General features: G+C 39.2%; 1 protein-coding gene across 1 annotated transcript; it reads right to left on the bottom strand.

Moving 5' to 3' along the window:
* Window positions 1-31,181: 31,181 nt before the first annotated feature.
* Window positions 31,182-59,435, bottom strand: LOC149185223 (uncharacterized). The gene is made up of 2 exons (XM_089417831.1): window positions 58,083-59,435; window positions 31,182-31,945 (listed from the first exon to the last, which is right to left on the bottom strand). The coding sequence occupies exons 1-2, from the start codon at window positions 59,049-59,051 to the stop codon at window positions 31,421-31,423; spliced, it is 1,494 nt and encodes a 497-aa protein (XP_089273957.1). The 5' UTR covers window positions 59,052-59,435; the 3' UTR covers window positions 31,182-31,420.
* Window positions 59,436-72,089: the final 12,654 nt, after the last annotated feature.

Below are 72,089 nucleotides of genomic sequence, written 5' to 3'. Positions count from 1 at the left end.
GAGAAGGGTAGCCAAAAGAATTGCCAACATTTTTGTCTTCAACAAATCCAATCACCGAGCTCGCTTATGTCCACTAGTTTAAGGACAGTAACTATATATTGTTCTTGAGTTGGAAGAATGAAGGAATTTTTGCCCCAAACTGTAATTTTTAGTCCTCCTCGGCCTCTATCCTGCTCCTGTGATTTCTCTCTGAAATGATCACCTAATTTTTTATGGTGAAATGAAGTGTTTATCGTCATGTTTATTCACATTTTGTTTTTTGACAAAGAGTCGCGTCTATTGGCTAAGGGACATGAGCCTATAAGTCAGCTTAGGTTGGCTAGGATAAGATTATATTTTATCATTTTAAAAACTCATTTTCTCACAAACTAAGAAGAGTTAGAGGACAAGTGATAGCTCGTTCGAAAGAGGAAAAAGTCCTCTACAATATTATGTCTAGTTCATCCTTGAATAAGGTCATTTTATCATCAATAAAATTATTTTTTTGAACTGTCATCATTATTTTTCAATGGCAACCTTTAGGATTTTATCTTTATGTTTTAGGAATTCAATTTCTAGGGCTCCTTAATCATATACTTAGGCCATTAATCTTATAAGGATTAGGGCTTCTTCATGACCTTCAACAATCATCATTATCATGAGTCAAGGCATTTAGGCTTTGGGGATTCTTCATCAAGAACTAGGATATGATATAGCTATGGTTTCATTAATGAATATGGTTAATGCTATGGTATACAAGGTAAAGAATATTTTACATGGGTTCTATATTTGTGAGGGTTATGGCATTCTCACCTAGGTTAGAGCATCATACAACAAGCATTAGTTCTATGTCTTGCAACAAGAATTTAGGACTAGGGAATTATGATCAATAATCAAGAGCTATCTAGAGCTAGGGTTTCATGGGCACCTAGGGCAACATCACGCATCACAAGAATATTTGTCATCTCCAACAATGCCATATTGAAATCAATGACAGCCTTGACCAACAGAGAGGTGGTTAGTCCATGTCATAAAACACACGGGGAGCATTGCTTTATCCAATGTCCAATAATCCTCCCCCAACGCGAGTGGGGTATGTATCAAACTCGTGACCTACACTCTGATTCCAATTGTTGGAAAAACTGAGAGGGGGGTGAATCAGTATTTATTTTCAATTGTTATTTTTAGCAGTTAAGATCACTTATATTTAGAACACAAAATGAACAATATGGAATAAAGGATTTTATTAATCAGATATAATGAGGACTTAAATCCTCTTCTCTACAATGAATCAAGTACACTAATAGTTTAGGGCTCCAACCCTAGATGAAGACACCAATCTTCAATCTTCCAGGCTCCAACCTGTACTTTTCCAAGCACCAACTTGGACTTCACGAGGCTCCAACCTCTAGGAATCCAACCCTATCTTCCAAGGCTCCAACCCTATCTTTGGTACAGGCTCCAACCCATAGCTTCAATTCTTGAAGATAAGTTTAGTAATTCTTCACAACTCCCAATATCTTTTGCAATGAGCCCTGGAAATATCTATACCTTCATCATTGCCCTCAAACAATCTCCAAAGTAGTCAACTCATCAATGACAACTTTGTCTTTTCATGAAGGTGTCATCATTGCTCTTCATGTTACCCAAACTATATCTCCAAGGTCACCTCATGATGACTTCAATGTGTCATGATCTCAAGGGTGCCTCCAAGATCAGTGTCTACAAGTGTCTTCATATGTCTTCAATAATCCTTCAAGATGTCAACAATAGGTTGCCTGAAGAATTCTCCAAGGTGTTCTAGGATGATATTTAAAGGTCTGCTCAAGAATATCCCTAGAACAATTCCAATAATTATTTTAGAATACTCCAAAGAAAACTTCAAAGTCAGCTCCAAGGGCAAGGATGTATGCTTTAAGACAACTCTAGAAAAATCTTCACAAATTAATCTTCAAGGTCACTTCACAAGTGATCCAAGTGTCTTCAAAAACTGATCTTCAAAGTCTAAGGTTCTATTGTAGGAAAACCCAACAACCCCTCATTATTCACTAAGTTATTTCAAATAATGGAGACCCTTTCTATTAATATTTGACAAAACCCTTTTATGATTTTCATTTGAGTTAATTGTCTTACATTTTTGCCATTTTTTCATTTTCATCGAACTTATATTTTGATTATTTCATTGAATTTGACTTTTCATCAAATTTCCATTGATACGTGTTTCGCCTCATTTGGTTATCCGATTTGAAATTGACACTCATTTGAAGTTTGATCATTTTGTCGCCTTGGTTAAATTTACGTACAAAATGTATAATATTTTAACTTTTGCAGTTAAAATATTCAACCATTGTAAATATTAAACTCTTAGTTAATTTTTTTTAAATTTTTCATTTTTCATTAACGGCCCTACAAATTGACCCAGCCAAATTGTAAAACAGTTAAAAAACGTGTTTTTTGGGATCTCGGTAATTTATTTCAATTTCTTATTTTAAAACAAATTTTCAAACTTGAAATCTCAAAAGTGCAAAGTGGTTATAGTTCATTTTGTAGAATTTTTTAATTCCATGTGGGGCCCACTCCACATCACCTTCTTCCTTCCAAAATCTCAATTCAAAAAAATATGAAATATAAAATGTGATTTAAAAATTTACGATGCAACAATAGCACATATCGCAAAAATCTTTAAACACTTCGCTTTAAAATTCACGATTTGCAATTTTAGTTTTTTATGCGACGGGGTTACTTTTATTTAACACATAGTTTTTGATTGACCTCCTTATACCTCACGACTTCTTAACCTCACTCACCCTCCACCTCACCTTCTTATCCCTCCACCTCACCTCACCATCCTGACTCACCCTCCATTAACCCTCCTCATCTTACATATCACGTAGGTTTTGGTTTATGTCTTCTTATCCCTCCACCTCACCTCACCATCCTGACTCACCCTCCATTAACCCTCCTCATCTTTCTTATCCCTCCACCTCACCTCACCATCCTGACTCACCCTCCATTAACCCTCCTCATCTTACATATCACGTAGGTTTTGGTTTATGTTTTAAATTTACGTAGGTTTTGGTTTATGTTTTAACTTTGGATTTATATAGTTTGATTATGTTTTTTTATATATATTATAATTATATTCTTATTATAATTTTGTCATATTATAATTATAATACTATATTATAATTATAATTATATTTAATTATATTTTTTAATTAATTTTTAAAAATCATTTTTATTATTAAATAAATTTTGTTCTTAATTTATTTTTTATTAATTAGTTTTAGTTTGGTCTCAGTGGACGTTAACCACCACCACCACCACCATCATCATCGAACATAATTAATTAACAAATCTAATTTAGGATTAGAATTTAAAAAAATTTTAAATCGTTTTTAGCTTAGGCAACAGAGTTTCCAGAATTTTGGCAGTTTTGAATCATTCAACTTTGGAAGCTCATAAGTTGAGTTTTATTTGGTCAAATGAGACCCAGGATAGCTCGTTGGATAGATAAAATCATGGAGATTATTTCTAAAGTGGTTACAAAACCAGATTTGATCATTTAATGGGTCTAAAATTCAACAGAAAATCAAGCTCCAAATTTTTAAACAAAATCAATTTTCTAAGTTTTATTTTCTACATTTTCATTTGCCCACAACCTCCAGCAAGTGCAGATCCATTCATCTATGTTCTCCTTGACCAATTAAATCCTCACATGTATCAATAGAAAACTCAGATTTCATTTTCATTTAATTATTTAATTAAGTTTGATTGAAGATATTTTATTCCATATTTGGTATTTTGATTTGATTTTGTATTTTAATTTAATTTGGATTTGTTTTTTGCAGGGAAACAATTGAAGAGATGAGAAGAAGAAAATCTCAATCAATGAGAATGCTCTAGCAAGAGAAGAAGAGGATTTTGGCCCAATGAAAATTGATGGAGAAGATCTATTCTTCAACAACTTTCTTATTGATAATTTTTTTTGTACAAATTATAAATAGCAGTTTGTAGAATGTATTGTGGGCTTCTCTGCTCTGCAATTTTGGAATTCCTAAAAGCATTATTTTAATGAGGATTTAAATCTGTAGGTGAGAGGAATCTTGGGGAAGAAGGCTCTATATTGCTGTGATTTCATCTGTTTGTAGAGAAACATTTTTTATTATGTACTACTACTCTAAGGAGGAGTTCATTTCTACAAGCAGAGATAAATTGCAAGCCCATAGGATTGTGCACTACTGTCGTATTGTGAGGATCTGTAATTTGATTTCATTTATTAATAAAGGTTTATTTCAGTTAATGATGTTTAGCACTATTGTTTACAGAATTTAATTGAAATGAATTCTTATTTCAATCTTTCAATTTATATTTCAAATGTATGAGTTAATAATTAGATTCATGCACTATTGTTGAATCATGAGCATTAATTCATTTAAAAGTCTGCTTAGACTATTCTACAGGCTTAATTTTAGATATAATATGAGAACTGAAGTTTGTATAGGAACAAATAGTTATAATCTTATATCGGCAAGCTATCTTATGATTTAGGATAATAATTGTTTGTTTGCATATGTGATGTCTTATTTGAACTAATTCAGTAATTCATCATGAATCTTTGTAGTTTTTATGCATATGATAAATAAGGAATTGGATATATTTTCAATAAGTTCTTACGTAACTATTTACTAAGTGTTTAATTGTTAGTATTTATGTTAATGAGGAATCATATTTTGTGAGCTATCTGCTCGATCTAATTCCTCCATCTTAATTCCAATTCCTTAAAGTTTCTTTCCATGTTAAGTTAATTGGCTCTCAATTGAGAGAAGGATTTCCCTTTCCTTCAATTGAGATAGGTTAAATTAATTGCATCTTAGATTATACTTCGCATGTGTTATCATACTTTTGGCATTTTAGAAATCCTCTTTTTAAGAGGTAAAACTTTAGAGTAATTAGGTTGTGCCCTTAAAACAGCTTAAGGGTCATTCTCTTGCCTAATCAGCAAGAAGAATCGATCTAATGTCCCTGCCTATTGGTAACTAAAGAAGCATCTTAAACCGATAGAAATAGGAAAAAGGTAACCGGACCTAGTTAAACTAGTCGAAACCATCATTTCAACGAAAAAGGAGTTGTTCTAAGGTTTGGACTGGATGGTCTCCCTTATAGTGTTGTAGGCAAAGAATTTCGAGCCTTCAACATTTTTGGCGCTAGAAGGAGGGCCTGAAAACTTGTTGTCTTTTGGAGTTTTTGTATTTTAAAATTTTTATTAATCACAATGGCTCCTCTCAAACTTCCAATTTGGAGTTGTATTTCTAGACGTGCATCTGCCAATACTCCACCAGAAGTGGTAAGACTCTTGTATCAGGTAAAGTTTAATGGTAAGAGGAATTATTCTGTTTTTGATCATGACTTTCAATTTATTCAAAAAAAATCAAATTTTGATTTTCAAGGAATTGATGAAGGTATTTTATGTAGGATTTTTACTCTTACATTCATAGCAAAATCCAGAAGCTGATGTCAATCACTTCCAGTTGCCTCAATTCATGGCTGGGATCAGTTTATTACAATGTTCCTTTGTAAATTTGACGGCTATGACTACAAACAAGTATGTGACGAAATTGAAGATCTATGAAGGTTTGAAAATGAGTCTTTGATTGATTTTACCATCAGATTTCATTTAAATTGTTTGAAATTTACAATTGAAGATAAACCTTTGAAAGAGAAATTATTAGATTGGTTTGAACATATTTTCTCTCTTCCTCCCATTCATAATCCATGTGAAATTATTTCAAGCTTTGCTCAATCTCCTTCCAATTTTATTAACATAATTGAGAATTCCAATATGGAGGTGCAAACAAATGATGATGAAGTGGCCTCTATTATGTACAATCAATTCCTTCATTTAGTGCACACTTCCTATAGTATTGATAGTGATCAAGATGCACGTTCACATGTCAGTGAATCTCAATCACAAAGCTTGAAAAAATTTACTATTCAAATGCAAGAAGATATTAACAGCAATCTTGGAGAAAATGTTGCCTTGAAATCTGAAAATTATTATGCATTAAATTTAGAAAATTAGATCATAGATCAGCAAGCAGGAATTCAAAATTCCATTAATATGCAGTATGTTGTAAAAATTTTTGAATACTTTCATGATGATCAAATGTCAAATTCAGGGCAGCCAAATGAATATTGTTCTAGAAAGCAGTGAGACTAATTCAAATAAACTCCCTATTAGTTTTTATTAGGATAAAGAATTATTAATTGATCATTCTTCCAAAATTAATAAAGTTGGGCTTAATCTTTCTTCTTGTTTTGATTTGTCATGTGGGAATGAAGAAAAATTCAATGAAATTCATGAAGTCATTTATGATAATAATTCTGATATTGAGAAAATTGAAACATCTTCTGCGCAATTAAATTCCCATAATCAGAGAGCAATCATATGCAGGAAAGAAGAACATTCTAACTCAGAAGTTGTTCCAACCAATTCTCATTCTCAAGTTAAAAATGATCTTCATGATTTCGACATTTAACAGTCTTTTCCAATTTATAATTTATATGATCATCAAGATCTTACACTTGTTCTTGGTTCAGAATCGTTTCCTCTTCCACAAGTCAATGTCAATCATCCTTCTTATTTTATGGCTAATGATTGTGAAGGAGAAATTGTTTTAAATCAATTCCAATTGTGTTGTAACACTAGTTGTACCAATAATGTAAATTATGATTTAATTTTATTGTTGTTCCTTCAGTTATTTTGTTTATTTTCAGATTTGTGTTCTGTTTTTATTTTTCGATTTTTAGATACTTTATGTTGGCATATCGAGAAGTTCAGCATTGAACACTCAATTGATGTGTTGCCTGAACAAATTATAATTGTGAACATCAAGAGCTATTTCTCTTCCAATTCCAATTGATGTTCATTTCTTATCAATTGTTTCTTTCTTCTCAAAAGTAGTGCCAACAAGAGAGTGCATTTTCACAAGCAATCTAATTCGATAAATAATCTTCCATTAAATCTATCAAACTTCCATCCATGTTTCATTGACACATTTGAAAGACATTTGGAAAGTTTTCCTTCACAAAAGATTGTTAATAATTTAACATATGTATATAGCACTGACAAATTTTTCCAGGCCATTGAATCTAAAATTTCTTATCCACAATCTGGCTTGTCATCCCCTCTTTTGAACCTCTTCCAATCATTAATGAAAATCCATCCAAATTTCTATGATCCAATTGAAATTCAGTTGGAAATGACATTTCAAGAGAAGGTGATTGTAAATAAATTCCTTCCTGTAAATGTATTAGCAATAACTATACATTCTGCATTCAGAATTATTTTTCTTAGTTTACTTATATTTGTATTCTTGTTACTAATGTTTGACCTGTACATACATGCAAGAATTAAAATGAGAGAGTGGTTACATTGGAAGTATGATTATACCTAATCATGTTTCCTTCATTAAGTTAGTAATAGGAATAAATTTCTTCAATAATTGCACAGCAAGGCAAGCGCTTTGCTCCCACCTTGGCGATTTCAATCCCTGAGCACACCTTCTCCCTTCGGCTCCTGGGGCCTCATTCTCTCGGGGCTTGCTGCCCTCGACTGGTACGCAATGGACCATGCAGAGCCTCCTCCTATGGGTTCATCGATTCCTACCTCAACTACTGGAACTTCAGCTGAGCTAGGAGAAAATGTGGAAGCCTTTGCCTCTTTGATCTCCTCCCTTGGACCATCTCGTCCCAGGCCATCCATATCAAATTTTGTTAAGAAGATTGATGAAATACCTGAAATAATTCTTCCTCCCTCCCTTCCTCGTCGCGCAGCTCTGTCCCTCTCTAAATGAGGATTGGTTGGTCAGTTTATTGGACTCTGGCCCTCTCCCGTTCGGTTCTCAAATGGGTGGAAAGAAACTGGGCCTCATCTATCATGGGGAAAATCTCCATCAAGTTTTGTGGAAGAGGTTATTTTACCTTCCACCTCAAATCGAAAGAGCGCGGAGATTTAATCTTCAGAAATGGACCATATTTCATGGATTCAAGAAGGCTTTATCTCAACAGATGGACTCCGAACTTCGATCCAGAGTTGGACGTGCCAAATGCAGTGTCAGTATGGGTGAGGCTTCCCCATCTTCCTCTACATTTCTAGGGAGATGAATATGTTAAATCAATAGGAAATGTAGTGGGGAAATATATCGACGTAAGTGAGCCAAAGGTAAACGTGCATGCATGCGCAAGAATATGTGTGGAAGTAGATTTGGGGAAAGGTCTTCCGGAAGCAGTCAAGATCAAAGTGGATAGCTAGGTTCACATTCAATAGCTAGATTATGAACAAATTCCATTTAAATGAAAGGTATGTCATGAATATGGTCATTTTGCTAATAGATGTGCAAAAAATCAGGAATCAGAAGAAATAGAAAACCAGGAACCAAAATGGTAGCAGGTCAAGAAGAAAAAGTCAGCATCCAAACCCTCATCCCATCCTTCTTTTGTCTCCATCCTCCCATCCTCAACCCAACCCTCGCCTGCTCTCCCCCTCCCTTCTTCAGAACCTTTCCCCTCTCCTCCTAAAACTCCCCCCTCTCCTTCCTCATCTTTACCTCCTTCTACTATCCCCTCGCCTCTTCGGATATTTTGGCTTCTAACCCCTTTAGCTCTCTTGGGGACCCTAATCTTCCCTCCTCCCCTCCTTCCTCCACTCCTCTCCTCCCCTTCCCCTCTATTCCCTCCCCCTCCTCTCCCATCCTCTCCCATAGCCCTTCCCATTCCTCCTTCGATCGAATAATCACTTGAACCATATCCAAAGATCTCCTATCCTCCCTCGACAAACCTAAACAGGCTAGAAGAAAATCCAAGCAAGAAATCGAAGATAAAGCAGTGGCAAAGGATATGGCTCTAGGAACCCAACAACCACTGGATACCTTTCTAGAAAAAAAAAAGGAGAAAACCGCTCAACCCATCAGAGGGAAAGGTCCCTCTACCCTCAACTCCAAGTGATAATGAATATAGTCTCCTAGAACTGTAGAGGAATGGGAAGTATGCCAAAATTCAAGGCAATGAAGGACTTAATAGCGTCAGAGAAGCCTGATATTTTTATGATCCATGAGACAAAGATAAATGAAAAGGAAATGGAAACCATGATTCAAAAAATGAAAAACTACCAAGGAACATCAATCCCAGCAATAGGAGCTTTAGGAGGGATTTGTACATTATGGAAAACAGAGAAGTGGGAGTTGATTAAGGGAAAAAAAAGAGTTGCATTGGATGAAAATAGACTTGCAAAACAAAAAGTCAAAGGAGATATATTGCATTGTTAACATTTATGCCCCAAATCATTACAGGGATAAGGAAGTCTATTGGGACACCTTAAAAAATCATCTATTGCAGGTCCAAAACAGAGGCATAATAATAGGAGGGGACCTCAACTTGGTACTGAATGCAGAGGAGAAGTTTGGTGGGAAATATAACTCTGAACCATCAAGGGAAATGGTTCCTCACCTCCTTATCCCTCCACTCACCTCACCCACCTCATTCACCCTCCATTAACCCTCCTCATATTACATATCACGTAGGTTTTGGTTTATGCTTTAACTTTCGATTCATATAGTTTTGTAAGTTTTTTTATATATTATAATTATATTCTTATTGTAATTCTATTATATTATAATTATAATATTAGTATAATTATATTTTTTAATTAATTTATTACTAATTAGTTTTAGTTTGTAATTACAATTAATTAGCATTAATTAACAAAACTAATTTAGGGTTAGAATTTAATTTTAAAATTTTCATTTTTAGCCTATGCAATAGAATTTCCAGAATTTTGACAGTTTTGACTCATCAACTTTGGAAGCTCATAAGTTGAGTTTTACTTGGCCAAATGAGGCCCAAGATGGCTCGTTCAATAGATAAAATCATAGATATTATTTCTGAAGTAGTTACAAAACCCAATTTTATCATTTAATGGATCTAAAATTCAGCAAAAGATCAAGCTCTGAATTTTTAAACAAAATCAATTTTCTGAGTTTTATTTTCTACATTTTTATTTCCGACAGCTTCTACTGAGTGCATATTCGTTCATCTATGTTCTTTTTGACCAATTAGATCCTCACTGACATCAATAGAAAGCTGATATTTCGTTTTCATTTAATTATTTAATTAAGTTTGATTGAAGATATTTTATTTCAAATTTGGTATTTTGATTTGACTTTGTATTTTAATTTAATTTGAGTTTGGTTTTTGCAGGGAAACAAATGAATAACTGAGAAGAAGAAAATTTCAATCAATAAGAATGTTCCATCAAGAAAAGAAGAGGATTTTGGCCCAATGAAAATTGATGGAGTAGATCTATTCTTCAACAACTTTCTTATTGAGAATTCTTTTTGTAAAAATTATAAATAGCAGATTGTAGAATGTATTAGGGGCTTCTCTGCTCTACAATTCTGGAATTCCTAAAAGCACTATTGTAATGAGGATTTAGAGTTGTAGGTGAGAGGAATCATGAGGGAAGAAGGCTCTATATTGTTGTGTTTTCATCTATTTGTGGAGAAACTCTTTTTTATTATATACTACTATTGTAAGGAGTAGGTCATTTCTACAAGCATAGATAGATTGTAGGCCCATAGGAATATGCACCACTATCGTTTTATATGAGGATCTGTAATTTGATTTCATTTATTAATAAAGGTTTATTTCAATTAATGATGTTTAGCACTATTGTTTACAGAATTTAATTGAAATGAATTCTTATTTTAGTCTTTCAATTTATATTTCAAATGTATGAGTTAATAATCAGATTCATGCACTATTGTTGAATCATGAGCATTAATTCATTTAAAAGTCTCTTAGACTATTCTATAGGCTTAATTTTAGATATAATATGAAAACTGAAATTTGTATAGAAACAAATAGTTATAATATTAGATTGGCAAGCTATCTTACGATTTAGGATAATAATTGTTTGCTTGCATACATGATGTCTTATTTGAACTAATTCAGTAATTCATCATGAATCTTTGTAGTTCTTATGCATATGATAAATAAGGAATTAGATATATTTTCAATAAGATCTTATGTAACTATTTACTAAGTGTTTAATTGTTAGTATTTATGTTAATGAGGAATCAGATCTTGTGAGCTATCTCCTCGATCTAATTCATCCATCTTAATTCCAATTCCTTAAAGTTTTTTTTCCCTATTAAGTTAATAAGCTCTCGATTGATTGAGAGAAGGATTTATCTTTCCTTCAATCGAGATAAATTAGATTAATTGCATCTTAGATTAGATCTTGCATGTGTTATGATACCTTTGGCATTTTAGAAGTCCTATTTTTAAGAGGCAAAAATTTAGAGTGGTTAGGTTGTGCCTTTAAAACAACTTAAGGGTCATTATCTTGCCTAATCAGCAAGAAGAAACGATTTGATGTCCCTACATATTAGTAACTAAAGAAACATCTTAAACCGATAGAAATAGGGAAAAGGTAATTGGACCTAGTTAAACCAGTCATAATCACAATTTAGACGGAAAAGGAGTTGTTCTAAGCACTGGACCAAGTGGTCTCCCTTATAGTGTTGTAGGCAGAGAATTTCGAGCCTTCAACAAGTTCCAAGATAGAAATGCCACCAATTCTGAGTCAATGTTCATTGATCTTGAGCCTTCAATCTTCACTCCATTATTCATGGGTTCTGAAGGTCTAGAATAAGGCTTCTACCATAGATCCAAGCCTCTTGCAATTGCAAGCCCTTATCCAAAACTTCATCCACGATTTTGAGCTTTAGATCACCATAGAACTATCTCCACTGGTCTGAAAGTCTGGAATAAGGTGTTTACCACAGACCTTTACAAGTTGTCTGAATCATTGAATCAACTACCCCAGAGAGGCCATCGAATAGGCCGAAATGTAGTTCTGAGGTGGCTTCCTACAGGGCCGAAATTGCAGGCCTGAGGTGGTTGCCCACAGGGCCAAAATTGTAAGCCTGAAGTGCTGTCTGAAATTGCAGGTTGTAACAGGACTGTAATCCAAGATAAAAAGGTCACAGAACCAAGTTTTTAAGTGTATTCTCTGCAATCCGAGTTGTTGTAGGGTAGACACCTGTCCGAGCCAAAATTTGGTCATTGTTCTAAGGTCCAAGTTGCAGAGGTGACAGTCCATGAGTTTCTGCAATTTTGTCCACAAGCTATAATCCGAGCTTCATAAGGGTAGCCAAAAGAATTTCCAACAATTTTGTCTTCAACAAATCCAAGCACAGAGCTCCCTTTTGTCCACTGGTTTAAGGACTATAGCTATATAATGTTCTTGAGCTGGAAGAATAAAGGAATTTTTGCCCCAAACTGTAATTTTTAGTCCTCCTCAGCCTATGTCCTACTCCTGTGATTTCTCTCTGAAATGATCACCGAATTTTGGATGGTGAAATGAAGTGTTTAATGTCATATTTATACACATTTTTGTTTTTTGTCAAAGCGTCGTGGCCATTGGCCAAGGGACATGAGCCTACAAGTCGACTTAGGTTGGCTAGGATAAAATGTATATTTTATCATCTTAAAAAATCATTTTCTCACAAACTAAGAAGAGTTAGAGGACGAGTGATAGCCCGTTGGAAAGAGGAAAAATTTCTCTACAAGCTTATGCCAAGTTCATCCTTGAATAAGGTCATTTTATCATTAATAAATCTTTTTTTTTTGAATTGTCATCATTATTTTTCGATGGCATCCTTTGGGATTTTATCTTTATGTTTTAGGCATTCAATTTTTAGGGCTCCTTCATCATAGACTTAGGCCATTAATCTTATTAGGGTTAGGGATTCTTCATGACCTTCAACAATCATCATTATCATGAATCAAGGCATTTAGGCTTTGGGGCTTCTTCATCAAGAATAAGGATATCATATAGCTAGGGTTTCATTAATGAATATGGTTAATGTTATGGCATACAAGGTAAAGGCTCTTTTACATGGGTTCTTTATTTGTGAGGGCTATGGAATTCTCACCTAAGCTAGAACATCATATAGCAATCATTAGTTTTAGGGCTTGCAACGAGAATTTAGGACTAGGGCATTATGATCAATAATCAAGAGTTATCCAGAGCTAGGGTTTCATGGGAATCTTGGGCAAAACCATGCATCACAAGAATAGTTTCCATTTCCAACAATGCCATATTGACATCAATGACAACCTTGACCAATAGTCTACCCCTTTTTCATTGATGGTAATATTCTTTCCCTTCCAACAATTTCTCCCCCTTTGACATCAATGGCAAATGGGGTGCCCAAGAACTCCCCCTATCAAGTTGCTTCTCTTCATCGTATTTTTTCATCAATGATAGTTCTTCATAGATATGTTGCTCCCGTTGTCATGGTGCTCTTGCTTCAATGAACTTGCTCCCCCTAAACCTTTGCATGCCTTCATGGAAATGGATGAGGTAGATGATCAACCAACTCCCCTTGCTTGCATAAACTCCTCTAGCTCTTCTTTTTGCTTAAGACAAGAAATATTGTTGCCTTGTGATCAAGTGGAAGACATCTTCACAATTTCATGATTTTCTTCAATGGAGTTACTCCCAAGAGATGATCTATCAAGATTGTCCATGTATGACTCATCAAGGGTTTCATAGGGCTCTTCTTGGATAGCTTCTACAAGAATATTTAAGAATCACAAGCTCCCCCTAATTGTATGTGTGGTCTCCTTTTTGGCAGAGTCTCATCATCAAAACTTGGAATATCATATCTGCCAAAGATGTCTTCATCAAATCAACATGTGTTGTTGGCTTAAGTGTTCAAGAGACTTTCGGATCCAATTTGCTTCCTTCTCCATACTTGAGTAACTTCTTTTCTGGCTTGGTAGTCATGGTTTTAGCTTGTTTAGGGACCCAAGTAAAGTTACAATTATGAGCCATATGTCCAATGTTATGGCATTTGAAGCACACCATCTTGTTCATGGATGAGGAATCGTGACTTCTTCTTGCAAAGTTTCTTCTAGGGAGCTAATGGGGACCATAAAATTTTTCCTTGTTGTATGTCCTACAATCCTTTACCATGTGCCCAAATTTGTACAAGAATAGCAATAAGAAAAAAATATACTTTGTTACCTGGAGGATGGAGATTGCCTTGATGTACTTCCAAAGGCATTATGTCTTGGGATCCTTTGATCAAATTTATTTCCTCTTGCATTCTTGACACCATATGCATATCTTCTTGGAGTAGGGTTTTTTCTAATGTCATCTTGACTCTTATCCTTGCCTTTTCTGGAACTGAGAGCATCAATATTTCATCCAAGTTTCTCCACATCCTTGATGTTTGAAACATTAGGGTTTGCATCATTTTTGTTTGGGGGTTCACCTGCATAACCAAGACCTGATTTATCAAGAGGAGATCTGTGATGACTTAGGATGTCATCTAGGGTTTGAGAGCTCTTTAGACTTTTGTTTAGATGATCAACTTCTTTCTTTAGGAGATCAATTTCTTATTTCATCATCTTGCATTCTTTATCCTTATTTGCTAGATTGATCTCCATTTATTCCTTTATCCTTGAAGCTTCACATGTTTTGGCCTTGAGAGAGGTGATATTTGATTTTAATTTGAAGATCTCTTCTTCTCTTTCTTCAAGTTGGCATGTCATGGCATTTCTTTCCTTTTTTGCTTCATTGACTTGTCCTTCTAGGAGTGTCAAAGCTTCCATCACCTTTTCAACTCCTTGTGCTTGTTTCTTTGCTTCTTTTAGTTGAGATTTACAAGAGGAGACCTCTTCCTTGTATTGACCAATTTTTGCTTCAAGTTTGTTCAAGTCCTTGTGTCCTTGTTCAAGATGGCTTGACAAAGTGCCTTATTTTTTCTTTGCTTTATCCAATTGATTTGTCATGGTTATGACTTCTTCATGATGCCTTTTATTGTTTTGATGAAATTCCTCCTTAATCTTGGTGAGCTCCTTATCTCTTTCTTGTACTTGAAGCTTGAATAGGTCAACTTCCTATCTTGTCTTGTCAAGGTTATAGTCACCATCTTGTGATTGCTTCTTGAGCTCCTCATTTTCTTTTTTCAAACTGCTTATCTCTTTTAGGGCAGCTACAAGTTTTGCTATGAGATCTTCTTGGAGGTCTTCTTCATTTTCTTCATCTTCTAGGTCTTTCCTTGCCTTGATGTCTTCATTCCTGTTTTCAGCTTCCTTAATGGATTATGGATTTACTTCTTTCTTTCCATCATTTTCTTGATTAGAGGTCATGGTCAATGTTCCTTTTGAGTGAATATCTTGAATTTTGTCCCACATACCTTTTGTCGATTGATCTGAAATCAATCATAAACTAAAACTGAAGTAGAATTGATTATTTGCCAACAGTGAATTGATCGTTAAATTTAAGTGATGAATGTGAAAGACTGAAGGAAAGCGGTTGATTTAAGACTTAATCAAGAACTTAAGAAACATAATTGAACATGAATTTGCAGCAAAAACAGAGATAGAAGACAACAACATTGATTACGGAGTTCGTCCCTGATGGACTACGTCTCTAGGTCCGCTTTCAAGATTGGCATCCGCTTTATTAGGATTAATCGAAAGAGATCTTTTACACAACAAAAACACTAGACTGAATGTGCACATAGGCACTTCTAGTCTCTGTCAACATAAATCTCTCTCTCCTAGCTTTCCAACGCCTCTCTCAGTTCCTAATTCCGCCTCTGGACATCCAAGATATACCGAAAACAACAACTGCCTCTCTAGCTCAGCGTCTTCATACAAGTCTCAAAATCACTATAATTCCCTTCTACATGATTAAAAGGTTGAATTTATAGCTCCTTAGGTTCATTCGAACTCCTGATGCCAAACTTAGGCATGTATGGGTTGCATTAAAGGTTGATGGTTACGGTCTTATCACTTTGTGACACTTAAGGACCTAGTCACATTGGATTAAAATAGCACAAACTACAACCAAAAACCCAAAACAAACTTTTGATAAGCGTTGGACTACTGGCGGTCAGATAACGGCGCAGAATAGTTTGACTATTGGCATGTGATCGAGCGGTCTAACCCCTGGCGACCACCTGGTGGTCATCTCCGGCAGTTCCAGCTAATGGCACGGTAACCCAACTGTCCATATGACCTGTAACCTCTGCCCGACAGTTATGTTCCCCACGCGGTTAGCTGTTGTGGTTAACCATCGTGTTCACATGTCACATCCTCAGACACGATTACAACCTGCGGTCTTTTACACTGTGGTTTGACTTGATTGTTCTCATGCTGCGGTTATGACCGCTATGGTTAGGACTGTATATTTGTTTGCATTGTTTGTAATATGTTTTATACATAGTCCGAAGTGGGTTTGTAATTAGGTTTTGTACCATAGGTTTTGCATTAGAGCTAGGTCTTAGGATTATGACCTTAGATTTAGTACTAGGTTTAGGTTTAGGAACTTAACCTTAAACTTAGGTTATTTACACCTTAATTACATCACCATAGTAAAACCATTACAATCACTTTGTCACAATGACATTCCACCATGAAAACTTTAACCAACATCAGACACTGAGGAATACTAGCAACGCTGACGAAGCTGAAGATGACCTTAACTCTCCGGATACACTGAACTGACAAGATCCTCCTGGATCAATCCTCTCTGTTAGAGTCGGTCTAGTAGCCCTCCATCAGCGATCAAAGCTCTTTGCATTTGCATAAGTAGGTGTCTCATTAGTGTCATCTTATTGCATTCCATTAGGCATGCCATAACCCTGATGGAGGAGCTTGTGTCTTTTATTCCCCTCTTGGCACTGCTGGATTAAGTTTGTTTCAGTCAATAAATTCTTTACAGGGCATTGGTCTTGTCTTGAAGTCAAAGTACTAGGTCTAGGGTTTAGTCCAATTTTGTCTTTTAAGGTCATATATTTTAAGGTAAATAAGTGCCCAGCAGGCCAGAGGGATGTCCATCAAAGCATCACTTCAGATGATTTCATATTGTATAGCTAATTTTTACCTTGAGTTCAAAAACCCTGTTTTTGAAGGCAAGGTCATTTTTTATTTTTGTAAAAATTTGTAAAAAATTCAAATTCTCCAGAAGTCGGCATGCGGCCTTGGTCTCCTTTGCCAAGACTCCTCAAAAGCTATCCCTACAAAAATTTTCAAGAAAAAGCATCATTTCAACCAATTTCATGACAAAAAGGAAACCACAAGTCAGCAGTAATTAGTTTTAAAAAGTGTCATTGCATAAACATTATAAAGTGGGTTTGAAGGGAAATTAATTTAAATCAAGCTTATAAAAGCCCCTCTCTCCTCATTTTGCAATTCATTTGCCTCCAAGACTCCAAGAGCAAGTGTGAAAGGCGATTTAGTGTGAAACTGGGCGAATTGAGCGACAGCACCTGCGCGCTACGCATCAGGGCCTGCGCGCTACGCGTCAGGGCACACTCTGCAGTGGAAGATTTGGTCGGGCGCTACGCGTTGGGCGCGCGCTACGCGTCAGGACCCGCGCGCTACGCGTTGGGTTTTCACCTACAGAAACTGCCAGTGAAGCTTCAAAACGACCTCAAATCTCCTAAGTTTTACAGGTAGGCCTCCAATCATCAATGTTTTTTGCTTGCTAAAGAAAAATGAGCATGGAGAACGTGTCAAATTCCATCAAGTGTGAAGCATGAAATTCATATATATTATGTTTAAAAAATTTCAAATTGCAAGTGAAGCTAGGGTTTTGAGTTCGCTGCCCAAGGTCATTCTTTTTCAATCCCTCATTTCCCCACATTCCCATTATCACTTCCCTTGTCACTTTCACACAATTTCCATAACAAAAATATCAAAAGCCCTATAACCCTACCTATCCCTAAAATTCAATAAAATCTCCCTAAATCCTACCTCCTATCAAACCCCTACAAATTATGATTGTGTGATGATGTATGTGCCATAATTCCTTCCCTAAATTCCCTTTTATATATATTTTCCCTAAATCCCCTCAAAAGTCACCCTCCCTAACATCTCCCTTGTGTTTTTGTCCCCTTGGAGCAGCATTCAAACAGTCAAAACAGCAGGTCATTTGAGCAGAAGCAGCAGTACATTTCAGCCATTTTGTTCTTGAAACCATGTCAGAAACCGAAACAGACTATGAGCAAAGTGATGACCGTGAGTCAACACCGGAGGTTGAGGTGCCAAGGAGGCCTCACAGGGGTGGTAAAGGTGGTCAGCATGTGAGAGAGGAGCCCACCTCTTTGGCCTATTTGCAAGCTTGTCCACTTGCAGTCACATGTTTCCGTCATCAATCATGCTATGAATATTGCGAGAGAATTTCCCAAATTCAACACCACAGGGAATTGGTCCGCTTGTTTGTTTTGCATTTGCACAACGGGCATGTGAATCTTGCAGGGGTGGATTTTACATTGTCACCTGAGGTTGTTGCTCAAGCAACAGGGATACCCAATGTTGGAGAAGAGTGGAACAAGTGCCAGCTGTTGGACAGATTCCAGTTTGAGCCCTACATTAAACCTGTATATATGAGGCACCTGACTGGTGTATTTCCTTTTAGATTCTTGAGGGATGAGTATGCACCCTTGATGAGGCTCATCATTCGCTATTTCACCTGTGAAGGCAGATTTTCACGTTTGTATTCGTACCATATCCGCTTGTTGATGAATTTCACACGGGTACGGATGATGAACATTCCTTTCTTCATGTGTCGAAATATTGAGAGGATGGTGCCCTTGGTGCAGAGAAAGAGCCCAGCACAGCAACACAGGAGCATCTATCATTATGCTTTGATCAAGATTGTGGTCATGCATCAGTTGGCCCAGCAGGGTATTCCATGGGAGGATTTCATCTCTCGAGATTTATTCACAGCGCCACCACCCCCTGAGGTTGTTCATGAGGAGGGAGGACCTTCACAGCAGTATGACATCCCTAAGCCCAGACATGTCAGCTCCCCTCCATTGGTCACATATCAGAGAGGCCACAAGGCCTTATTTGCATCAGCTCGGCGAGTATTTTCTCCACATCAGGTGGAAGGGGTCTCGCCTTCTTCATCAGCACCGCGAGTGTTATCTCCACACCAGGTGGAAGGGGCCTCGTTTCCAGCAGCAGCACAGGTACAAGAGAGAGGCAAGCAGCCCAAGATTGATGAGGGGCCATCAGGTGATCCAGGTATAGATGTTGTTGACCTCGATATCAGTTCTCCTAGCCTAGAGCCAAAGGAGATCATCCAGCAACTGAGGGCTGAAAGTGACTCGTTGCAGCAAAGGTTGGAAATGTCAAATTGGACAATCACCTACTTAGAGCAGCGCAACAAGCAACTAGAAGATGAACACACTCTTGATGAGTTGCGGAGGATCCATGAAGACCGCAACTTGGCTCGTAAGAGACCCGGTGATTTGGTACCCATTGAGCGAGAGGCTATGCTTCTCCGGGTCAATGCTCATTTGGAGAGGTTGCTGGCCAAGGCTAACAAAGATAAGGACATGCTCCGGAACATGAAAAACCATTATTGGGCTCGAATGCACGTATGTAAGGCAAAAATGAAGGTGCTCAAAGGACGGTTGGCCAAGGCACTAAAACGAAGAAAAGGGCCCGATCCCCTCCACATCTTGGCTGAGGCTTCCTTGAAGGAGCATGGTGCTAAATGACTTACCTTCTGCAGAAATTTCAAAAAAAAAATTGAGCATTTTTTGTCATTTGTGAATTTTTGGGCAAAAAAACAGGTTTTCTTCCCCAACGCGTAGCGCGCCGCGCGCTACCCTGAAGATGGGCAACTCCTTTTCATGAAAACTCAGCATTTTTGGATTTTTCATGCAAAAATACACTTGCTCAGCAATTGCCAAGAAATTTCACCAAGTTTTGAGCCTCTAGAAGGTCAAAAAACAAGCAAAAAATGACTTTCTGCCACCTTTTTGACACACAGGAAGCAGTCTTGGGAGATTGCAATTTTGGAGGGGCAAATGGACACCAAATTGAGAAATTCCACTTGGGTTGGAAATTAGACATCCAGACCTTTCCAACAAGCCAACTTTTACCTCATTTGGACAGCGGGAAGTGCCTCAAAAGCAGGCCCAAAGGCGCGCTACGCGTTGAGAATCAGGGCGCTACGCATCAGGTTATTTTTCCATAAATGCACCTACAGCTCAGCAAAACGCAGTTTTGACTAGGTTTGACTTTTTGGAGTGGATTTTGATCCTCCTTGATGTAAATGATGTAATTTTATGATACTTTGACACTTATTTATCTCTTCTAGAAGATTCATTCATGAAATAGGCAAAAATTTAATGAATGAATTGGTTTCCTAACTTATAGAGGCAAGTTGTTTTGACTGCCTAGATTTTAGTGCTCAGTTTGGAATTGGTTGAAACAGCTCCTAGGATAGTGAGCTCGACCCCTAGAGGCAAGGAAAGATGTTAGATTGCCTATATTATGTACTTTCTTGGTCATTTTCATGGTTGGACTCTTGAGGGGAAAGCTTCTATTGTATTACTCATTGTATCTCTGCAATTTTGGCAAAGGAAGAAAGACCAGGGTTTTGCAGTCCTTTTTGGGATTCCTGTGGTTACATGTATTGATGGTGTGTTTCTCTTTGTACTTGTAAGTTTTTTATGTGAATCATCTTCTTACTTTTCCTTCTGCAAATTAGGCAAATGAAGTGTTAAAGTAGAATTCATGATTGCCATGCTCTGCTTTTAAGTTTGCTTAATATCAATGTTTTCATCTGTTTAAGGAGAACTCAAGGTGTTTACTTGCTCTCCTTAGCTCTTCACCAGTCATTCTTGCCCATCTGACTCTTTCAAAGGCATCAATATAGTCTCCTACCTTGCCCCAAAGAACCCCCTGCAAAAACTGTGTCCAATCCCCGCACCCAAAATTGCCTTTCCCCGATTTTCCACCAAAATCCCAAAAATCTCAAATCAAACCTTTTATTAGTTTACTAGCCTAAAATCAGTGTTCTTTATTGGTTATCTCCGCCTTTTGAAGATCTTTGCTGAGATATACCGGATAGAGCCCTCTCCTGCCCCGTAGGGCTAGCTACGAGGCTAAGTGGTTTGATGTTGCCTTGGAGTTTGCCTTTCTCAGCCTGAGGTGAAATTTCAAGCGCTAACACTCTCCACTTTAAATCTTTTGGACCACAAAAGTTTGATTTAAGCAGATATCAGGCGAGGGTACAGTTCCCTCACTCTTCCGATCTCCATCCACCTTGTCTTGCTCGGATTCATGCCCTTGAGTCCCACTCAAACATATTCAACATCTCCACGTCTTGCAGATCGAATATTCTTGTCCAAGATGGTATCTTCCTGCAACTCATTCATATACTCAGGTGCCAAATCATCAACAGTCGGAATTTGTGTATCTTCCTTAGGATCCATGATCATCGAAGGTTCATACAACTTCATATTTTCTACATTTACAACTGAGTAAATACGCATGTAAGGAGGTAAATCTAACCGGAATGCATTATTTCCAATCTTCTCAACAATCTTGAAAGGACCATACTTGATGGGTTTCAATTTCTTACCTTCACCTTTCAATTTGTCTTTACTGATATACAACCATACCTGATCGTCGACCTGAAAATCATGATCGACTCTATGCTTGTCATGGCGCATTTTGTACTTGGCATGACTCTTCTCTAACTGATCCTGCACTGCTTCATGTATCTGATGTATCCATTGAATGAACTTAACTGCTTTGTTTGCATCATCATGTTCACCCACTTTATCCTCTTCACCAAACATGAAATCCATCAGTGACTTTGGTAGATACCAAAAACATGTTTCGAATGGCAATCAATTAGTCGAAGAATGTAAGGCTCGATTGTAAGCATGTTGCACATAAGGTAAAGATTCATCCCACAACTTAGGATGTTTACTGCAGTAACCTCGGAGAATATGTATGATTGTCATGTTCACCACTTTTGTCTGTTCGTCGGTCTGTGGATGAAAAGTTGTGCTCTTCTTCAGCTTTGTGTCCATGAGTCCCCACAAAGTGGACCAAAACTCTCCTACAAAACGAGTGTCTCGATCAGAAATAATGGAAGTAGGTAACCCAAAATGAACCCATACCTGTTCGAAGAACATCTTTACAGTTTGTTCAACTGTCACTTTCTTTTTGCACGGAACAAGAATGCACATCTTGCTGAATCTGTCAACCACAACATACATGTAATCATGCCCTCTCTTGGACATAGGAAGTCCTCCAACAAAATCCATGGAAATGTTGTCCCATGGTCGCAAAGGAACTGGAAGTGGCATGTACAAACTGATCTTTCGATTGCTTGGCTTGTTGGTCGAACACATCACACATCCTTTAATGTACTTAACAATTGTTTCATACATACAAGGCCAGTAACAATACCTTTGAATTTGTGCCATTGTTTTGCTTACTCCAAAATGTCTTGAAATGCGAGAAGAATGTGCTTCCCGAATGACATGCGCTCTTTCTGTCTGTGGTATGCACAACTTACCCAGATGATATAACAACCTGTCATGAATATGATAATTGACTTCTTCCACCTGAGCACCATGAGTTAGTGATTCATAAATATCTTTGAAATCAACATCTGTACTATATTGTTCTATATAACTTTCATGTTTTAAATAACTATTCTATAGCACTACTGAAGCATTCAAAGATGGTCTAGACAACATATCAACTACTTTGTTTGTGACACCTTTCTTGTACTTAATTACTAAGTGAAATTGTTGAAGAAATCCCATCCATCTGTAATGATGAGATTGTTGCAACTTAGTTTGAGACTAAAGGTACTGAAGCGGCTGATGATCTGTGTGAATCACTGTTTCCTTACCCATTAAATAATGTTTCCATTTCTTAACACTTTCAACCAAAGCAAACAGTTCTTTATCATATGTCGGATAATTCATTACTGCCTTAGAAAAAGTTTCATAATGAAAACAAATTGGTTTCCCTTTTTGAAGTAAGACTGCACCCATTGCATAACCACTAGCATCTGTTTCAATTTCGAATGGCTATTGAAGATCTGGTAAAGCTAAGATTGGTGTTGTGACAATTTTCTGCTTAAGTGTATCAAAAGCTTTTTGTTGTTTTCCTCCCCACTGAAAGGGAACTTTAGAACCTGTTAAAGCATGTAACGGTGATGCAATCAAAGAAAACTAAGCAATAAATTTCCTCCAATGCTAAATTGCACCTATAAAATTTCTAACTTCAGTCACATTCTGTGGTCTTGGCCACTTAACAATCACATCGATTTTCGCTGAGTCTATTTTCAAACTTCCACCTCCAACTATGTAACCAAGATAATTGAGTGAAGTTTTCCCAAAATCACATTTGGAAAGTTTAAGGTACAATTTTTCCCTATGCAACGCTTCAAACACCTACTTAACATGTGTAACATGCTCTTCCATACTGGAAATCAGAATATCATCTAAGTAGATTATGACAAATTTATCAATGTATGGGCAGAATACATCATTCATTACCTGCATGAAAGTTGCTGGAGCATTACACAACCAAAAGGCATTACTAACCATTCAAATAGGCCTTGCCTAGTTTTGAATGTAGTTTTCCAGATGTTATTTTCTGCAATGCGAATTTGATGATACCCACTTTGCAAATCTAACTTAGTGAAATAAACAACATTTTTCAGTTGATCAAGTAAATCATCTATCCTAGGAAGAGGATACCTGTGTTTTATTATGATTTTGTTTAAGGCCCTAAAGTCGACACACATTCTCCATGTCCTATCTTTCTTAGGAACCAAAATTATAGGTGAACCACATGGAGATGAACTGGGTCGAATGAAACCTTTTTCAATCAATTCCTGGATTTGTTTCTTTATTTCTTCGTTCTCTATAACTGACATGCGATACATTCTAATATTAGGAAGAGGGGCATCAGACATCAATTGTATCTCATGTTGTATTTCTCGCTTAGGAGGAAGATGTTTTGGTTCTTTAAATAGACTTGGAAAAGATTCTACCACTTTAACCAAACTATCTTTAAACTGAGACTCACAACCTAAAAAAGCATCATGTAGATCCTTATGTTGTTCTTTTACAACCATGAGTACATATTTCTTACTTGAACTTATTAATCGCTTCATCTGATTAACTGAAACTAAATCCAAGTGTGATTTGAGTTTATGTGCCCTGACAATATATTCAATCCCATCTTTCTTAAGGTGATATTTATGCTCTTTCCTATGAAACACTGCATCACGATCATAGAGATAAGGACTTCCTAGCACTACTCCACATATGTCTGTTGGAATCACATCTAAATCCACTTCATCAATGTAATTAGTTGTAATGGAAAATTTTAACCGACACTACTTTGTGACATTAATCTGAGTTTCTTTATTTAGCCAACCTAATGGGTATGGTCTTGGATGATTCTGTGTCTCCAAACCCAATTTCTTAACTAGATCTTTAAATATTAAATTTGCCAGTGATCCACTGTCAAATAATGTATCTATTTTCTTGTGCTTAGAAGTTATCCTTATATGAAATAATTCAACCCTTTTATCCTCATTCAGATGATTTATGTTTGAAGAAGGTGCAGAAGTACTAGAACTTGAACCAGTGTCAGAAGTTTTACCTGTCGAAACCATTGCGGTTATTTTACCTTCATCACCTGAGTCGGAACCCAAATCTTGTTGGATTGTTGCATTAGCCTTCTTTTCACCTTTCTTCTTCTGGAACTTCTTTGGTCTGAGTTCTAGGTGAAGTTTCCAACATTTGGATTCATCATGTCCGATCCTTTGGCAATGAGTACAAGTAGGTCTTTCACTTTCCTTCTGAGTTGTCGTTGATCTCTTTCCCTTCAAATTTCTCTTCCTCTTGTTGTGTTTGGAATCATTGATTTCCAACTATTTAGATGGTTTCTGTGAGAACTTGAACGATCTACTACCTGATTCAATATGTATGGCTTGAACACACACTTCATCAAAATCATCAGCATTAAACATCAATAATGTATGATGTAAATATGAATGTAAATTGCCAATGTACTTTAATAAAGTTTCACGTGTATCCAATGGAATAGCAAGTGCCAAAGCTTTCTTCCTGAACTCCTGAGTAAACTCCTGAACATTCTTCCCTTTACCTTGCCTCAAACGCTGCCAATCAATAACAGCTTGCTACATGTATCCCAAAGGATAGAATTGTTTTCTGAGAGCTTTTATAAACTTAGACCATGAAGAGATGAATTTACCTTTCCGCTTTACATCTATTTGAGTTTTACTTTCCCACCAAATTAAATTTGTTCCCCATTCTAAGTGTAGCTAACTGAATTTTTGTCTTTTCATCAGAAATGTTCTGAATTCTACAATACACTTCTGATTGCTTAATCCAGTGATCTAGCTTTTCAAGATTCATTTCGCCATCATAAATAGGTAGCTCAAATTTTACATCAAGTTTCAAAAGAGATGATTTCTTAGGTTTATTCTCTGTTTCAAAATCTGATGGAAGAAAAAGATGATGATGATGGAGATGATGGAGGAGAAGGAGGTTTATCAGCGTTGCCTTTTCCCTTGTCCTTCTTCGATGTCTTTGAAGAAGAAGTTGCATATCTCGCCTTCTTATCTTCGTAGAGTTCTCCCAACATCTGTTGCATGCTCAAAAACACTTTTTGAAACTATTCCTCGCTCATCTACTCTTCAGGAGTTTCACCTACATCAGATATTGTCATTGTCGATTTATGAGCGACTTTTCGTTTTCCAATTTTTGGATCGATATCTTCAAGTGTTCCTTCTCCACGTCGCGACTGGTTAACATTCACTAGCAAAAATTCTACAAAACACAACCTGCTCTGATACCAAATCATATGATCTGAAATCAATCATAAACTAAAACTAAAGTAGAATTGATTATTTGCCAACAATGAATTGATCGTTAACTTTAAATGCTGAATGTGGAAGACTGAAGGAAAGCAATTGATTTAAGACTTAATCAAGAACTTAAGAAACATAATTGAACATGAATTTGTAGAAAAAACAGAGATAGAAGACAGCAAACATTGATTACGGAGTTCGTCCCTGATGGACTACGTCTCCGGGTCCGCTTTCAAGATGGGCGTTCGCTTTATTAGGATTGATCGAAAGAGGTATTTTACACAGCAAAAACACCAGATTGAATGTGCACACAGGCACTTCTGGTCTCTGTCAACAGAAAGCTCTCTCTCCTAGCTTTCCAACGCCTGTCTCGATTCCCAATTCCACCTCCGGACGACCAAGATACACTGAAAACAACAACTGCCTCTCTAGCTCAGCATCTGCATACAAGTCTCAAAATCACTCTAATTCCCTTCTACATGATCAAAAGGTTGAATTTATAGCTCCTTAGGTTCATTCGAACTCCTGATGCCAAACTTAGGCATGTATGGGTTGCATTAAAGGTTGAGGGTTACGGTCTTGTCACTTTGTGACACTTAAGGACCTAGTCACATGGTGGTTGGATTAAAATAGCACAAACTGCAACCAAAAACCCAAAACAGACTTTGGATAAGCGCTGGACTACTGGCGGTCAGGTAACAGAGCGGAATAGTTTGACGGTTGGCATGTGATCGGGTGGTCTAACCCCCAGCGGCCACCTGGTGGTCATCTCCGATGGTCGGCGCGGTGACCCAACTGAGCATATGACCTGTAATCTCTGTCCGACGATTCCATTCCCTGCACGGTTAGCTACTGCGGTTAACCATCGTGTTCACATGTCACATCCTCCGACACGGTTACAACCTACAGTCTTTTACACTGCGGTTTGACTTTACTATTCTCATGTTGCGGTCCTGTTGCGGTCCTGTTGCGGTTATGACTGTTGTGCTTAGGACTGTATATCTGTTTGCATTGTTTGTAATATGTTTTATACATAGTCCAAAGTGGGTTTGTAATTAGGTTTTGTACCATAGGTTTTGCATTAGAGCTATGTCTTAGGATTATGACCTTAGATTTAGTACTAGGTTTAGGTTTAGGTTTAGGAACTTAACCTTAAACTTAAGTTATTTACACCTTAATTACATCACCATAGTAAACCATTACAATCACTTTGTCACAATGACATTTCACCATGAAAACTTTAACCAACACCGGACACTGAGGAATATTGGCGAAGCTAACGAAGGCCTGAACTCTCTGGATACAATGGACTAACAAGATCCGCCTAGATCATCAATGAAACTTTTTCCACTTTGGCCTTTATAGGATCTGGTAGCCCACTCAAGATTGCCTTCATCGCTCTTGCATTATATTCCTTGGATTCTTCTCCCATCATGGTTTCAATAATCACTGATTCCCAAACTTCAAAACCTTGAGCCATTAAAAAAATCTTCATTCTTACCTCCCATATTTCAAAATTTCCATTGAACAATGGAGCTTTCCCAATTTGATTATCTTATGCTTTCATGGTTGAAGAAGAGACATCTTTAGAAGGGTTGGAGGCTTTCTTCCTTGGCTTTGCCATTTGTGTTCTAAGGATCTATCTTCAAGTTGTTAGGCTTTGAGAGAAGGTATTGACTCTAATACCACTTGTTGGGAATCACGATTGTCGTTAGACCAAAAGCCGCAAGCGTTAGTCAACAATCGCATCACCAAAGCTAAGGATCCACGAGAGGCGGTTACTCCACGTCGTGAAACACACAAGGAGCGTTGGTTTATCCAATGTCCAACAAGTTGATCTTTCCTGTTGGAGATTCACCTTTGTATTGGCCTTTGCAAGTATATCTAACTCGCCCCTTTTCCTCTTCCTTCCAGATTCCTTGACTTTAGCGAGCTTCTTCTTCACCAACCTGAGTCTTCTTTTTAGGGCCAAGTTCTGTGTATATAGATTTCTCACCTAACTATGTAGAGGCAAGGTCCACTTAAGCTTATATCTAGCCTTATCAAGGACTGGTTCAACAACTTGTACCTGCTTAAACAAAGTCAACTTATCCCTATGATCCTTCTCTGCAAGTTGATCTACTTGTTGTTGTACTCCTTCAAGTTGTTCCAATAATTTCTCAAATTCCTTCTGCTCATCAAAAACAATCTTCTGTTCAGGTTGAACAATCTCCACTACTTGCATTTGCACCTTGGCAGCAGACCTAGTTCTAGGTCTCCTTGACTGCTCAACTGCCTCCTTCAACTCTTCAACATCAATGACCATTTTGCCTTTGCCTTTGGCAACATGTGCCAATGTTTCCTTTGATGGCTCTCCTTCACTAGGTTGAATAGTTTCTTGTGATATTTTATGCCTAAGTTCCCTATTCTCCTGTTGCAAGTATGCTATTGTCAAATGGGCCTTGTCCAACTAATCTTGTAACTCTCCAATTTTCTGGTCCCTTTCATCAATTTCCACTTCCTTTTGTGTGCTCTCTAATTCCATAACTTGAATAGGTGAAGATGGAGGATCTACAGGCAATCTCTTGGCTGCAACTCTTGTTCTTGGTACCCTTGCCACCTTTTCTACCTCAGGTGAGAAATGTAGCTTCTTAGCACTTTTCTTATCAACTAATTTGTTTTTAGTCAAAGGCTTTTTTATTGAGCTTGTTGTTGCAAGTGAAGCTTATTTAATCACAACTGAAGGAGTGTCTTTCTTGGTCTTTTGATTGTTTGAAGATTGTGCTACCCATCCTGAAGAAACAAAAAACTTCTGCCATGATTGCTCCTTCTTCTCAAGCTCCTTTATCACCAGCAATTTGGTTAATGAAAACAAACTGGCTTCAATGTGATTTCCTTTTTCTTGAACTTTGTCAACCATCTTACATAGACTCCTAAACAAATAATAAGGAAGATTCAAAGGTTTCTTGCTAGTAAAATGCATTAAGAGCCTAATGTGATAGTGATACACTTTACTGAACCTCCCTTCACATGTGAAGTACCTTTGAATCACCTCCAACAGTTTACTATGGTGATCTTGTAAATAACTCCTTGGAATAGTAGAACCATACCCTTTCCAGTGTTTTGGCTTGAGAAAGTCCTTGAAATCAACCAAATCAAAATCCATACCTTTGAACCATTCCTCTCCACTCAAAGGGATCTCAGTGGCCTCAGCTATTGATTGAGTTGAGACTGGAAAAGTCAGACTTCCCACCTTTGCTTGCACACCATCAAAACCCCTAGCAAATTCCTTTGTCAATTGTAAATGATACCCCTGAATTTTCTCACAAAATCTCATACACCCTACTTGTTCAAAAGCCATTCTGATGGCTAGATCTACATTGATGGTTGTGATATCATGTGGTTCAAAACGTACAATGACTCCCCCTTTGTTCTTTTTGTCTTCTGGAGTTGACATAGTTTCTCTTTTGTAACAATGAATAGTTTTAGGGTTATGAGCAACTTGTTTGTGTAACAATGGAGGTGTTATGGTATTTAAAATCTTCTGACAATGACTTAAGATATAATCCAGCAATTACACCAAAACTTACAATTGCAAACTTTCTCAAGCAAACCCTATAGAACTTGGAATTTCATAACTGTTGGCAAGAATTTAAACTAGGGACAATCAAAACGCATAAGCCAAAAACGCAGCGTTGAAGAAATTTGACTTTTTAAAACACTTTTGAGCATAAACTTTAAGGGAAACAACTTTGTTATAGTTTTAATACCAAGGCACCTATTGCATGCAAGGGCTCACACAGCGAAAAGGCAAATTGACAACGAGAAAAGAGGGATATGACCCACTATGTGGAATCGCAGTGGATTAGGATAAAAACACAACGCAGAGGAAGAAAACACAGCGAATTTCAGAAGAGCAATGACAGTAATTTTATCCTTTTTGCAGGCTTTAAATGGTTTATGTTGGCTTCTATATGCAATTTTAGAGTTCTTTCAAGACTGAAGGATAAAGATAGAGCTATATTTGCACCTGTGAGGGAATTTTGACCATCGACATGCGAGAATTTGAGCACTGTGTGAACTCGCAGCGCCCCTGCCTCCCTTTCGCAGCGAATGAAACGAGCAACCCGAGCTTTCTGATGCATATGATGAAGAGTTGAATGATATGGGATGAAGAGGCAAGTTCAAATGATCACGTGGAATGGCCTGGAGCGGAAATGAAGGCGTTGATCGTGATTTAGAAAGAAAATCATGAATGCGCAACGCTTTTCTGAAAACATGACGCATTAGGAAAAGAAAGGATTTTCCTTCTGACCGTTATTCCCTGCTGAGATCATGAGTTGTCTTTTGAAATGACATTCAAACTGATACCAAAGAGCCTCCAAATTTGTGCCAAGATCATTTCATGATTTCTTTTGATGTAGACATAGCCTCTAGACTTAGGTGACCTACTAACAATGACTTAGAATAATGGCCAACTCACAATAACCAAGGATATACATAACAATATTTTTGTAATGTAACCAAAAACTTCCTATGATTACCCTTTAGTAAGGAACAACACGTGACTTTAGACATTGAACTCTTAGCAAAATAGACGCCTTTACATGACACTTGATCTAAATCTAGACCTTTTTAAACAACAATAGTCAGATTATCATGACTAATATTTACAAATTTGACCTTAGATACATCGCAAGACTAACATGAACAAGATTCCTAGACATAAGACCCTAACACTAGTGACAACGATGGCATGGGTTTAGTCTCAAAAATCAAGGCCACACAGAAATCAATATAAAAGTGAAGCAAGAATAACAAGTTTACTAGATCCTTAGATTATAACTGTCTCTCAAATGGTGATTTTCCCAACTTAAAATTCAATGGTAAGAGAATAACGTTCAAATAAGAGTTAGGGCAGTGTTCAATTAACCAAATGGCACTTTTATTATAAGTCGAGAAGCCAAAAAAATATATGCTAAGTTCGTTTAGATATGCAATGGCTTAGATAAACAAAGATGCAGAACCAGAGAAATTAAATCCAACGGACGGATGAGTGACATTGGTAATAATTCCACTGATAGAAGCTAGGAGCATTCTACAGTCCTTGCGGAAGAAATGCATTTGTAATGTGTGTAAGGTTCATATGGGGAAGAAAAAGAGATAAAGGGCAAAAAAATGATTAGCATATATTTATCTTAACCATTGAACTTTTAGAAAGGACTTTATTTTATCCCACTCAATGTTTAACAGATCAAGGGTTAAAACGGATATATGTTACTTTGGTTTTTCCAATAATAAATGGTAATTTTCACAGATTCCACAGATTTTAGAATAGAGCTAAACATGGTTTTCTAGGTGTAGAGGTTTTAGAATATAGCTAAACATGGCTTTCTAGGTGCAGAAGTTTTGGCCAATGATCAAAATCGAAACTAAAACCTTTGAAATCAAAATCGTGGGAGTATTTAACCAAAACCGAAGACAAATCGTCAACCCAGGTGAAACTGCTGGAATTAATTAAACGAAAACAGTCCATCATATTCTATCAGGCAATTGATTGTACTGAAATTATAACACACATACAGTCTTTAACCCCACAGAAGCACAAAAGTTCTGGCCAAAATGTGGGAAACGTTACCAAAAAATAACCCGAAACCCTGAAATCAGAATGAGAAAGAAGAAAGGAAACTATCTTCATTCATTTCATCGTTCATCAAAATCCCTTTGAATACAGTTATGCAACCCAATTTTTTTTCTTGGGCCATTGCTACTACTTGTGTTTGTGTATGCTGATGTGGCCATATTAAATTCTTTGGGCCTCCATTGCTTCTTACTCAGGGGGTGTCCTGTTGCAGAAAAAGAAGAAGGTCCTCTTCCACTAACTTGCCTTCTCCAATCACCCAGCCCTTCAACAATATCCTCTTCACCTTCTTCACCATCGTCATTATTGGCATCTGTGATGGAGTCACCGGGAGAACAAAGGCTGATGGCTTGCTGTCCAGGGCATGATTCACAACAATTATCGCTCATCCTTACAGGATCGTCCATAATGGAGGGGAGCGGCTTCTTAGACTGCCAGTGCCCTCTTAGGCCGCGGCCGGTCTTCTTATTAACATCTTCAATAACATCCATATCATCATCATTTTCTTCATTGTCTACGGAGTCGAGCAGTGCGACCACTTTTTTGCTCAGAGACCTCCGTGCCTCTCTGATCATACCATCTGTCCCCTGCATATTTCACAATCACATATTTAAACCCATTAATCAGAATGTGGGTCATAACAACTCAGTACAATAAGCCCTTAATGAATCAAAATGTTTAAATAAACTTCTCAAAAAGCCACAGCCGTATGTTTCAATTCCTCCAGTGATTCTAAGGTAAATAAGGAGGTAGCGAAAATGAATGATAGCCACATAAGTTTAACATATCTGTTTTCTTTAGGAAGTGATCCGGGATTGCATTTGTACAATACGGACTTACTTTTTGTATGTCGTATCTATTTCAACCTTTATATGACAAATTGTTATTCAGGTGGTGCATACCAGATAAAGAATGCAACTTTAGTGAACGGCTTAGCATTCCATAACCTTATAGCGAATCACATTTAATATTTATAAATAGTATTTCCAAATTCCGACCGTACTTAGGTCAAGCTCTTTCTCTGAAGGTAATAGGTTACTTTTACCAATGAAACTTTGAATTTGAATGATAATTCTACTTCATATTTTTTGCAATAGTTATTGGGTATTGACTGAAAACTAACTCTTAACTGAAGAAAATAAAAGAAATTGCATCCAACGAATTCCACTGTTCTACCAATGTAATTATGTGGAAACCACGGCAAGTAAATAAGATTCCGGGGACAACTTTGGTTTGGACAACACTGGATATAACCACAAAAGTTTTGTTTAGTTCTGTGAATAAAAAAATCCCAGTGTTTTGTTTGTTGCAGAATATCTTATAACAAAGACATTCATACGGCTAGAACCTTTTCTCTTTTGAACGTTCTTCCACATACGTTCTCGGATAGAAACCCATTTACATAAGTGCAGATTAACACTAGCAGCTGAAATGAATATTGCATAATTTTCATGATCAGCGAATGGAGATTGTCACTAGTAACTTAGTGTAGATATTCCTTGAAATCCTGCAACTGCTTGAATGAACAAATCTGAAATTAATTCATTGCACCAAGATACAAGATTTCATTATGATAAATTTACAGTGGAATAAAAACAGAATTAAAAAAACAGTCACACGATACAATAACACAATATTTTCTAGGGAACCCAACTGGGAAAACCCTCTGCTAGCTGTAGAATTTTATTGACAGAAAATAGAGTAATTGATCTCTTTACAAGGCAATTGTTTCAACAGAGAATACACTTATCTCTCTGCTTGAACTAAGCTAGAAACCTCCTTGCAAGAACTCGACCTCTGCTCCCCATTTCCTTGCGTTGTCTGGCTCCTATTATTTAGGAATTAATTCCTAAATCTTAGCACACTTTCTGCAAGGAAATTCTGTCTAAGATCTGTGTATAGGCTGCTCCTTAGTACGCTCTTCTCACAACCAGCTCTCACACAAAACTCGTGCTCAACAATAATGTACAATGATGTGCCTTTGTCCTCCTTATAAGCTTTTTGCTCATGCTAAATCTGGCAAGTATAAATTTGGAATACGAGTTGAGTTCGACTTGTCAACTAAGTCGAACTGACTCTTCAACTTGTCCTGCCTCAAATAGAACTTGAAGCTCTCTAACTCGTCCCTTTCCAAATATAACTCGCACTTGGAGACAAACAAAACTGAGCCTCCAACTCCTGTGCATGAGTTAACTGCTTCATGACTCATCCTAATTCCTAGGAACTCGTGCATGCTAAAGAAGACTAAGTGAGGTCTTTCTTGACTAGGGCACAAGTCAAGAAGACCTTTCTCGCTACTATTTTCAACACTCCCTCTTAGCAAGAAAGGGATTCTGTACAACTCCCAACTTGTCTCTAAAATGAACAAAGCTGCTTCTTGCCAATGCCTTGGTCAAGATATCTACTGTTTGCTCCTTTGTTGGAATGTACGGTGGTGTTAAACATGGCAACTAGGGTCAAACTCCACTTTGAATAGCTCATATGATGCAGCTGATATTTTTATTGGATTCCTCTTTCCGAGAGCAGTAGAATTGATCTAAAGATCATCTCTTTCTGATATGTACAAATGGAATTATGAATTTATTTTGTTTATGGACAAATTGTCTAGGTCGACCAGCAATCTAATGTAGGCTCAGAAGCCCAAAAGACACGTCTATTCATCCTCAGCGTTGCATATAAATAGAAGGTGCATCTACCTCATTGGAACATCATTTATTCTCACACATATCTCTCTCTCCTCATCTGATTGGGTCGTACAACTTCAGGGCAGCCCTTTCTCTCTCACACATGCAAAGGACAGACTGCGTTTTCTATTTGGGTGTTGTCCGAATTGCAGGAAGGGTTTGACCAGCATGGACCGAGCTGCAGTTGACCGAGTTTGACTGTGTTTTTCTTGAGGAATTTTCTGTTTGGGCAGGCCGCATTTCTTGGCACATAAATCGAGGCAAACAGGGTTGTTTTCCCAGCGTTGACTGCAGGAAATTGACCGCAGATTTGACCTCCGCGTTGACCAAGTTTGACTGTCATTTTCAGGACTGTTTTGGGCTGATTCGGATGACTGTTGGAGGCCGAGTTGACTGGGTTTGACCAGGCTGATTTGAAGGAGGAATTCTGCCTTGTTAACTAGCGTTGACTTTCTGGTTAGGGCTTCATGTGGCTGCTGTTTGACTGCACAGATTTGACTTTGATTGGGCAAGTGAATTTTGCATATTGTACTCTCTGTGTACTAAACTTTTGAAGAATAATAAGAAGAATTGATCAAAGGGTTTCCCCACATTGCGGTTTGTCCCTGGCATGCGCCACATCTTGTGTCCTCTTGTCTTTCTCTGTTTTTATTTATGTTCTATCTGCATTTACTGTCATGTTAATGTGATTGCCAATCTAAAAATTGATATTGGGCTAATAAGAAAATTGAAGTAAATTGCTCTTAAGCATAGAACATATCATTGTTATCTAGAATTAACATGGTTTCAGAGCTGAGGTGAAGACAAAGCAAGAGTAAAAAGAGAAATCACTGAAATTTGTTAGACAAGGACAAGAGTCAATGGCCTTCGCAACTTACTTCAAACCTCATCACAAGCTCAATGATAACTCTGATTATCATGCATGGAAGATGTCTCTTGATTTGACTTTGGAAGAGCGGGATGTTATGGACTATGTGCAGGGAAAGATCACTGAACCTCCTTCAAATGCACCGGTTGCCGCTAAGACAAACTACAAGAAAAGTGAAGTCAAAGCTAAGAAGATCATCAGGGATTCTATTAATAAGCATTTGGTTGCATACATCTCTGATTTGAACACATCCAAGGAGATGTATGACAGGTTGGTTGGTATGTTCAAGGTTATCAATGCAAACCAAGTTCTCTTTCTCAAGAACAAATTGAAGGACATAAAGAAGGGAAGAGGTGAAGATATTCAATCCTACTTCATCAGGATTACCAAGATCAAAAATGATCTTCTTTCGATTGGAGAAGCTATTGCTGATAGGTAGCTCACTCTCATTGCCCTTGGAGGACTCCCTCGTGAATGGCATGTGTTCAACACTACTATTCTCAACAACGACAAGATTCCAAGTTTTGAAGAATTGTTGACTAGATGTTCTCAAGAAGAAACAAGGATGATGGAATTGGATATGCCTTCAAATAGGAATGATCTTACTGCATTTTCCGCTTATGCTAAAAAGAAGAACAATGCAGGTTCAAAGAAGCAATGTCAAGGAAGGTCGGAATTCAAAAATGGAAGAAAGGGAAGATGCTTCATTTGTAACAAGTTTGGCCACTATCCTAGGGAGTGTCCTAATAGAAGGGATACACATCATGATGATGACAACCACAACCAAAACAATCAAAGGAATGGCAAATTTAACAACAAAGGAAAAAGGAATGCTCCCGCTACTCAACATGGAAATGGTCGACCTCCCAAAAGATCAAGAAACTCCAAGTATGATGAAAGTAATGTTGTATACAACAAACAAAAAGAATTTTATCTTATATCTGCCCTCTCTACTGCCTTTCCATCCGATAAATTGGGAAATTGGTTGATTGATAGTGGTGCCTCAAGGCACTTCACTTGGTATAAGGAAGCTCTTTCAAATTTAATAGAAAAGGATACAAATTTGGAAATCATTCTTCTGGACAATGCCACCTATCCCATGAAGGGAGTTGGCAATGTTACTCTTCAATTGAATCAAGATAACACCATTCATCTACAAGAAGTACTATATGTACCTGATCTAAAGAAGAACCTGGTATATATCTCGGCGATGGAAAACAAAGGATTCAAGGTGGCATTCATCGATGGAAAGGTACGTGTTTGGAATAGAAATTTCAAAGAAGCATTTACTCTTGGATTCAGGGTTGATAGCCTATATCAAGTTGGAGGAAGCCCATTGGGAGCTATGTCTTGCGACACATTTCTCCAATCCGAATTATGGCACTGGAGGTTTGCTCATCTACATTATAAGACTCTACCCGATGTGAAGAATATGGTGACAGATATGCCCGATTTTAAAATAGAACATGAAGGTGTTTGTCAGGGATGTGCCGAAAGAAAACATACCAGGGGACCATTCCCCTCAAGTGATAGCAAGACTACTGACATATTGCAATTGATTCATTTTGATCTATCTAGTATGATGCCCGTAGTAAACACTTTGGGAGGATATTTATATTATGCTATCTTTGTGGATGATTTCTCTTGCAAAACTTGGATATATTTCTTAAAGAAGAAGGACGAAGTATTCTCATGGTTCTGTTCTTTCAAAGCCTTGGTCGAAAATCAAACCAAGAAGAAGATCAAAATCTTGAGGACCAATAATGGAACCGAATATGAATCAAATGAGTTCAACGACTATTGTAGAGAAGTTGGCATTAAGAGGGAGACTACTACCCCATATACCACTAAGCAAAATGTTGTTGCTAAAAGGAAGAATCGTTCTATTATAGAAGCCACTCGTGCCATGCTTCGTGATCAAAGCCTTTCAAAGTTCTTATGCACAGAAGCTGCCAACACTGTCGTGTACGTTCAAAATAGATGCCCTCATCAAGCGTTGGACTCCAAAACTCCCGAAGAAGTTTTCACCGGTAAGAAACCTGATGTTTCTCACTTTAGAATTTTTGGTAGTCCCATATATTTTCATGTGCTAAAAAAAAGAGAAGCAAATTGGATGCATCTGGGAAGAAAGAAACATTTGTGGGTAACAGTGAAACTTCTAAGGCATGTAGAATCTATGTGCCTGGTCAAAGAGAAGTGGAGATAAGTCATGATGTCACCTTCAATGAAGATGTTGCCCTTGGGAAGATTAGTAACCTTCATATTCCAAGGAAGGACAAGAAGCAGATTCAAGAAAGCGGGGAGAAAGGCAGGATGAGTTGATGCCCGATGCTGAAGGACCAATGGATACCATTGATCCACCCCCTCATGAGCCCTCCTTCTCGAAAAGGAGACCCTCATGGCTTAGGGAAACTCTCAAGGATGTCGAGAGACATGTTGCACCAAGGGGGGAATTTCGTGAAAGTAATAAGCCGAATAGGTACCAAGGGTACTTCACTGCCATGAACACCATTGTTCAATCTAAGCCTTGCACATTTGAAGAAGCTGTGAAGCACCAAGTTTGGAAGGATGTTATGAACAAAAACTATGAGTCGATTATGAAGAATGATGTCTAGGATGTGGTCCCTAGACCCAAGGACAAAATGGCTCTACAAGATCAATCATGGAGCCAATGGAAGTGCTGAAAAGTTCAAGGCTAGATTTGTTGCTTGAGGCTTCTCTCAAAAGGAAGGTGTGGACTACAATGAGATATTTGCACCTATTGCCCGATATACCACCATCCATTCGATTATAGCCCTTGTTGCCTCGCAAGGATGGAACCTACACTAGATGGATGTCAAAACCGCCTTCTTACATGGTTCAATTAAGGAGGAAGTATATGTAGAACAACCCGAGGGGTTTGAAGTTCAAGATCGCAAACACATGTATGCAGATTGAAGAAAGTCCTCTATGAGTTGAAGCAAGCTCCCCGAGCTTGGTATGAGAGGATCGATAGCTATCTGATGAAGTCAGGTTTTACAAGAAGTGAAGTTGATTCGAACCTTTACTTTAAGGTTGAGAATGACAGACCTATCATCTTGGTACTATATGTGGATGATCTCTTTCTGACAAGTGTAGACCCTCTTATTCCTCAATGTAAGAAGGAGTTGGCTTCCGAATTCGAGATGAAGGACCTAGGACTGATGCATTATTTCCTAAGGTTGGAGATCTGGCAAAACCCAGGTGAGATTTTCCTTTCTCAAGGAAAATACATTGTGAAGCTACTTGAAAGATTTGGGATGGTGGACTGCAAGTCCGTGACTACTCCGATGGAACTTAACTTCAAGAAGTTATGCAGAAGTGTTGTTGGGTCCGATTTGGGAAATCCTTTTGAGTATTGTCAACTCGTGGGGGCCCTGATGTTCTTAGTGAACTCCAGTCCGGACATATGTTTTGCAGTGAATACATTGAGTCAGTTTATGGTCGAGCCTCATCACATACACTGGATTGCTGCCAGGAATTTCTTGAGATATCTCTGGGGTACAATCACCTATGGACTGAGATACACTACTAAGAATGTGAGGCTCCATGGTTATTCTGATGCTGACTGGGATGACAGTGTGGTGGATCGTAAGAGCACATATCGATGTTGCTTCTCTCTAGGTTTTGCTTCGATATCCTAGATGAGCAGGAAGCAGAAGTCGGTTGCTTTGAGCACTGATGAGACAGAATACATTGTTGCTAGTATGGCCTCCTGTGAAGTTGTTTGGTTGAGGAAGCTCTTTAGTGAGTTGTTTCGACATGTGTTGGATACCACCGTGATCTATTGCGACAACCAAAGTGGGATTCGTCTTTCAGAGAATCTCTTGTTTCATGGCCGCTCCTAGCATATTGATATCAGGGACCACTTTATCTGGGATAGGGTACAATGGGGAGCAATAAGGTTCCGTCATATTGGGGCTGATGATCAATTCGTAGATATTCTTACGAAGCCCCTAGGGAAGGTCAAATTCTTAACCTTTCGTGAACGACTTAGAGTCGTGGAGAGACCCTCTTATGAGAGTCCCATTTGATTTGGATATTGAGCTCTAGGAGCTCCAAGGGGCTTGGGGTACTTCTGAGAGCGATGAGCGACCATAGGGTGAGTGGTTCAGCTTCCCCTAGTGGTGCGCGATGTACAGGGTGAGTGGTTCACCTTCCCCTGTGATACCCCATGATATTTGCATAGGATGAGTGGTTCACCTTCTCCTATGGCATATGAGCAGATGAGTGGTTCACCTTCTCCTTTCAATACATCCTTACCCATGCAGTCTGAGACTCATGGGAAGTACCTCTCATCTATCCAATGAGTAGGGAAATGAGGATAGGGACAATAGTACTACCGATGGACGCATCATATACTACCGTACTCCCTATGCTAGGATGTTTGATATTGATCTGGGATCAATGAAGACTAACTTCGGGTCAATGGAGAGTAGTATGATACACTCTCGATTATTAGACACTGAATTCGGGTCAGTGGAGAATGGCATGATACATTCTTGATCATTTCTTCTCTATTATTTCTTCATGGTTCAGCAAAGCAGAGCAGGGATGACGGGGATGGTACAGATTGTCAGATTGTTTGGCACGTGGAGTTCTTCCTAGTTGAGAGGGAGTGTTAAATTTGGCAACCAGGGCCAAACCCCACCTTGGACATCTCATATGATGCAGCTGATATTTTTATTGGATTTCTCTTTCCGGGAGGTGTAGGATTGATCTAAAGATCATCTCATTCTAACATGTACAAATGGAATTATGATTTTATTTTGTTTATGGACAAATTGTCAAGGTCAGACAGCAACCTAATGTAGGCTTATAAGCCCAAAAGAGGCGTCTATTCATCCTCAACGTTGCATATAAATAGAAGGTGCATCTACCTCACTTGGACATCTTTCGTTCTCACATATCTCTCTCCTCATCTAATTGGGTCGTACAACTTCAGGGGAGCCTTCTCTCTCTCCACACATACAAAGGACAGACTGCGTTTTTTGTTTGGGAGTTGACCGAGGTGCAGTTGACTAAGTTTGACTGTGTTTTTCTTGGGGAATTTCTTGTTTGGGCAAGCCGCATTTATGGGCACAAAAATCGAGGCAAACGTAGTTGTTTGACAAGCGTTGACTGCAAGGAATTGACCACAAGTTTGACCTTTGCGTTGACCAAGTTTGACTGTCATTTTCGAGACTGTTTTGGGCTGATTCGGATCACTGTTGAATGTTGAGTTGTCTGGGTTTGACCAAGATGATTTGAAGGAGAAATTATGCCCTGTTGACCAATGTTGACTTTCAGGTTAGGGCTTCCTATCGCTGTTGTTTGATTGGACAGATTTGACTTTATTGGGCAAGTGAATTTTGCAAATTGTACTCTCTCTCTGCTGAACTTTTGAAGAATAATAGGAAGAATTGATCAAAGGGTTTCCCCACATTGGGGTTTGTCCGTGGCATGCGCCACATCTTGTGTCCTCTTGTCTTCTACTGTTTTTTATTTATGTTCTATCGCATTTATTGTCATGTTAATGTGATTGCTAATCTGGAAATTGATATTGGGCTAATAAGAAAATTGAAGTAAATTGCTCTTAAGCATAGAACATACCACCGTTATCTAAAATTAACAAGTAGCTTCAGTGTTCCATTCTGCACACGATCTCTGAGATGATGATACCTGATCTCGATATGCTTTGAGCAATAATGAAACATTAGGTTCTCAAAGAGCTTGATGCAACTCTGATTATCATAGTGTATCAAAGTAGGCTCCATTCTCTGTTTGAAAAGTCCCAAACTAGCAACTTTGTACTCGACCTCTGTTGAACTGAGTGCAACTGATCTCTGCTTCCTGTTGTACCAAGAAACAACTATTGACCCAATGCTGAAGACACCACCTAAAGTACTCTTTCGATATGTGGAGCACCCTACCCAATCTGCATCTATGAAGTCCTCAAGCCTCACCCCATCAACCTGTCTGTACCACAATCCATAATCTGCTATGCCTCTGAGATACCTCAAAACATGCTTCGCAAGAACCTAGTGAACTTGGTCGGTTCCATCACGAACTGACTTAGTTGGTTGACTACAAAACAAATATCAGATTGTGTGTTAACCAAGTACATCAACGACCTGATGAGTTGTCTGTATACTGTAGCATCCACTTGCTCTGCTCTACTAGCATCCACCTTTCTCCAATTTGTGACGAGGGGCATGGCCATGGGCCTACAATACTGCATATGAAATCTCTGGAGAATCTTTGTAGCGTACTTCCCCTGTCCCACAAAGATCTCACCATCACCCTGCCAAACCTCCAAGCCAAGGAAATAGTGCATAAGCCCCATATCCTTCATCTCAAACTCCCTTGCAAGGTCCTCCTTGCAATCCTGGATCAAGTTGTCTACTCCAGTCAATATAAGATCATCAACATAGAGCACTAGAATGAGCAGAAGCCCTCCAACCATGATGTAGTACCAGTTGGCATTCGCCTCACTCTTAGTGAAGCCCAATCCTCGAAGTTAGTTATCAATATGTACAATGCTCTCAGAGCCTACTTGAGCCCATAAAGAGCTCTTTTCAGCCTGCACACATGTGTGTCTCTGTTGAACTGCTCAAACCCCTTTGGTTGCTCCATATAAATCTTCTCCTCAACCACTCCGTTGAGGAATGCTATCTTCACGTCCATCTAGAGGATCTTCCACCCCATCTATGCTGCAAGTGCCAGAATAGTCCATATGGATGAATATCGTGCTACTTGGGCAAAGGTCTCATCATAGTCTATGCCTTCAATTTGTGAGAAGCCATTGGCCACAAACCTAGCCTTGTACTTGTCTAGACTCCCATTTGCTCCATGCTTCACCTTGTACACCCAGCGTGAGCCAACTACTTATTTGCCCTCAGGTCATGGCACAATCTCCCAGACATCGTTCTTCATGATGGAGGAATATTCCTCCACCATGGCATCCTGCCAAACCTGTTGAGAAGTTGTCTCCTTATAACTAGAAGGTTCAATGTCCACCACCTCTGTCATCAGTGCCATATATCTTGTGTACCTCTAAGGTTGCTTGCTCTGCCTGAACATGGTGCTAGGAGCTTCAACATACTCCTAGACCTCCTTGTTAATTTTAGATAACAATGGTATGTTTTATGCTTAAGAGCAATTTACTTCAATTTTTCTTATTAGCCCAATATCAATTTCCAGATTAGCAATCACATTAACATGACAGTGAATGCAGATAGAACATAAATAAAAACAGTAAAAGACAAGCCAAGACAAGAGGACACAAGATGTGGCGCATGCCAGGGACAAACCCGAATGTGGGGAAAACCTTTGATCAAGTCTTCTTATTATACTTCAAAAGTTCAGCACAAAGAGAGATTACAATATACAAAATTCACTTGCCCAATCAAAGTCAAATTTGTCCAATCAAACTATACTCACGGGAAGCCCTAACAAGAAAGTCAACACTGGTCAACGTGGCATAATTTCTCCTCCAAATCAACTCGATCAAACCCAGTCAACTCGACCTCCAACGACAATCCAAATTAGCCCAAAACAGTCCTGAAAATATCAGTCAAACTCTGTCAATGCAGACATCAAACCTGCAGTCAATGCTGGTCAAACAACTCAGATTGCCTCGATTTTGTGCCCAGAAATGCGGCCTGCCCAAACAAAATATTCCCCCAGAAAAACGCAATCAAACTCGGTCAATGCTGGTCAAACCCTCCTACAATTTGGTCAACACCCAAAATAGAACATTGCAAATGTCCTTTGCACATGTGATGAGAGAGGCTACCCAGAAATCCATACACCCAATCCAATGAGAGAGAGATGAGTGTCCAAATGAGGTAGATGCTCCTATTTATATACAACATTGAGGATGAATAGACGTGTCTTTTGGGCTTTTGAGCCTACATTAGATCGTTGGTCGACCTTGACAATTTGTCCATAATAGAAATAAATTCATAATTCCATTTGTACATGTCAAAATGAGATGATCTTTAGATCAATCCTACACCTCTAAGAAAGAGGAATCTAATAAAAATATCAGCTTCATCATATGAGTTGTCCAAGGTGGAGTTTGGCCCTAGTTGCCAAATTTAACACTCCCTCTCAACTAGGAAGAACTTCATCTGCCAAATCATTTGTCAATTTGTACCATCTCTGACATCCCTATTATGCTCTGCTCTGCTGAACCATGAAGAAATAATGAAGAAGAAATGATCGAGAATGTGTCATACCATTCACCACTGACCCCAAGTCAGTCTCCAATAATCGAGAGCGTATCATACTACTCTCAACTAACCCAAAGTCAATCTCCATTGATCCCATATCAATATCAAACATCCTAGCATAGGGAGTACGGTAGTACACGATGCGTCCATTGGTAGTACTATGGTCCCTATCTTCATTTCCCTACTCATTGGTCAAATGAGAGGTACTTCCCATGAGTCTCAGATAGCATGGGTAGGATGTATCGGCAGGAGAAAGTGAACCACTCATCCTACTTATATGCCATAGGAGAAGGTGAACCATTCATTCTATGCATATCTCAACCATCACGGGGTATCACAGGGGAAAGTGAACCACTCACCCTGTACACAACGCACCACTAGGGGAAGGTGAATCACTCACCCTATGGTCACTTGTTGCTCCAAGAAGTACCCCAAGCCCCCCGGAGCTCCCAGAGCTCAATATCCAAATCAAACAGGACCCTCTTAAGAGGGTCTCTCCACGACTCCAAGTCATTCACGGAAGGTTAAAAATTTGACCTTCCCCAGGGGCTTCGTAAGAATATTTGCGACTTGATCATCAGTCTCAATACTACGGAGCCTTACTGCTCCCCTTTGTACCATATCTTGGATGAAGTGGTACCTGATATCAATATGCTTGGAGCGGTCATGAAACACGGGATTCTCAGAAAGACAAATCTCACTTTGATTGTCATAGAAGATCACAGTGGTATCCAGCACATGTCCAAACAGCTCACTAATGAGCTTCCTCAAACAAACAACTTCACAGGAGGCCATACTGGCAGCAATATATTCGGCCTAAGCAATGCTCAAAGAAATCGACTTATGCTTCCTACTCATCCAAGATATCAAAGCAGAACCTAGAGAGAAGCAACATTCAGATGTGCTTTACGATCCACCACACTGCCAACCTAGTCAGCGCAGAATAACCATGGAGCCTCACATTCCCAACAATGTATCTCAGTCAATAGGTGATTATGCCCCGGAGATATCTCAAGAGATTCTTGGCAGCAATCCAATGTATGTGATGAGGCTCGACCATAAACTGAATCAATGTATTCACTGCAAAACATATGTCCGGACAAGAGTTCACTAAGAACATCAGGGCCCCCACGAGTTGATGATACTCAGAAGGATTTCCCAAATCGGGCCCAGTAACACTTCCGCATAACTTCTTGAAGTTAAGTTCCATTGGAGTAGTCACGGAATTGTAGTCCACCATCCCAAATCTTTCAAGTAGCTTCACAATGTATTTTCCTTGAGAAAGGAAAATCTCACCTGGGTTTTGCCAAACCTCCAACCCTAGGAAATAATGCATCAATCCTAGGTCCTTCATCTTGAACTCGAAGCCAACTCCCTTTTGCATTGATGAATAAGAGGGTCCACACCTGTCAGAAAGAGATTGTCCACATAAAGTACCAAGATGAGAGTTGTGTCATTCTCAACCTTAAAGTAAAGGTTCAGATAACCTTCACTTCTTGTAAATCATAGCTTCATCAGATAGTTGTCGATCCTCTCATACCAAGCTCAGGGAGCTTGCTTCAAACCATAGAGGGCTTTCTTCAAACTTCATACATGTGTCTGACGATCTTGAACTTCGAACCCCTCGAGTTGTTCTCCATAGACTTCCTCCTTAATTGAACCATGCAAGAAGACAGTCTTAACATCCATCTAGTGTAGATTGCATCCTTGTGAGGCAGCAAGGGCTATAATCGAACAGATGGTGGTATATCGGGCAACTAGTGCAAATATCTCATCGTAGTCCACACCTTCCTTTTGAGAGAAGCCTCGAACAACAAACCTGGCCTTGAACTTATTGGCACTTCCATCAGCTCCATACTTGATCTTGTAAAGCCATTTTGAGGTGACAAGGGATTTGTCCTTGGGTCTAGGGACCACATACCAGACATCATTCTCCATAATCGACTCATACTCTTATAGTTCATAGCATCCTTCCAAACATGGTGCTTCACAGCTTCTTCAAATGTGCAAGGCTCAAATTGAACAATGGTGCTCATGGCAATTAAGTACCCTTGGTACCTATTTGGCTTTTTACTTTCACGAAATGTCCCCCTTGGTGAAACATGTCTCTCGGCATCTTCGAGAGTTTCCCTAAGCCATGAGGGTCTCCTTTTTGAGGGAGAGGGCTCATGAGGAGGTGGATGAGTGGGATCCATTGGTCCTTCAACATCGGGCATCAGCTCATCCTCAGTTCTCCTTGCTTTCCTGAATCTGCTTCTTTGTCCTTCCTTGGAATAGGAAGGTTACTAATCTTCCCAACGGCAACATCTTCATCGAATGGGACATCATGACTTATCTCCACTTCTCTTTGACCAGGGACATAGATTCTATATGCCTTAGAAGTTTCACTGTAGCCCAGAAATGTTCCTTTCTTCCCAGATGCATCCAATTTGCTTCTCTTTTCTTTCGATACATGAAAATATACGGTGCTACCAAAAATTCCAAAATGAGAAACATCAAGTTTCTTACTGGTGAAAACTTCTTCGGGAGTTTTGGAGTCCAATGCTTGATGAGGGCATCTATTTTGAACGTACATAACAGTGTTGACAACCTTTAATCCTGAAGCATGGCACAAGTGGCTTCTATAATAGAACGGTTCTTCCTTTCAGCAACACCATTTTGCTCAAGAGTATATGCGCTAGTTCTCCCTCTTAATGTCAAAGTCTCTATAATAGCCATTGAACTCATTTGATTCATATTCGGTTCCATTATTAGTATTTTGATCTTCTTCCCTGTTTGATTTTCGACCAAAGCTTTGAAAGAACAAAACCATGAGAATACCCCGTCCTTCTTCTTCAAGAAATATCTCCAAGTTTTGCCCACAAATATAGCATAATATAAATATCCTCCCAAAGATGTCAAGGGCATCATACTAGATAGATCAGAATGAACCAATTGCAATATGTCAGGGAATGGTCCCCTTGTATGTTTTCCTTCGGCACATCCTTGACAAACACCTTCATGTTTGTTAATTTTGGTATGTTCTATGCTTAAGAGCAATTTACTTCAAATTTCTTATTAGCCCAATATCAATTTCCAGAATAGCAATCACATCAACATGATGGTAAAATGCAGATAGAACATAAATATAAACAGTAGAAGACAAGCCAAGACAAGAGGACACAAGATGTGGCACCAACCAAGCACAAACCCCCATGTGGGGAACCCTTGATCAATTCTTCTTATATTCTTCAACAATTCAGCAAAGAGAGAGAGAGATAGTACAAATATACAATTCTGTAATTTTATGACAGCAACTGCAAAACCCTAACCAACAAAGTCAAAGCTGGTCAAAGAAGTCAGAATTGACCTCTAATCAATCTCGGTCAATGCTCAGTGAACCCGACCTCCAATAGTAAGAAATGTCAACACAAAACAGTCTGAAATATCCAGCGAAACTTCAATGAACGCTGGTCAAACCTGCGGTCAGCTCTTTGACAGTCAACGTGGAGTCAAATGTGGTCAAAACTGTTGCCCAAAATTGCGGCATGCCTAGGAGAGGCAGCCTAACCCAATCCGCAAAAGAGAAGAGTCAACGCTTGGTCAACGTTGTCCAAAAAGTCACCCTGCAGCTTTGGTCAACCTAGGTCAACGCAACCCTAGAGAAAAAAACAAATTTCCTCCTTGCACGTGTGAGAGAGAAGTTGCTCCTATTCGTACCCAATCTAGTGTGGAGAGAGAGGGATGTGAGAGATGAGATGAGTGAAATAGTGCCACAAGGTCTCCTCCTTTTATATGCAACATTGAGGATAAGTTGGGGGTGAAAATGATTGTTTTGTTTGTTGGCCGACCTTGACAAATTGTCAAGAATACAAATAAATTCATATCTCCATGAATACATGTTGGAATCGGATAATCGTTAGATCAATCCTACACCTCTCGGAGAGAGGAATCCAAGAAAATATCAACTGCCATAAATGAGGTGATCCATATGGAGTTTAGCCCGAGTTGCGAATTTTAACAATGTTCTACTTTAAATTCAGGCATACATGTCACCATCTTCCTTGCATCGGGTAGAGCTTTATAATGTAGATGAGTAAACCTCCGGTGCCATAATTCGGATTGAAAAGATGTGTCGCAAGATATAATAACTCCTAATGGGCTTCCTCCAACTTGATATAGGCTATCAACCCTGAATCCAAGAGTAAATTCTTCTTTGAAATTTTTATTCCAAACATGTACCTTTCCATCAATGAATTCCACCTTGAATCCTTTGTCTTCCATCGCTAAGATAGATACTAGGTTCTTCTTTAGATCAGGTACATATAGTACTTCTTGTAGATGAATGGTGTTACCTTGGTTCAATTGAAGAGTAACATTCCTAACTCCCTTCACGGGATAGGTAGCATTGTCTCCAAGGATAATTTCCAAATTTGTATCATTTTCTATCAGATTTGAAAGAGCCTCCTTATATCCAGTTAAGTGCCTTGAGGCACCACTATCAATCAACCAATTTCCCAAGGTGCCCAGAGGAGAGGCAGTGGAGAGGGCAGATATAAGATAAAACTATTTTTGCTTGTTATCAACAACATTAGATTCATCATACTTGGAGTTTCTTGATCTTTTGGGAGGTTGACCATTTCCATGTTGAGTAGCGGGAGCATTCCTTTTTCCTTTTTGTTGAATCTGCCATTCCTTTGATTGTTGTTGCCCCTGAAATTGTCGTGGTTGTGGTTGTCATCATCATGAGGTGTATCCCTTCTATTAGGACACTCCCTAGCATAGTGGCCAAACTTGTTACAAATGAAGTATCTTCCCTTCCTTCCATCTTTGAATCCTATTCTTCCTTGACATTGCTTCTTTGAACTTGCATTGTTCTTTTTAGCATGAGCGGAGAATGCAGTAGGTTCATTCCTATTTGAAAGCATGTCTCTCTCCATCATCCTTGTCTCTTCTTAAGTGCATCTAGTCAACAATTCTTCAAAACCTGGAATCTTGTCGTTGTTGAGGATAGTAGTGTTGAACACATGCCATTCACGAGGGAGACCTCCAAGGGCAATGAGAGTGAGCTCCCTATCAGCAATAACTTCTCCAATTGAAAGAAGATCATTTTTTTCATGGTAATCCTCATGAAGTAGGATTGAATATCTTCACCTCTTCCCTTCTTTATGTCCTTCAACTTGTTTTTGAGGAAGAGAACTTGGTTTGCATTGCTAACCTTGAACATGCCAACCAACCTGTCATACATCTCCTTGGATGTGTTCAAATCAGAGATGTATGCAACCAAATGCTTGTTAATAGAATCCCAGATGATCTTCTTTGCTTTTACTTCACCTTTCTTGTACTTTGTCTTAGCGACAGCCGATGCATTTGAAGGAGGTCCAGTGATCTTTCCCTACACATAATCGATAACATTCTGCTCTTCCAAAGTCAAATCAAGAGACATCTTCCATGCATGATAATCAAACTTATCATTGAGCTTGTCATCAGGCTTGAAGTAAGATGCAAAGGCCATTGACTCTTGTCCTCGTCCAACAAATCTCAGCGATTGCTCTTTTCACTCCTGATTGGGCTTTGTCTTCACCTCAGCTCTGATACCATGTTAATTTTAGATATCAATGGTATGTTCTATGCTTAAGAGCAATTTCCTTCAATTTTTCTTACTAGCCCAATATCAATTTCCAAATAGAACATAAATAAAAACAGTAGAAGACAAGCCAAGACAAGAGGACACAAGATGTGGCACATGCCAGGGACAAACCCTAATGTGGGGAAACCCTTTGATCAAGTCTTCTTATTATTCTTCAAAAGTTCAAGAGAGAGAGAAAGAATACAATATAAAAAATTCACTTGACCAATCAAAGTCAAATCTGTCCACTCAAACCGCAGTCACAGGAAGCCCTAACCAAAAAGTCAACGTTGATCACCATGGCAGAATTTCTCCTCCAAATCAGCTTGGTCAAACCCAGTCAACTTGGCCTCCAACAACAATCCAAATTAGCCCAAAACAATCCTGAAAATATCAATCAAACTCGGTCAATGCTGGTCAAATAGCTCAAATTGCATCGTTTTCTATGCTCAGAAAAGCAGGCCGGTACAAACAAAATATTCCCCAAGAAAAATGCACTTAAACTCGATCAATCGCAGCTCAGTCAACGTTGGTCAAACCCTCCTGCGATTTGGTCAATGCCCAAAACATAAAATTGCAGGTTGTCCTTCGCACTTGTGGAGAGAGAGGCTGCCCAGAAATCATACACCCAATTAGATGAGAGAGAGAGAGAGAGAGATGTGTAAGGGATGAGTGTCCAAATGAGGTAGATGCTCCTTCTATTTATATGCAACATTGAGGATGAATAGACGTGTCTTTGGGGCTTCTGAACCTACATAAGATTGCTAGTCGAGACTCGAACTTGACAATTTGTCCATAATAGAAATAAATTCATAATTCCATTTGTACATGTCAGAATGAGATGATATTTAGATCAATTGTACACCTCTCGGAAAGAGGAATCCAATAAAAATATCACCTTCATCATATGAGTTGTCCAAGGTGGAGTTTGGCCCTAGTTGCCAAATTTAACACTCCTAAATCAACTTCTTGACCCACTTGGATTTCTTCTCCCTGTACTAGGAGTCTCTAACTGAGTAGTTGCCTGCTCTCATCCTGGTCTCTTCTCCTCTGCATCCTGCTATGGATCATGTTGTGCAAGCTTCTTGCCACCTGGATGAGGCTCCTCCTTGGAAGCGAGCAGCTCCTCCATCTTAAGTACTCCAACCTGCTCTCGCTCTGCTCACCACCTACTTTGTTGCTCAAGGCTACACATGTCTCAACCTGCAACTTGTAAAGGTTCTTCACCCTCACACCTATCTGCTTCACTACTCCAAAAGCTAAGTGCTTGAGGTATGCCTTACCTCTGTTGAAGATGGCATCATATCCCCAAGGGTAGCTACTAAAACAAGGTTCTTCTTCAGTCCTGGAACATAGAGGACATCTTTGAGATGGAGAGAGCTCCCTTACATGGTATATACATAAGTAGACTTCGCATATTTTGTCTCTAATGGTTTGGAATCTTTAGAATATGTTTTCTCATTAAATATAAATATTTTCCTTTATTTTAGTAAATCTATTCATTGAAATCAGATTAGTTTGAATCAATCCAAGTCCAAGTTGACCCTTGATTGATTCCAAGGCCAAGTCTAAGTTTTAAAATATTGCTTAACTCTCTATGGCTTTGTTCTCAGATTTCTTTATCTTGACTTAATGTCGTTAGTTTAGATCTAGGAGTTGTTATGATATTCTCACTTTTAAGTTTTTATTATATTGTTGTTAATCTTTTAGTCCCATTGCCCTACTTTTGTAAAAGTCTATGAACTATATATTACTCCTAAAACTAAAAGAAAGTCTTCACTAAATTGTAATTTTTTGTCAATTTTTTGTCTGGAAACCACTGTGTATCAATTATGAAATTATCATAATTGATGCACAGTGTTTCCGAAAACAAAAACAAAATAACAAACATAATTTCCAACTATGAAAATCTACATACTCACATTGTAATTATTTATCTGTTTCACATACTCAAATTGTAATTATTTATTGGTTCGATTCGGGAACTGCAGAGAGAGCTTGAGGAAACTGGACCTAGAGAACGAGGCGCAGAGCTAGGGTTTCACATTGCTGCAGGGGCGGTTCCCCATGGAGGGGCGCAAAGGGGGGAGCTCTTCTCCCTCCTACAGGCAGGCCATGGCCAGCCGGGGCAAGAAACCATTAGAATCTGTCAGAGGTCCTTCAGAGGAAGCAAAAAGAAGCATGGAAGAGGAACAGGATTTTACCAAATCAAGGAAGGACAACAAAACCAAAGAAAATGAGGAAGAAGACAAAAAACAGGGAGCAGAAAACAAGGCACATAAGGGGCCATGTAAACCTAAGGCTGACGTCACTCCCAGAGTAGTTTTAAATGATCCTGCTCTGCAGGCGCACAGGGATCACATGCGGACCTATGCTATCATTTGCAAATTCATGGGATTATGGCCCACTGAAAAGGCTCTGCAAACGTGGATCAAATACCATTGGAAACCAAAAGGAAGCATAGACCTACATCTGGGGTCAAAGGGTTTCTTTACTGTGGTCTTTACAAATATTGAGGACAAAGACAGAGTGTTTGAAGGAGGGCCCTACTTCTATGCAGCAGCAGGCCTCTACATGCGGCCGTGGATGATGAATTTTGTCCCGGAGCGAGAGACTTTCACCTCGGTCCCGGTCTGGGTAAGACTCTATTCCCTACCTCTTGATTACTGGCAAACGGAATCGTTATCTGCCATAGGAAATAAACTAGGGCGTTTTGTCAAAGCTTCTGAGGCCACCAGAAGGGGTAAATACACTTCCTTTGCAAGAATATGTGTGGAGATGGATCTCTCTGGAGCTCTACCGGATGAGGTCATCTTGGAAGTCTTTGATGAAGAATGGGTGCAAACAGTAGATTATGAGCATATACCTTTCAGATGCCGCAAGTGCCATGAACATGGACATCTTTTTAGAGACTGTCCTCTCAGTAAAATCGAGAATAAGAATAAATCTGCTACAATGAAAGATAATGAAGGCTTCCACAAAGTGGGATATAGAGGAAAAGGGGGCAAAAGGGGAACAAAACAACATCAAACAGAAGGGCAACAGGTCAGCCAGAATAAGTTCCATGTACTTGAAGAAGAGGAGGAGATAACAAAAGAAGATCAGGTCATGGAAGGTAGCCCTGGGGAGAAAGAGAAAGAGGTAAATAGTGAACAAACACAGGATATTACCAAACAGAAAGAAACCATGCTGAGTGATGGAGAACTAGAGATGGACCAAGAAATGATCCAAAGTGAGATGGAAACGGAGGATCATGAACTACAAGAGATTCTGGATAGAGAACACCTAGATCTGGAAGGGTTCTTGAAACAGGGTACCATGGGAGGGGTAGACTCATTACCACAAGAAGAGTTCAACAGAGTACAACAACTGTTCCTATGGAAAACTCAGGCAAAGGGGCCGGAGAGTCATAAAAACAAAGAAAGGCAGGGCAACGAAGGTGTGAAACCTATGAAAACCTCACCAAGATTAGCTCCTAAAAACCCAGGGAAGAAAAGAGGCAGAAAAAAGCAGAATGAGTTATTGATGGAATGTGGAAAGCTAATGATAGATTCGAGTAAGATGAAAGACCTAACCAGCTACTCCTTTACAAATCTGTAATAATGAAGTTTACATCTTGGAATATAAGAGGTCTAGGGAGTAAGAGAAAACAAAGAATACTTAGTCACAGAATGAAACAAGAAGCACCGGATATGATCTTTATCCAGGAAACTAAATGTTCCATTCAAAGAATCAAAGAAGTTCATAGCAACTGGCTCAGCAGGTATGAATTTTTAGAAGTTAAAGCAGACAATACAGCAGGGGGTATACTCACTCTTTGGAACCCCCAAAAGATTGGAATAATAGATGTTGAGGCATCTAGGAATTATTTATCAGTGGTTATCCAGCCTGTGGGAGATAGGGATACTTATCTGGTCACAAATGTTTATGGCCCTCAAAGAATAGATGATAAACTCAAGTTTCTAGATTCTCTTGAGGATTTGAGAGATAGATATGCAGGAGTACCATGGATCATGGGAGGAGACTTCAACATGATCAAATCACTTTCGGAGAAAAAAGGGGGAACCAGAACCTTAAGCAAAGACTCTATAGCTTTTCAAACTTTTATAGATAATATGAATCTAGTTGACACTGACATGAGTAATGGCCTATTTACTTGGAACAATAAAAGAGGAGGAGAGTCTCAAGTCGCCTCCAAGTTAGACAGATTCATAATCTCAGAGGACCTTATGCTCAACGACAAGGACATAGTAGCAAGAATTCTCCCCTTTGGAGGCTCAAACCATTGGCCAATACAACTAGAGATGCAGGGCATCGGTACCCCCAAGAACAAACCTTTCAGATTTGAGAATATCTGGCTCACACACCCAGATTTCAACAGTAATATTGCAAAATGGTGGATAGAGGATCTGCAGCTGCAGGGTACAAGTATGTTTCTACTAGGCTAAAGCACATCAAGTTCAGGCTTAAAGACTGGAACAAAAATGAATTTGGCAACATTTTTGAAGCGAAAAAAGCTGTTGAAGACAAAATGCAGGAACTGAATCAAGACCTTATCATGGATGGTTTTGATAAGGTCAAAAATGATCAAGTCACCAAACATCAGATAGACTGGGAGAATCTATGTAAACAAGAGGAAATTTTTTGGAGACAAAAATCTAGAGTTCAATGGCTCAAAGAAGGGGAGCGAAATACTAAATTTTTCCATAGATCCACCTTGGCAAATAGATCTCATAATAGGATCTCTTCGATCAAGAATGAGGAAGGTCATATTCTTAATACCCATGCAGATATAGAAACGGTGCTAGTTCAGCACTTTCGAGACATAGCAAAGGAAACAATCTCAGACAGAGATCACTTCATCAGGGACTTAACAAGGCATATACCTAGGATTGTTACAAGAGAGGATAATTTCAATCTTAATAGGCCAGTGACTGAAGAGGAGGTTGGTGAAGTCATCAAAGAAATGCAGAATGGTAAAGCGCCAGGCCCTGATGGTTTCAATGTGGATTTCTTTAAAGCTTGCTGGAATATTGTTAAACAAGACATTCTGAAGGTGGTGGAGGATTCCAGAATGAATAGAACCATTTTGAAGGTGCTCAATACTTCCTTCATATCCTTGATCCCCAAACAGGATAATGCACTGACCCCGGACAAATATAGACCCATAGCTCTGTGCAATGTGGTGTACAAAATAATATCCAAGGTAGTGGCCAATAGGCTCAAACCTCTTCTTCCCACTCTAGTTTCTGTGGAGCAATCTGGGTATGTGGAGGGCAGACAAATTCTCAATAACATCATTCAAGCGCATGAGGTGGTTCACTCTTTGGTAAGCAATAGGAAAGCGGGCATGATTATGCAATTGGACCTAGCCAAAGCTTACGATAAGCTGAATTGGACCTATATCAGGAAGGTACTTATAGCCTTTGGGTTTGATCATAACTGGGTCAGATGGGTCATGGCCTTAGTTACCTCTTCCAGCTTCTCAATTCTGGTTAATGGTTCTCCTTCCAAGACCTTTACTCCCTCCAGAGGCCTCAGGCAGGGAGATCCGCTCTCTCCCTTTCTCTTTATCCTCATGATGGAAGGACTTGGTCGGTCAATCAAGCAGGCGAAAGAAATTGGAAATATCAAGGGTCTTCAGCTTTCTGAGGCTAGTCAGGCTTTAACTCATCAACAATTTGTTGATGATACCATGCTTCAGGGAATCCCCACAGTCAAAGAGGCACTAGCTTATAAACTATCCTGTGTGACTTTGCCATGGCTACAGGTATGGAAGTTAATCTCTCTAAATCTAAGATTTTTTTCTTTAATACCAATATTGCTATTCAGAGAAACATCTCCAGAATTTTGGGCTTTCAAAGGGATGTCCTTCCTTCTAAGTACTTGGGAGTTCCTCTAACTGTTAAACCGTTGCACAAGAGCATTTGGGAGCCAGTGATCAATAAGATGCAGGATAAAATCAAGAAATGGACTATTAGGTCTTTAAACCTGGCTGGTCGGTTAGTGCTTACTAAAGCTGTTCTTCAATCTATCCCCGTCTTCATGCTCTCTGCCCTGCCTGCTCCTAAGGGAGTGTTGCAACAATTTAGAAACATTCAAAGAGACTTTCTTTGGGGCAAGGGGGAGCAGAGAAAGAAATGGGCCTTGGTTGCTTGGGATAAGATCTGCAAACCTAAAAATCAAGGGGGTCTTGGATTGGATGATCCGGAAGTGCTAAGTAGAGTTCTAGGGGCGAAATTATGGTGGCGCTGGGTAAAAGATCCAAAGGCTCAATGGGCTAGTATCTGGAAAGCAAAATATGCTAGCAATTGGCAAGAGAATGAGCACATACGGATGACTGGCATCATTAAAGGTTCACATATTTGGAATAAGGCCTGGGAAAATAGAGGATTAGTACAAAAAAATAGCTTTTGGGAAATCAGAGAGGGGGATCTTGCTTTGTTTTGGGAGGATAAATGGCAACAGGAACCTACACTACTAACAGAGGACTTTCTAGATCTCAAAAAAGAAACTGATGCCCAAGGCTTACTTAGGGTTAAAGATTTTTGGGGTCAAAACAACAGAGAAGGAAAATGGAGAATCTGGAAGAAGTTTGAGTATAGGGATGATAACCCCTTAAAAGCAAAAGCAGAGGCACTAATGAAAGTGTTGGACAAAAGGAAAATTATAGTGACAAGGGGACATGATCAACTTAGATGGGGTAATAATAATGAAGGTACCTTCAATTTCAAGGAGGCTAAAAGCATACTCCTTGAGCTGGACCACAATGTACCGGACAAGGCTTGGAAGAACCTATGGAGGCATCAAGGATGGATGAAGATCAAAGTCTTCATGTGGTTGGTTCAACACAAGAAAATTCTAACTTGGGATAATATTCGAAAGAGGGGTGTTATGGGTCCTTCCAGATGCCAGCTCTGTGAGGCCCAAGAGGAAACCATAGAGCACCTGCTCAATAATTGCAACTTCACTTCCAGTTTGTGGGACTCATTTGCCACTATTTTCCGACAGATAGACAGGGACAAAGGAAGCATTATCAACACCCTGAATAAATGGAGACGAAACTTCTCTGATTATGAGTTTCTCTGCTCAGCCTGGGCTTTAACGCCAAGTTTCATAATATGGAATGTCTGGAAAGAAAGGAACAACAGAGTCTTCAAAAATGAAAAACGATCCTCCCACCAAATCTTTGAGCAGATATTAAGACAGCTTAAAGAGACGGTAGGCACTGTTGTGAGAAATTCCCCAAAGAATCCACCTTCAGAAGCTGAAAGGCAGATACTTCTTTAGTTGGGGATGTTGGAGCTCATCCCACAGGGCTTGGACAGAAAGGTCATGAAAATGAACACTAAGCAGGATTACTGGCACCCCCCACCTCAGGGTTTTTTGAAATTCAACATTGATGGGGCCTCAAAAGGTAACCCGGGTGTAGCAGGTTTTGGAGGGGTGTTAAGAGATGATAATGGCTGCATCCTTTCTATTTTTCATTGCCATTTGGGAAGAGCCACTAATAATTTGGCGGAATTAATGGCTCTCGAGCATTGTTTAGAATTCCTGAAGCAGAATAATCTCCAAAATATCATAGTTGAAGTTGACTCTGAGTTAATCATTAATTCGGTTAAGAGAATCAGTTATGGTACGGAGCCAGAAAAAGTCTCAAAGCACTGGAGGTTGCTGCAGGTCTTTCAGCGGATTCAGCTTCACCTTCGGGGCTTAAGTACAATGGGCTTCACACATGTGCTAAGAATGGCCAATAAATTGGCAGACATCCTGGCAAATCAAGGGGTGCTCTGCACCATGAGCAGGGTTGAGCTAAGCTGGCAAGAGCTGCCTCAAAATGGGTTAAGGGTTCGCTGTCTAGATCAGGCGGACGAGGACAAAAAGGTGTTTTGTAATAGAGACATAGAACCGGCATCTATATGATTTGGGTTTTTCTTATGAAGAGTCAGTTTTGTAGGGAGGTCCCTTTTGGTAAGAATAATCTCAGAAGTCTCTGGAGGATGTGGTTAGGCAAAAGTTGTTACTTGGGCAGACGGTGGAACGGAGGACTTTTCATCTTCCTTTGGTGCTTTAGCGCGAGGAGATGGGCTAGTGCGAGAAGCCAGAATCCTGGAGATCTCGGCAAACTCAACAAACCGGTTATTCTTTCGGTGATGGCAATACCGCTCGGGGAGTGGTTTCGGGTTCATCGCAAGCCCTTCAAGCGGTTTGTGGTTTTTCAGATTTGGGAGCGATTCCATTCACATATCAACACGTGGCCTAGGTACGGTAATAAATACCGCCCTCATCACGCGCTAAATCTAGGTGCTTTTGGCCCGTGCGATATGTATCACAGCTGTTGGATCAAGCAATATGTTTCTACGGTCATGATCAATCATGCAGGTTGGTGGGTCCAGGGTGTTCAGTGCGCGGTTATTCTCCGTGTTTGTGGGTCGTGCGATATCTTCCTCCACCATTGGATCTGGCAAGGGGAAGCGACGATCAAGGATAAGGTGCAGGGCAGGGCGATTGTTATCCTCTATGCTTGTTACGCATCATGGTGGGCATTGGTGGATTTCGGGACAAAATTATGCTCGAGAGTTATCCCCTTTCGGACCCGAAATCCTTTCAGAATGGCTTCTTTCCCCTATTCGAATCCGAGGCTTATTTTATCATAGTCCATCGGATCTCTGGAGGGTGATTGATTGGTTAAACTTTGGCCTGCTTTTCGAGGGTTTTGCAGTATTGTTTGTGGTTTTGTGGCTGTCAGTGATTTGATTTCTCTTTTGCTCACAATTCTTTGGCCTGCTTTTCGAGGGTTTTGCGGTACTCTTTGTGGTTCTGTGGCTGTCAGTCATTTGATTTCTCTTTTGCTCACAATTCCTTGAAGACTGTTGTACCTTATGTAATTTGTTTTTCGATTTATTGAAATAGAAGGCTCGACTCTTGCTTTAGCAAAAAAAGTAATTATTTATTGGTTCATTATTCCTTATAGAATTTGGTAGCCTTCGAATAAATTTTGGTTTTGTTTCTTTTCTTTACGTTGTAGCAACCCTCTAGATGCCACTGCCCAATTTCAATTTCAGAGCTTTAACTAGATTGAAACTTCCGGACACATCACTGACCTCTCGGTTTGATATGGATTACTCTTTAAATGATTTTTTTAATCAATGCTGTATATGAAACTTATCAAATAGGGAAAAAATATTATAATGAAGGGTTTTGTGTACATTGAAGTTTAAACTTGGATCATTAACATAGTCAAGTTTTGTTTCAACCAACAGGCCACAACCCACTGAACTAGTCACTAATTTAAATGGGAATGAAGGTAGTGTAAATCTAATGGATTACCTCAATGGAGTCAAGCTTGAGCAGAAGACCAACAGCTTTCTCACAAAACCTCCGTCGCTCATCCTGATCTCGCCTCACAATTCTCCTGTAGCCGGCATTGGCAAACAGGAAGTTGAGCTGCTTGAACTCAGATTTGATCATAGCCAAGTCCCTGAGATGCCTCAGAGTCTGAGATCGCCTTGCGAGATATGCCCGGAATCTGGTCTGGATGATCAGGGCCGCAGTGTCTGGACTCATCTCAGTCTTTCCAGAGCCATGACATATCCTTTGTTGGTAAAAATTTTCCACATTAATATCATCATTGAACGATGATGTTGAGATTTTCAACGCCTCATCCTCTCCGCCCTCTCCGCCCTGACATATCTTCTCTGATTGGTGATTTTGTTCCACATCAATATGACTACTGGGACTGCTCGGCGTACTGGGCGTTGACGTTTTGAAGAGACCACAAGAAGAAGAATAATGCTTCTTTGTGGGAGCATTTTTGGCCAGGATTCGCGACTTGAACGTGGGCACCGACGAGTTTCGAACCCTGGTGAGCTCCTTCAAGCCAATTTCTAAGGCCTCAAGTCGATCGGCCAAACTGTGTAAACAGTATTCAATCTCTTCGTCCCTGCTGCTGCTCTTCTTTGCCCTTAGAGGGGGAGCTTCGCCAGCTTCTTGGCGGGCTCTGTGGGGATAGGCGAAGTGAGCGTATGCGGAAAGGGGTTCGAACTCTTCCTCCTCCACCCATCTTCTTCCTCTTCTTCGTCGTCGCCGAATGGCAGTCAAAAGATGTTGACAATAATCGTCGAAATCGTCTGTTTCACAGTGGTGGTCATAGTCGTGTGTGAGAACTTCCATGGGAATAGGAAGAACATAAAACCCTGTTCCCCTTCTGGATTGCTGGAAGCCACAACAGCCACAGGCAGGAGCAGAGTGAGCCCACTTTGAGTGAGAGTATGCGTCATATCCATCCATCCTCGCCATATACAACCACGATAAAGCCGAACTTGTCGATTAATGGGTGAGGGTTTACTACAACTAGCCCAGGTTCGAGTGGCACTGAAATCTTTAAGGCTGCATCTGAGAATCCCAACACTCCCAAGATTCTAACCCCACTCTGGCCCAACACCAACAAAAAAAAATGGAAAAGTTTTGTGCAGGAAAACAAAAAGCCCTATACTATTCTCACAGATCCTGTTAGGCCCTGGATTTGGACCGAGAACAACACACAAGTACTGCTGGTGCGTTGCAGGTAGGCAAAGCGGTTTGAGTAAGTGCGGCCACTCACTGCGTAGAGGTCAAGGGATCGAATCCCGAAGGCGTACTATTAGGCAATGCCATCTATTTCTATTTCTATTTCTTATTGTAGCATTCTATAATTTGATGTATTTATTTCTTCGTGTAGCCTTTGATGTAACGTTTATTATTGCGGTTGTTGTACGCGGTTTTTTCAAGGGTTTAGGTTTGGGAAAATTGTTGTATAACTTTAAGGTGTATTATTGAAAAAGTTTGATAGAAAAAAAGAAGTTTTTTTTTGTTGTTTTGTTGATTTCAGAAAAACGTTTGATATGGTTTTTAGGGATAAGTTTTGGCACAGAATGGAGGAATTTGGAATTCATAAACATTTGAGAGCAGTTGTGCATAGGCTGTATGAAGAGGTGAAAGTCAAAATTAGAACTTTAGCAGACTTTTATGAAAGTTTTAGAAGCGAATATCGGGGTCAAGCAAGGTTGTCCATTGTCTTCTACCCTTTTTGGTTTATATATCGACAAGCTTGAGGAGTGGTTAAATTCACAAAGGGGTGATGGTTATCTATTTGGGCAAGTTTGTTATAAGACTTCTTTTGTATGCAGATGACCTTATTCTGATTACTAAATCCGCTCTTAGTTTGCAAGAGCACTTATAATCCCTTGAGCGTTTTTGTAGAAGTGTGGGGATGCAAGTTAATATCAGCAAAACGAAAGTAGTGGTTTTCTCTAAAAAAAGAAAACATAACCAGCATAAGTTCTACTTTGAAGGCAACATTCTGGAAGAAGTTGCGGATTACAAATACCTCGGAATTGACTTCAACAAAAATCTAAGTTGGGATGGTTGTAGAAAGAAAAGAACTTTGGGGGATTGGAAAGCATTTTATGCTTTTCAAAATAGGTGTAGAGAGGCAGAGTTATGGGACTGGAAAACCACTCAAACTCTTTTTGGGCTTCTAGTGATTCTGGTGATTCTCTATGGTTGTGAACTATGGGCCAGCAGTACATTCGACATGCAGTGGAAACAAATTGAGAAAATTCAAAAGTGTTTGATTACAAACAAATTCAAGATTAAAAGTGCAGTTCCTTATGTTATCTTGTTAAGTGAAATAGGGGTTGCTCCTATTGAAGCAATTGTTATGGTGCGAGTCATAAGGTATTTAAAAAAAATTGAGAAAATGGAAGAGGGTAGATGGCCTAAGGTTGTCTTTAATGACATATTGTGCAACAGAAAAAAGACTTGGATGCAGCAAAATAACAAATGGTTTAGTAAATGGGGTATTTGCTTGAACACATGTCCCATAAACAACAAAGAGATAAAAGCTTTTGTTATGGATAAGTTCCACAAGCGTACTTGGGATAAGGAGCTAGGAAGAAAGAAAAAGTATTATATTGAAGTGTTTAATCCCACTCATAGTCATCAACCAAAAGCATACATAGAGGTCAATATCTCTTGGAGAGCCAAAATTCTTATTGCTCAGTTAAGGACTAATTCTCATCAACTCCATTGTGAAATAAGGCACTGGAAAAGGCCAAAAGAAGTGTGGGAGGAAAGAGTATGCATTTTTTGTTCTTCTGAAAAAGTGGAAACAGAAAAACATTTCATTTTAGAATGTGAGGCCTTCAAAGGCAACAGGGAAAGTTATGTAGATATGCTTGCAGCTAGCTCTTGGGATAATCTATTTAGCGAGGGGTTTGTCGAGAAGCTGGGAGCATTTATTGTGAGGCTTCACAGAAAAAGGGTCGAATACATCAAGCAAATGAAGAAGTAATATGTCCCATAGGCTATCTTTAGCCTCGTGGACGTTAAAAGAATTTTCTTTCTTTCTTTCATTGGAAGATTGTCCAACCAACTATGTATTGTATCGTTGTTTGGTTAAAATAAAATAAAATAATATAATATAATTAATAATTATAAAAAATATTTTAGATGCTTAAAATGTTTATCATATATTATGTTGACAATATTTTTCTTTTCTGGAATAGAAATGTGTATAGTAATGTGTATAGTAGTTAGTTTGTCAAGAACTCCATACGTCACCCGAGTCTAGAAAGCTATGTGATGAATGAACGAGTGCCAAAGAGTCTTATAAATAGAAAATTGTATTAATATAAATATTATGTCTCTAGTGGTTACTTAATAAAATTTCCTATTTATAGGACTCTTTGGCACTTGTCCATTCATCACATAGCTTTCTAGTCCCTCGTGATGGGATGGAGTTCCACCCGAAACATTGGACGAACTAACTACTATACACATTTCCCTTCTGGAAAAGAAAAATATTGTTAACGTGATTAACTGTGGAAAACTCCAAACAAATATAATACATTATGTTACAACATCTTTACCATATTGGGTTGGAGAGCACCTCTCGTCACAATTATCAATAAAATATTTTGACTCGTTCAAATTACATTAAAATAAAATAAAATAAAAGTTATAAAATTAATAATTAAAACATCTTAGATCCATTTTAACTTCAGACCTATCATGCATGGAGAGGGATCAAAACTCTTTTCACTTAAAAAAAATATATTTCAAGAGATTTGATCCCTCTCAACATTTGGTAGATTAGAATTAACACAGATTGGTAATACAACTTCAAATAATATATCAATCTTCTTTCATAATTAAATGGGTAATAAGGTAGTATCATCCTTATATAAAAGGAAAATTTCAAATAATTTATTTTAAGTTTAGTAAATTTTACGAATAATTAAATTGAGGTATATGTATTTTTTTAAGTTTAGTTATGGCTAATAATTTTAAATCAAATTTTTAAGAATTATAAATAATTTAAAGGATGATTTTGAAATCTATATGTTAATGGATAATAAGATAGTAGGTATCTTTGTTTGCTTTAAAAATAATAAAAAAGTTTGTTATTTATAAATAAATAAAAAATTGTGCTTTCAAATATTGATAGACCATAATTATTGATTGAAAATGAGATGTTAAAAATGAATGAAAATTCAATTTATCTATCTGAAGGTTTTTTTTAAGTTCATATATGTCATGCCTCCGTAGTCACTCAACTCAATGCTAGGTGCCTAAATTTGATATGACTGGCATACCCTCTTTCACGTGGTGAAACGTATTGTAGGACTATCACCTAAACTACCAAATGTGATTTATTTATTTTTTTCGAATGTAATGGTCTCATAGTAGGTCAAGCCACACACCATTTGGCTTGACTTTGAAGCCTGACCTAAACAGACCCGAAGGATTAAACCCGCCAAATGTGATTTACCAAAGCAAAAGTGGAATAGTGGATTTTCGCAAGGGACAAGGAAGAAATGTAGTGGGGAGCAAGGTTAGTTCATCCAAAAATTGCTTAATAAGAACCACAATCAACATTTGCATGGTCCTTTTGCATTTTTCTTTGTTGCATTTAGATTTTGGGTATGTCTTACCTGTGAAATTACACCAGTGTTGGCTCTTAAATACTCTATGTTTGATTTTTTTGGAGTTTTTACACTTTCAATTAGATTTCGTCACTTGTCACCCTAAATTTGTTGGCTTTAGTCATAGTAAGTAATTGTATTTTGGTGACCTGTGTTCCATTTCTTGGGGGTTTGGTCTTTTGGCTTTGTTGTGTTCAAGCTTGGCACATTTGACAATCACAAAAATCTTGGAATTCGTAGAGTTTTTGTGGCATTATGTAGTTTGTGGAATAGTGTGGTTCTTGTTTCATTGATACATGGATATTTTGGGAGAAAACTAGTTATAGGTGCATGTATCTATATGTTGCCTCTATTAATAACAAGGAAGCATAAGAAACTTGAAGAGTTTTTCAAGTGCAAAAAAAAATCTATATATTATAATAAGATGACCCTCTTCTCCATCACCTCGAAAGTCCAAGAAAACAAGCATTGGTATACCTACCAAAATTCCTTAATCATGGGTGCATTTGTTTAATAAAAACAACAAATAACCATTATAGGCATTAAATGTAATACATTGAGAAACATGGTTATAAATTTGAATAAAATATCTCATTCAAATGCTTCAAATCATTAGATGTCAATAATTCCTCTTAGGTGGACTTCAAGGAAGAAGACATGAGCTTGGAAAACAAGACTATTTTCCTACCAATATTGGATTAAAAGAAGCTAATGTGTGCTATGTCTTTAGCTTGGTTTTAATATCTTTAAAGCAATTATAATATTAAGTGTTTTTACATAATATATAGTTGTAAGAAGTTTTAGGATGTTTTAATTGAAAACATCTGGAAGCTACGTTCTTTTTGTATATAAGGAGTTGTCTATTTTGCTGAGAAATTGTGGACATTAATAATATATGTAGAAATTATGGTGTAGATTTGCAACTGCTCATGAAGTTTTAATCAAAATCACAAGACACAAACCTACTCTACTGCTTTGCGGAAGTTAATTCATAATTTAGAACAAAAATCTCATACATGCAATAAGAAATAACACACATGCACACAATATTTTTCCTAGGGAAAGCAATCTGCTAAAAACCCCAATGCTTACTTGCATTAATCTGATGAATAGAGATGTATTACAATTGCTTTGCTCAACTGAGCACAACTTGCAAGTGAATAACCTATCTCTTTGCTCACTGAGAAGCTCTGATCCAGACTTAGTCAATTTTTGCTTTTGCTTGAGCCCCTATTTCCTTGCACAATTCCTTGAGAAATTAAGCCCCTATTGTTTAGGAATTTCTCCAAAATGGATTGCGTAATTCCCAGGGTTGATCCTTAGACTATATGCAACACTTGTACACTCAATAATAGTCTACAACTAATGTTATACTGCCTTGGAATCTCCACCACAACTAGGGAACTCGAATTCTCTGCATGCACTAGCTATTTTGGGTTGATTGATCAGTTAACTAGATGATCACTGAGTTTCACTGAAGTCCCACTGCACAACTGACCTTCCACTAGTTCCTCCAACAGTTGGAACTAGTTTAACTGAAAACAACTTGAGATAATTGACTTTGATTGCTACAAATTAGCAATCAAACATGCTTAACTAAACTCTAACTCCTCCAACTTGAATTTACTGAGTAAACTAGGTGACACAAGCCATGTCACATAAGTTAACTACATCCAAGTTGTTTGTTGATGTGGAAATTCAAATTTTCTCAATTTAATCAAGGCAAAATCAAATTGAGAATTTCTTGCTGCATTTTTCAACACTCCCTCTCAGCAAGAAAGGGATTATCAACCACCCTTATCCTGCACTTGTGGAACTCGAACTTCCCTCTTGACAAGGCCTTTGTCAAAATGTCAACATCATGTTCCTCTATCGGAATGTATTATAGCAACATTATCCGGCTCTGCTATTAGGGTCCCACCCTAACCCCCTTATTTATGTAATGGGATCGAGTCATAGTCAAGAGTCAATAAAGCCCATATTAATAATTGTAAGTGGTTAACTCGCAATTAATGATGGGACCACAGTTAGTTGCAAATGGGTCGTAGTATTAGATAGATGGTATTAATAAAACCTATGGTATTGATCCATGGTATTGCATGTATGAGTCATATATAAAGGATAGAGACTCCCTGCGAGGAGCATCGTGTCTTATTTTTGAATCAAGCTCTGCTCTATTGGAGGTTGCCCCCTCGAAGAGGCCAGTGAACATTGCTTTCTGAATAATAAAATATTTGTTGTTGTCTCTCACTATTCTATGTTTTGGGTATCTTTCTTCGCATATTCTGTATTTGGGTATCTTTTTTGCAGGTTAAGAGCATAACAAGTGGTATCAGAGCACTTTCCAGGGTCAGTGGGATCTCCATTTTTTAGCAATTTTTTTTTTGGCTAGAGACGTGTTCTGGCGTCTTTAAACCACAGGATCTGTCGTTGAGCACATAAACCTACGGATTTGGGGAGGCATGCATGCAGGAAATACAAGAGGTGGTCACGCTTGTTGGACTCCCTTGTAACCCCTATGGGTACCCCTTCGAGTAGTAGCGCATTAGACAGAACCGCGTACGGACTGTCTTCCAAGTACCTTCTGGGTATATCGGAAGCCCCTTAGCTCCTCCGCAACCTCGCCATAGATAAACCGTCGGCTGTCTTGCTGCTATAGTACACCGAGAACAGCACTCGGAGAGATTACTCGCCCGTACGATAGGGTAGTCGGGTTGTACGGCTAAGGGTACGGTTGATCCTCCTTAGTTAGAGCCTTGAAACATTGGGCTGAGTACTACTGTCAGACCCTTATGTATATTGCGATCTGTAGCACCTGACACTCCTCGAGACCATAGTTCCCTTTTCTATCTTGGGATCAAGCATCATCTCTGCCAGATCCGCTCGTGCAAAGGGGTGCAGCAGCAGCAGACATCAATCCCGTAGTTCCGAGTTAGCAGACCAGCCATTCTGATCTATTAGATCCATCAGATCCGCAGCAACAGTCTGTTCCGCCGCCCAGAGCTATCCGATCTGCCATTCAGATCTCTCAGATCCATCAGATCTTAGTAGTTGTGTGGGGTTCCTATACCTGGGCATAATCTTTGCAGGACTTTTGGCAGCATTAACATTTTGAGGATTTGGCGACTGCAGTATTCATAAGGAAGGAGTAAAACTCCGTTAGGAGTTTTCAGACCAAAAAAAAAAAAAAAAAGGTCTGAGATCTCCCAGGGCGCTTATTGGTGATCTAGCCCATCAGAATCAGGACGACGAGTTGAGCACGGTGGTACCATTCAATTCTTACTGATTTTTTTTTTTTTTTGGGCGGTCCCAAATCTCAAGAACATCTGATCGGTGCATGGTAGAAACTAGAGCTCAAGCTATGGCCAATGAGAGGATTGACAAACTTGAACTAACCTTGCAATCCATCCAAATTCAATTTGACAGACTATCTATCCTAATCTCGAAGGGCAAGGAGGAAGCCCACGAGGAGGCATATAATGGCAATGGACACAGTGAGGGTGAGTCTAGCCACTCTCCTCACGTCTGGGGCACCCACCAACAATCCCTTCAAAGACCTCCCAAGTTGGATATGCATAAATTTGACGGTTCTCACCCGGCAGCATGGATAGCACAAATGGAGCAGTATTTCAATCTGAATAATATCTTAGATAGTGAGACTCAGCTTATGGTGGGGAGCATGTACTTGGACAATGAAAGGTGGCAATGGTGGGAATGGTGTCAACGTTGCAATGGACCTTTTCTGGCTTGGACCAACTTCAAAAAAGGTCTTACAGACCGCTTTGACCAGGAATCTTCTTTTTTGGGTCATCTTACTAAGCTCCGACAGACTGGCACAGTGGATGAATATATTACAGCATTTGAAGCCTTAGCCTTCCGCACTAGGGGTCACTCAGATGTGTTCTACACGGAATGTTTTATCAGCGGTCTTAAAGAAGCCATAAAAGCCCAAGTCCTACTGCACCACCCTCCCACATGGACGGAGGCTTGCAAGGTAGCTCGTAACGTGGAACGTGTGTTAGCAGCCCAGTACAGTCGCCCAAATTTCTCCACTAAGGGTCACCCCCCACTGGCTCACAACACGACTCAAACACTTAAGGTCCAAAAGGTGTCACCTGCAGAAATGGATGAAAGAAGAAAGCAAGGATTATGTTACTACTGTGATGAAAAATACTCCCCAGGTCATAAATGCAAAGAGCCCAGATTTTTTCAAATTGATGCCACTGACTACAGCTCATCGGAGGAAGATCCACCACTTGAGGAACATGAGGCGGTAGAAGAGGACAACCAAAAGGACAATGTCCCTGACGAACCAATTATTTCACTGCATGCTTTAGCAGGGATTTCTTCACCTCAAACTCTCAAAATCAGAGGTTTTATTAAACATCGCCCAGTAGTAGTCTTGATTGATAGTGGAAGTACACATAATTTCATCCATCACGAAGTCGCGGAAGCAGTGCATTGTTTTGTACAAGCAGTTTCTAACTTCCAAGTCCAAATTGCGGATGGGGGCACAATGAAATGTGAAGGCCGCGATGAAAATGTCAAACTTCAAATGGGGGATTATCAGTTGAAGACCCACATGTTTGCCATACACATAGGAGGGTGTGACATTCTCCTCGGCGCTGAATGGCTCCGCACTCTTGGGCCAATCACAATGGATTTCCAGGAGTTATATATGAGTTTTAAGCAGAACAACTCCACACATACCCTCCGTGGACTCCAGGCGGGAGCTCCCTCTATCATCAGCTCGCATAGGATGGAAAACTTGCTAAAAAAGGGCCATCATGGAGTTATAAATCAATTTAATGCCATCCAGGCAGTCGCAACCAAGTCTCTGCCGATTCATCCTGATATGCAACAGATTTTAAATAACCATCTGCCGGTCTTTGACAAGCCTCATGAGCTTCCACCCTCGAGAGGGGAACATGATCATAGCATCACCTTGGTTCCAGGGGCCCAACCCCCAAATGTGTGCCCATACAGATATCCGTTCACCCAAAAGAATGAAATAGAAAAAATAATCAAGGAAATTTTGGAAGCAGGTGTCAATCATCCCAGCATTAGTCCTTATTCATCACCGGTGGTCATGGTGCTCAAGAAAGATGGGGAGTGGCGGATGTTTCCAAACTTCAGGGCCCTCAATAAGTTGACAGTCAAAGATAAATTTCCCATCCCGGTGGTTGATGATTTGCTGGATGAACTCAATGGGGCTCAATTCTTCACTAAGCTGGATCTGCGCTTAGGCTACCACCAAATTCGCATGAAGGAAGTCGACATTCCAAAGACTGCTTTCCGAACTCATGAAGGCCATTATGAGTTCTTGGTCATGCCATTCGGTCTTTGTAATGCCCCATCTACTTTTCAGAGCCTTATGAACCACCTTCTCAAACCATATCTCAGGAAATTTGTCCTTGTCTTCTTCGATGACATCCTCATCTATAGTTGCACTTGGGCCGCACATCTTCAGCATGTAGATCTACTCTTGCAACTACTGTGTAAGCATAAATTATTTGTTAAGATGTCCAAGTGTTCATTTGGCATGGAAGAAGTTGATTATTTGGGCCACATTGTGGGGCGTGAAGGTGTCAAGGTGGACCCCAAAAAGATCCAGGCAATGCAGGATTGGCCTCAACCTAGGACCTTGAAGAGCCTGAGAGGATTTTTGGGTCTCACAGGCTATTATCGCAAATTTGTTCGCAATTATGGTCGCATAGCGAAGCCCGTCACTCAACTCCTGAAGAAAAATTCATTCTTCTGGAATGAGGACGCACAACAGGCCTTTACAGCGCTAAAAAATGCCATGTGTTCCACTCCAGTCTTAGCACTACCTGATTTCACCAAATCTTTTGTCATTGAATGTGATGCTTCGGGTACGGGTATTGGGGCGGTCTTAATGCAGGAAGGACGACCTTCACAAGCCAACAACTAAGTGGGAAGAATCTGGGCCAATCTACCTATGAGAAGGAAATGATGGCCATCTTACATGCAGTAGAGTCCTGGCGACCTTACTTATTGGGGCGACGTTTCCAAATCCGCACAGACCATCACAGTCTTAAATATTTTTTGGAGCAACGCCTATCCTCCCCACAACAAAATAAATGGCTCGCCAAAATGCAAGGATATGATTATGAGATCATTTACAAGAAAGGGTAAGACAATAGTGTAGCAGATGCATTATCTCGCCAATTTGAGGAGGAAAGTACCCTGCTAGTAATTTCCCTTCCCATTCCATAATGGATTGAAGAGGCTCGTAGGGAATGGTTTTCACATCCCGGGCTCTCCCAACTCATTTCTCAATTGCAGGCAGATCCAAATTCCACCAAGGGCTACTTGTGGCAGGATGAGATTCTTCGCTACAGGGATAGAGTCGTAATATCACCAACATCCACCCTCAAAAGTCGCATTTTGGCAGAATTGCACTCATCCCCCTTTGCAGGACATTCAGGCTTTCAGAAGACGTATGCTTGCACCAGAAGATCATTTTTTTGGATAGGCATGAAAAAGGAAATCCTTACTTTCGTAGCAGAATGCGATGTCTATCAACACCACAAAGGGGAGACCGTCAACGCACCAGGCACATTACAACCGTTGCCCATCCCGGCATCAATATGGACGGAGGTTTCTATGGATTTCATTATAGGTCTTCCAAAGTCAGGAAACAAGTTAGTCATCATGGTGGTTGTGGACAGACTTTCGAAGTATGCTCATTTCTGCGCCCTACCCCACCCGTTTACACCGACTTTGGTCGCTCAATCTTTCATGGATCAGATCTTCAAATTGCATGGCATGCCCACTTCTATTGTGTCCGATCGCGACTCGATCTTCACCAGTAATTTTTGGCAGGAACTCTTCAGGCTACAAGGCACTCAAATAAAACTCAGTACTTCCTATCATCCACAAACGGATGGTCAAACTGAAGCCGTCAACAAATGTCTGGAAACCTACCTTAGGTGTTTCACTTCAGAAAAGCAACATCTTTGGGTACAGTGGTTACCTCTGGCTGAATGGTGGTATAACACCAACTATCATGCCACCACCAAAATGACTCCCTATGAAGCAGTATATGGTCAATTCCCTCCTTCCCCTACTTCTTATATCAAGGGGTGCTCAAAGGTACAAGCAGTGGATCAACTCCTACAACACCGCACAACCATGCTCGCCCATCTTAGAGAGAATCTTCATCAAGCTCAAAACCGCATGAAGCAACAGGTAGACTAGCATCGCTCAGAGCGCCAATTTCAAGAAGGGGATCAGGTCTTTTTGAGGCTGCAACCATATAAGCAAACATCACTCAAAGACAAGGGTTGCCAGAAACTATCTCCAAAATTCTACGGACCATATCAAGTACTTCAGCGCATTGGAGAAGTGGCTTACAAGTTGGCTTTGCCACCTACTGCAAAAATCCATCCAGTTTTCCATGTCTCATGCCTCAAGAAAGTGATTGGGAACAATTGCAGAATTCAAACCAGTCTACCTGAATTGGACGAAGAAGGGTCAATCTGGCTCCAACCTGAATAGGTCCTAGACACACGAGACAGGCACCTGCGGGGCCGCATGATTAGGGAAGTCCTCGTCAAGTGGAAAGACACCTCTCCGGAAGATGCAACTTGGGAACCGGCCACTATTCTTCAGCAGTTTCTGCAGCCTCAGCCTTGAGGACAAGGCTAGTCTTAGGGTCCCACCCTAACCCCCTTATTTATGTAATGGGATCGAGTCATAGTCAAGAGTCAATAAAGCCCATATTAATAATTGTAAGTGGTTAACCCGCAATTAATGATGGGACCACAGTTAGTTGCAAATGGGTCGTAGTATTAGATAGATGGTATTAATAAAACCTATGGTATTGATCCATGGTATTGCATGTATGAGTCATATATAAAGGATAGAGACTCCCTGCGAGGAGCATCGTGTCTTATTTTTGAATCGAGCTCTGCTCTATTGGAGGTTGCCCCCTCGAAGAGGCCAGTGAACATTGCTTTCTGAATAATAAAATATTTGTTGTTGTCTCTCACTATTCTATGTTCTGGGTATCTTTCTTCGCATATTCTGTATTTGGGTATCTTTTTTACAGATTAAGAGCATAACATCTGCACATAGTCCCGTAAATGGTGATATTGTATATCTATATGCTTGGATCGATCGTGAAAAACATGATTCTCATAGAGCTTGATGCAACTATGATTATCGCAGTAGATCATAATTGGATCCATCATCTGACCAAATAATCCAACAAGTATCTTTCTCATCCAGATCACCTCACATGTTGCTTGACTTGTAGACATGTATTTTGCTTCTGCTGAGCTGAGTGCCACATACCTCTTCTTCCTACTATACTAGGAAATTGTTGCGGACCCACAATGAAAATTCCACCTGATGTACTATTTTGGTCGGATGGACTCCTTGCCCAATCTGGATCTGTGAAGCCACACAACTTCACTTCCTCTATTTGTCTGTACCATAATCCATATTGGGTAGTGCCTCTGAGGTATCATAGGACATGCTTAGCTTCCTTCCAAAATAATTTGGTTGGCCTAACCATAACTTGGCTCAACTGGTTAACTGCATAGCACATATCTAGTCGTGTGTTCACAAGATACATCAGTGAACCCACTAGATGTCGATAAATGGTAGTATCCACTTCCTCACCTGAAGTAGCATCATCCTCCTTCCTCTAGTTGGTCGTTGGAGGTGTCTCCATAGGTTTACAACTCTCCATACAGAATATTTGTAGTATCTCATTTTCATACGTGCCTTGAGAGACAAACAGTTCCCCATTGCCTTGCCATACTTCCAAATCGAGGAAGTAGTGCATGAGACCGATGTCCTTCATTTGAAATTCCGTTGCAAGGTCCTCTTTGCAAGATTTGATCAGTTGTTCATCACTAGTTAAAATTAAATCATCAACTAAGACAATAATGAGAAGTTTACCTTCTACCAAGATATGATAGAGGTTTGCATCCACTTCACTTTTGGTGAAGCCCAAATTGGTGAGGTAGCTATCGATCCTGGTGTATCAATCACAGGGTGCATGTTTGAGATCGTACAATGCTGCTTGAGTCTGTACACATGAGACTCTCAGTCAAATGTCTCAAAGCCTTCTGGTTGCTCAATATACACCTCCTCCTCAATAACTCCATTGATGAATGTTGTTTTTACATCCATCTAGTGGATCTTCCACCCCATTTGTGCAGCTAGAGCAATAATTGTTCTAATGGAGGAGTACCTTTCTACAGGAGCAAAGGTCTTCTCATAGTCAATTCCCTCAACTTGAGAGTACCCCTTGGCCACAAATCTAGCCTTGTACTTCTCTATGCTTTTGTCTGCTGCATGCTTTACCTTGAAGATCCATTTCGAACCCATAATTGAT

This window comes from Pinus tabuliformis, chromosome 3_2, assembly GCF_031772625.1.
Source record: "Pinus tabuliformis cultivar Carrire ecotype Pingquan chromosome 3_2, CPIR1, whole genome shotgun sequence".
Lineage (NCBI taxonomy): Eukaryota > Viridiplantae > Streptophyta > Pinopsida > Pinales > Pinaceae > Pinus > Pinus tabuliformis.
This window is presented reverse-complemented; position numbering and strand designations above follow the sequence as displayed.

Bases quoted from the DNA above. Each gene is read 5' to 3' on its own strand.
- LOC149185223 (XM_089417831.1), bottom strand. From the start codon at position 59,051: ATGGCGAGGATGGATGGATATGACGCATACTCTCACTCAAAGTGGGCT. The intron at 31,946-58,082 runs GTAATCCATTAG...TGAAATATGCAG, and splicing joins TCAAGCTTGACTCCATTGAG to GGGACAGATGGTATGATCAG.